This window comes from Aythya ferina (genome assembly GCF_964211825.1).
Source record: "Aythya ferina genome assembly, chromosome: 3".
Taxonomy (NCBI): domain Eukaryota; kingdom Metazoa; phylum Chordata; class Aves; order Anseriformes; family Anatidae; genus Aythya; species Aythya ferina.
This window is the reverse complement of record NC_140298.1, coordinates 33,080,366-33,150,935: the sequence shown is the minus strand read 5'-3', so window position 1 is coordinate 33,150,935 and position 70,570 is coordinate 33,080,366. Positions and strand designations below refer to the sequence as shown.

The 70,570-nt window shown below is 45.4% G+C and overlaps 2 protein-coding genes and 1 long non-coding RNA gene across 7 annotated transcripts; 1 reads left to right on the top strand and 2 right to left on the bottom strand.

Moving 5' to 3' along the window:
* Nucleotides 1-3,607: 3,607 nt before the first annotated feature.
* LOC311434440 lies at nucleotides 3,608-6,830 on the bottom strand. The gene is made up of 4 exons (XR_014691495.1): nucleotides 6,801-6,830; nucleotides 5,892-6,045; nucleotides 5,085-5,155; nucleotides 3,608-3,741 (listed from the first exon to the last, which is right to left on the bottom strand). It is a non-coding gene; the product is annotated as an uncharacterized lncRNA (long non-coding RNA).
* A 10,921-nt stretch (nucleotides 6,831-17,751) lies between these two features.
* Nucleotides 17,752-38,408, top strand: MRPS18A (mitochondrial ribosomal protein S18A). Of its 3 annotated transcripts, none has more exons than XM_084512238.1 (6): nucleotides 17,752-17,916; nucleotides 18,152-18,183; nucleotides 21,194-21,298; nucleotides 27,898-28,021; nucleotides 28,726-28,792; nucleotides 37,637-38,408. In XM_084512238.1, the coding sequence occupies exons 1-6, from the start codon at nucleotides 17,817-17,819 to the stop codon at nucleotides 37,779-37,781; spliced, it is 573 nt and encodes a 190-aa protein (XP_084368364.1). In that variant the 5' UTR covers nucleotides 17,752-17,816; the 3' UTR covers nucleotides 37,782-38,408. The 3 variants fall into 3 exon arrangements, with proteins under 3 accessions (XP_084368364.1, XP_084368365.1, XP_084368366.1); XM_084512239.1 differs by lacking the exon at nucleotides 37,637-38,408 and adding an exon at nucleotides 31,256-35,493 and having other exon boundaries at nucleotides 17,755-17,916; XM_084512240.1 differs by lacking the exon at nucleotides 37,637-38,408 and adding an exon at nucleotides 30,620-31,204 and having other exon boundaries at nucleotides 17,755-17,916.
* On the bottom strand, nucleotides 32,082-59,255 carry RSPH9 (radial spoke head component 9; the record flags this gene model as incomplete). 3 transcript variants are annotated; one of them, XM_084512235.1, is made up of 6 exons in its annotated part: nucleotides 32,082-32,358; nucleotides 39,622-39,747; nucleotides 56,551-56,697; nucleotides 57,287-57,416; nucleotides 58,722-58,884; nucleotides 59,026-59,255. In XM_084512235.1, the coding sequence occupies 6 exons, from the start codon at nucleotides 59,253-59,255 to the stop codon at nucleotides 32,297-32,299; spliced, it is 858 nt and encodes a 285-aa protein (XP_084368361.1). In that variant the 3' UTR covers nucleotides 32,082-32,296. The 3 variants fall into 3 exon arrangements, with proteins under 3 accessions (XP_084368361.1, XP_084368362.1, XP_084368363.1); XM_084512237.1 differs by lacking the exon at nucleotides 32,082-32,358 and adding an exon at nucleotides 40,225-40,291 and having other exon boundaries at nucleotides 39,638-39,747; XM_084512236.1 differs by lacking the exon at nucleotides 32,082-32,358 and having other exon boundaries at nucleotides 38,080-39,747.
* Between the last annotated feature and the right edge of the window lie 11,315 nt (nucleotides 59,256-70,570).

Sequence of the window (70,570 nt, the reverse complement as noted above, 5' to 3'; positions counted from 1 at the left end):
AAAAAAAAAAAAAAGTGTACAATGATGTGGATGTGAAGGAAAAAAATAATAATAACAATAGCTAACAGGACTTTTGGAAAAGAAGTTCAGTTTTGTATTCCTGGTCCCAATCCCATCTCTAATGGGTAGGAACCAGAAAGCGATCCCAAGTGTGTGGAACAGATTATGTTACATCTGCCTACTGCAAAGATCTTGCACCTTCCCCTGAAGCATCTGGCAAAGGCATCAGAGACAGCATCAGAGCATCAGCACACCAGAGACAGGTCCCTGGAATAAATGGATTTTGGGGCTCATCCAGTTTGGCCATTCCAAGGCTCCAGAGTTTCCAGGGTCAAGATTGTAATCTCCGAATTTGTGTATACAAAGTCTTGTCAGACACCAGTGAAGTGAAGCCATTTGAAGTAGCACTGTGCTTGTGATGGGTTGTGGATCTCATTATACTGTTGCTGGTTTTCCTTAAAGCTCCAGATCCTGATGACAGATGATTAGGTGAAAACACGCTTTCTACATAAGACAAGTTTCTAGTCCTCTTCATTGTGAGGAAAACTAAAAAATGTGATTCAAAGGCAACTTTAAGACTCAGAAACCAAGAGGCAAGGAGAGAAAATGCAGCATATGTTCTTTTATAAAAGCTTATAATTTTAAAGTTAACAGAAATTTTCATGGTCCAGCTTGAGATATCTGAAACCCTGGGGCTTAGAATACTGAATTTAAGGCAATATGAACTTCTTTGAGCTGCCTCATATCTCAGTGCTTGTTAGCTTCTCTCAGTCACAGGGTTTCCGCTCAGCAGCTCCTCAGAAACCCTTTTCTGTGGGGTCTGTTTTCCCCCATGGTGCTGGCTTTCTGGATTTCATCAGACATCTCATTCAAGTCACTGTTTTTTTCTAAAGCTCTGGCTTTCCGACTCACGCAATTATGTGAAAACATGCATCTTATAAGGGAAAGTTCCTACTCTTCAGAGCCGCCAGAAAAAGCTAGCAATGGAGCCTGGATGTAACCCCAAAGCCCAGTATTCCAGGCCCGAGGAAAACACCGCTATCTTCTTCTATCTTCTTACACTGTTGAGGCATTTATGATTTGAGGGAGTTGGTTCTTGGGTCACGCACCTGAACTCCTGAGGGCAACATTGTTCTCCACACCCCTTGATTTTGAGCAGGTCTCCCTTGACTCCAGCTTGCTCCTACACATCCCCAGCTTTCCACCGTTTCCATTCTGACAGCTAAGAAATATTCTGCAGTAATCTGTATCCCGGATTAAAAAAAAAAAAAAAAAGACTTTGATGTTCAGTTCCTGCCCTCAAAAACTGGAGCTTTGGCAGGGTTGGCTCCAGCTCAGACACTAATGGCATGTCCTCAGCGTGGCCTGGGCTTTGGCCCAGCAAATGTCACCCTGGGGCTTGGTTTCCCCCCCTCCCTCAGCTTGGCCCTGCTGCCCTTCTCCTCCCTTGTCCTAAGGCACAGTAGGGACAGAAAGCAGTTCCCTTCTTCCCCCTCCGCTCCATTCCTGACTCCCAAATCAGATGGGTTGGGGGTGACGAGGAGGTGACTCCTAGTCAACCTGGCAAAGGTGACGCTTGGATTCCTAGTGCTGTGGGATTTTGCCTCTTGTTTCTACAGCACAAAACCCTGTTGAGGCTTTCGGAGCCCCAGAGGCTTCCTGACTGAAATCAGAAGGATTTGGATGTGAAGATGAGGGTGTTAAGTTTGCACGGGAAGCAAGTCAGCACTCAAACCCAGGCTCAGACCCAGCTTTAGCATACAATGTGAACATATCCACATACCTATTTATTGTTCTGTGGCCAACGCCTGGTGGCAGCATCCAGAAGGTGAGCATGTGTACCTCCTAACTCTGTGCAAGCTGCCTGGCGAGGGGTTTGCAGCGTGCCCCTCACCCTGCCGCACAGGTGGGTGAGGTTTGCATCTGTGCCTGCTGCGCACGGGCAGAGCTTCCCAGGGAAGGTGAGCTCTCCAGCTCTTTCCTGTGCCAGTATTGCCGCCACCTGGAGATGAGAGGAATGAAGGGCTCCCAACCGTTTCCCTACCTTCATCCCCCTGCCTTTCCTCAGACGCACAGCACCCTCCTCTACCGCAGCTGGACGGGGCAAGCTGGCAGCCCCCCAGCTGCTGTGGTTACCCCACTGCGAGCCAGGGCCCTTCTGCTCTTGGTAAAAAACACCACTCCCAGCCACTACGGGCGGCTTTGGCTGAGGAACACAACCCCACTCAGCGCTGCACCTTCAGGGAGGAGGCAACTTGCCCTGGGCTTTCCTGTCCTCGTTAGCTCGGAATTTAAGCTGCAGATCCGTGCGAATGAATACACGCTTGTGTGTTTGGCAGAGCTGTGCATGCGACGGAGAAGGGGTTTTCTGCACGTATTTTATGGCACTGTCTGGGTAGGGAGATGGGAGAGCGAGGGAGTTTCTGCTCTGCATGTGCACGTGCACGTTTTCATGTTGTCTGCACGTGTGTGCATGCGTATGTGCATTTCCATATTGTGTCTAATAGGCTCTTTGTTTCTCCAGAGAAGAAGGAAAAGGAAATCCGCATGTAATGAATCCATTTATTTTATGGAGCTCCCCCGGAGAGGGGCAGGGGAGCACAATTTATGCAAAAAAAACAGGCAGCTGCTGTTGGGAGGGGGACATCAATCTGGTTTTGATTTTCGTTCATAAGTGGAGGTGGCCACACAAGCCAAGGCCTCGTAAACTCCCTGTAGAGGAGAGTGGCCCGTTGGTGTGAGGCTGTCAGAGCCTATCTGGCCGTTAGTATCGAGCCCCTCTCCTCTGCATCCGACTAATTCCAGCCCTGTTCTGCCTTCCCAGGACGTGTTTCCCCCGTGCTGAGGCCTCCCAGCAGAAGACAGAGGCAGAGCTGTACCGGGGCGCAGGCTGAAATCTTTGTGTGGAAGGGCAAAATGCCCTTCACAGAGCGCACTGTACACTACAGAAACAACAACAGCATGACTTGTAAGCTACAGCCCGGCTCCTCTCTGCCATTTAGAAAAAACACAGGGAGGGAGATGGGATGGAAAAATTCCTGGGCTGAAGGAAATGGCCTGGAGACTACACGCCACTTCTCCGTCTTTTTTCCTCCCCTGCCATTTTGCAAAGCTCAATGCATGTCATCCGGACTGCGGGTGCAAAGCAGAGAATTTCCCAGTGAGAAAAATGTCTCAACAGGGGCAGAGCTCTCAGCAAAATTCTGTTTTATTATCTGATTCTTCATCAGAACGAGAGTCTGTGGAGTTTATCCATCAGCAGCACGAGAACAAACTGCCCTCAGCGTACTCTAACCCACACTGTGACTGCCCCATATGACAAGGAAAGTACACGTGGCTTCCTGGTGACCTCCCCCAGATGCCTGTGCCAGACCAGAGATCATACGCCAAGGAGAATCTAGCTCAAAACCTCACTCAGGGTCTGTATTCTTCACCATCACCCTGTGCATGCCCAATAAAGGTGGGCAGGTAAGTGGACAGACAGATCTATCAAGTCAGAAAACAGAGAATGAAAAGCAGTCGTTTCCAAAGACTGTCGGCACACACTACCAGCAATTGATTAGTGGGCAAAATTAATAATTTTTCTATTTTTGTTACTCTCTGTATCTGTGATTCCTACAGAGGACCCAGCTTCCCAGTTTATAAGACAACCATGCTAAAACATGCTCCCAGCAACACAGCTCCTGGCATCATGTTGCTCTTCCATTACCAGACAGTTCCAAGCCTCTTATCCTCTAGCACCTGAAAGGGAAAAAAAATATATGTATATATTAAAATTAAAATTAAAATACCTGCTCTGAAGTATAAAGGCCAAGTATGCACTGATGTGAAATGCTGACCTTAGAGTAACTGCCATGAATTTTGGTTTCTGACACCAGTGGGATCAGAGCCTCTTCCTGAAGCCAAACGTGGTAGGTCAACTGCCCCATCAGTTTTTAGGCCAAGAGAAGGAACTGCTTTTACAGGTCAGGCTGAAAAAAAGCTCCTATCATAGAGTTTGATGTATGGAGCACTAGGTCACAGAGCTTCTCCCAGCAGAAGCTTTCAAGAATCCATCCAAAACCAAATTGGTTTGGAATAGATCTAATCACACACTAACTCTCAGAACTACTGGCCTTAAGAGGCCTCAAATGTACAGTAAAGTGCCATCGTCTACGCTTGCTCTTTGAGAATCCTCAATTTAATGATTTTACTCCATTTGAGAGACAAGACTGAGAACCAATGACCAAAACACTGTCCAAGTCAAGTGAGGAGCACAGTAAACAGGTCACCTTAATGCTCTCATGGTTTACGTTTTCTTTCTTTGTATATAAACGTGGGTATCTTTAGAAGCATGGCAAAGGATACCTAGAATTCATGAAATGTTGAACTGATTTGCATCTCCATCTCATGCATGTGCTCACCTCCATTTATCAATGTTTCAGTTCATACATTGGGGACTGAACATCTTATGAAATCTTGGTTGACTGGGGCTGCATCTATTAGAGTTTGCCACTGATCCCTTCAGCGACAGCTCATGCAATTCTTAATTTTAATGTGTTCATCTTCACACAGACCTACAGGCAAGAGAGGCACAATTACACCCCAATTACGGGTAAGTCCCTGAGGCACTCAAAGACTAAGGTTTGTCTCACATTGCAGAGCTCATCCAGCCAAAGAGGGCTGCTGATGTACCTGTGCCAGCAAAAACCCTCATGCAGATGCATTTAAACTGATGCAACACTATAATGTCCTCATGGTTGTTAACAAGACATGGGTAAACAAGAGAAGAGCCCACAGCTGGGAAGGGAGCAGGCAGAAAACTGTGCCCAATCCAGCAGAAAGCCTTCCAGTCAGGCAGACCATATTCCCACTAGGTGGCTCTGCCAATGTAGCAATGCCCTTGATCATTTGGTAATTACTCTAAACTATTATTTCTCAAGTACAACCACACAGACCACATGCAGGTACCCCGTACTTCATGAGCAGTCAGCATGCAAAAGCTTGTGCTTGCTATTCTGTTAGAGATTGACTTTTGCTTCTAAAAATGTGTAATTTGATCAGTCACAAGAAAAGCATGCTGGAAAAAGCACTTCATGGATAACCAAGGTCATGCAAGAAGTCTGGGGCAAAGTACAAAATTGAACCCAGGTGTCCCGCATCCTCAGCTAGACACCTAAAAACATGGATCGGATGCTGCATTAGAAGCAGAACAGCCTGGAAGCATCCCAAGAAAATCCATGCAATCATGAAGACGTAACAACTCAGAAAGGAGGAAGCAAAATAATCCTGGGAGAAAGGGGGAGCTGCCTTGATGGATGCACGCGTAGCAGGGGATGCTCACCTAGGCTACTACAGGGCTGCATGGCTTGCTGAATATGTCCCAAAACAGAATTACAAACATCAGCACATCACGCTGTGATACGGCACTTCTACAAATACACAGCTCTGAGGCCCGGGAGAGGAAATCATTTTCTGACGAGGTTCAGAAGAAGCCTTCATACACCGGCGGTGAGGGCTGTGCAATGGACTTAAACAGCAGCCATGAGTACGGAAGGTTCCAGCCTGGCCTAGGGGCACCCACAAAAGGCAGAGTAAACTCTGCTGCTCCTTATGCAGAAGCGACAGGAGTGTTGCTGCTTGTTTGGAAACAGTCTGAGGAAATGAGGAAAGTTGTGAAGAACTTCGAGAGCCTTGTCCAGTTCGACTGGTCAAGAACAAAGTCCCTTATAGCAGCAAATAACTCAGCATGGCTCCTACTCCTTCATCCAGGAGGTGATTTCCATCCAAAGCTGCTCCCCAGGAATTACACCTTTTCAGCCAGCTCTCTGTGTTTCCTACTGACTTGGCCTAATGAAAGTGACTCCCAATCAAGACTGGCTCAGTAAAGCTCCTACTGGATCAGAACTGACCTCAGCTGGCTTCTGTCATTTCCAAAAAGCTCCCGCTGTTTTGGCTGACTGTCCAAGCTCCAGGAAAATTGCATGTAAACCCGGCACTGGCAGAGTGTTTCCAGAAAACGGAGGAGACGAGAAAAGCCAACAGGAACCAACACGGTGAGTTTGCCTGTAGGAAAATGTTTGCAGCAATCCCTGCTCTAAGACTACTACCCTGAAGAGGACACCAAGACAGACATCCTGGGCAGACTGACATCCCCAGCCCCTTGGCCACCTTCTTTCTAGCTCTTCTTGACTGCTGCAGGTCTGGACAACAGCAAAACTTCACGTGGCAGCCACTTGCAGAGAGATTTGTCCCTACGAAGAGCTATTTCTCTTGCAAGGGGCCAATAACACAGTCCCAAAGAGGACACTCACAAGCACCCTGCACTTTGGAGATGAGCCCAGCAGCCCATACAGAATCACACGCACTCTTCCCCTCTCAAGCCCTTGGCAGAGCAGGGATTCAAAGCGATCGCTTGGATTAAATGTTTACGGCCACTTAAGCATCTGCCTGCCGTGCAGGGCCCACCTGGCAAGGCAGGCACACCTCCCCCAGACCCACAGCGGGGCCGCAAGGCTTGCAGGCTGTGTGGGCTGCGCTGCTTCGGGGCCGACGAGCCCACCGCCTTCCCCTCCAGCTGCCTTGTCGGCAGCGTCCTGCTGACAGGTTCAAGCCGTGCAGAGAGGGTTGTTTTCATAACCTGCTCTCTTTTAACCAAACTTTCCCAGGCTTAGTCCTCTCCGCTACAGGCAAGATCACCTGCTGCTTGGGGCGGATTCGGAGTCTTAAAGGGAAATTGCAGAAAAACAGATTGACACGTAGTGGTGTCCAAGGAAGAAGGCTCCACCATAACAAGCTCTGGAGATGCTCCTCATACTGACCTGTATTCCAGCCCTGGGACACAGCACACTGCCCAGCAGCTGACTTTGAGCTCTGATCAATACCCTAGCATGCTGCTCCACCCGTAAGCTAATCACAGCTCAGCTCTGTGATTCCCTGTGCTATTGATAAGCACACACATAGGGTGGTTGAGATTGGAAAGCACCTCTGGAGGTCATCTGGTCCAACCCCCCTGCTCAAGAAGGGCCACCTAGAGCCAGATAAGCAGGGCTATGTCCAGATGGCTTCTGAATATCTCCAAGGAGGAAGAGTCTGCTCCTCTCTGGGCAACCGGTGTTGGTGTTCCATCACTCTCAGGGTAGAAAAGCATTTCCAGATTTTCAGAGGGAACCTCCTGTGTTTCTGTTTGTACCCACTGCCTCTTGTCCTGGCACCGGGCACCACTGAAAAGAGGCTGGATACTTCTTTACACCCTCCCTTCAGGCATTTATATACATTGATGAGATTCCCCCCCTGAGCCTTCTCTTCTCTAGGCTCAACAGTCCCAGCTGTCTCAGCCTTTCCCCATACGAGACATGCCCCAGACCCTTCACCATCTTCACACGGAGGGCTCTCCCCAGTATGTCCATGTCTCCCTTGCAAAAAAAAAAAAATAAATAATAATCTCTGGAGTTTTTAACTGAGCTGTCAGCAGCAATGCTCAGCTCTTAAAGTGAAGGAATTAAATTAGAGCGCTTGAAGATGACTGAGCAAATGAGTTTTCTCCCAAGCACGCATTATCTTTTAGCATTCGACAGGGAACTTAATTTGCCATTGAGCTGCCTTTTCAGTAAGCTTAGCTGGGTCTCTCTGAACTTCCTCACAGCCATCTCTAGTCTTGACCAACCTAAATTTGGCCAGCGCTCACATGCTAATATTTAAAGCCCCTGCAGTGCAAATGAAAAAAACATGCTATAACAGGATTCTAAACAATGCCATTTGGTTTTGGTCTTAAAATTTTTGTATTGAATTTCATGCTCTTCAATCCACACCCCTGGAGACCAAAGCCCCTTTCTTACCCAAAAGGAACTGAACAGGCAAGATGAGAACAAGTTTCTTCACAGTATGCTGGAGGATCAGCTTCTGCGTTCCCTAGCGAGTTCAGACTCTGAGGAATATTTAGTCCATTAAACTATCAATGAGAGCAATGAAAGTCCGATGCCTTTTTGAGGCAGGGCTACTCTCGCCCACTAGGAGCTGGACTGCAAAAAAACAACTTATTTCACACATGTGCTGCCAAAGAGCTGTCAAATGGGAACGGCTCATTGTGAAATGTTTTTGTCATGAGAATGAATATTCACTCAAGAACAAAACCAAACCTATCAACCTCTCCGACTTCAAAAACAAAAAGCCCTCTGGCCCAGAGTTTTGAAGTTGTTCAGCACCCTTGTGAGCCAGGATCCAGCACAGTTCAAGAGCCGCTGCCCAGTAGGGCAGGGAGTGAGATCCCAAACAGGTGTGGACCAGGTGTGAAAAAGTAGAAGGTTAACACACCCCATCCATCACCGGACAGCACATCTGTAAAAACGGAAATAAATATTAACTCGAGGCAAAATCTTGTCTGGAGATGAGCACAACTCTCCCCAGTGGCAACTAAGGGATATCATGTGGTGAGGACTGCAGCTGAGCTGATTTACTGCTAAACTGTGCTTGCATGGCTGCAAGAGGCTCTCGTTCCCTCGCTGCTGAATTGCTTCTCCTCAGTACAAGAGACAAAGAGTCCTAGTGCTCTACTGAATATCTCTCGGGTTCATTTTTCCAGTTGCAAAGCAAACGGTTTGAAGTTTCATTGTCTTGCCAGACTCATAAAAAGAAACTATCAAATGCTAGCCAAATTGTGAAGAACAGCATGTTTTATGAAAACCCAATTAAACTCTGGCCATCAGTATCTCACTTTCATCTCTGCCGAGCACTGTCTCAGCTTTCTTCTTGTATGCCAAGCTCATATTCTTCTCTGATTCACTCCGTGAGATTACAGTTAACAGTTTCATTTTGTTTGCCTGTTTTTTGGGGGGGAAAGAAGGCAGAGTCCTTCTTGTTTATATTTTAGACCCGCAGGGTACCAGAAACAAGTATCTTTGGGGTCAGGAAAGGAGTTTGCTTCCATGCTTCAGCTATCAAAATGGGAATTGTTTGTCAGTGTTACTCATATACACACTGAATGCCGTTCCCAGAAGGACCTGACAGAAATAAAATGAAAACGCAATGAAAAGAGAAGCGCTGCCTTGTGATGCGCTTTGGAAATCCTCCTCTTTGAGCTGCACAACACGGCAGAGACCCGGAGTCCCCACAGACCCGAGTACCAGGAGAAGTGGAAAAAGTCACAGAAGTATTCCCATTCCCTTCTTTCCCCAAGACAAATTCCTTTTCCCTTGTCTCTAAACAGATGGGTATCTGTCTGACTTGGATTCATGTCAGGAAGCCATAATAAATGCTGGAGTATATCGTGTTTTCACCTGACCGGTCTTTTCACTGGCCAAAGAGGCCAATTTTTACTTTCCACCAGCCTCCAAGCTGCTTCCAGGCTGCCGATTAATGAAAGCAAAGAGCTCCCTGGATCCTGCTCGAAGTAAGGGTCACTAAAAAAATAATGCAACAGAATGCAAAGCAAAAGTCATGTACAATTAGGGATGAAGCAAAGCTGTTTTTAATAGATCGTCAACTATCACCTGAAACTCATCTTCAGCCAATCTGATTTGTTTTCCAACATACCAGTCCAGGAAACAAGCTTGCTGATGATTTAAACAAAACAAACAAGCGATGTCCCACTGTCTTCTGTCATTATCACCCTTCTGTTGTCCTTTTCTGTCTTCTATTTAGAAGACTCCGTAATAAGACTGTCTTCTATTGTCTGCCGCTCACTGTCGCCTCGGTACGAGTTACAAAAATGCAGTGAAAAGGGCAGTCCCTGCTTTTACTTGTCATGAGATTTGAGGCTTTCAGTGCTGAACAATATCAGAAAAAAAAATAATCATAATAAAAAGAGAGAGAGCGAGCAAAATACATTCTCTGCAGGTTTGCAAAACGCAAAGATAGATCGAGGTTCAGATAACAGGGTTCTGCTGATAAGACCAATCTGTCAGGACTCAGGGTAGCAGCAAGCATGGGTGTATAGGTGTGTATAAGAAGTGCCACTTCTGAACTTTTTACCAGCTGGAAACCAGCAGCATCACAAAGAAATACCAGTCGGAGAGCTACATCAACAGCAGAGTTGCCTAAGTGAGCGCTATTCTCAGAAATACTCAGAGGAGTTAGATGACTGAAAGCCTCCAGAAGTGAAGGGCTTTGAGGCAAATCCAGCTGATATATTTGTTATATGGTGCCAGCATAATTTCCCCTAATGGCTAGAGAAAAGGGGAAGCATGAAAAGGGTCAGTTGGGAACGTATGTGCGTGTGGGGGAGGGGGGCAAAGAAAAGGCAAGACTAGCTGAGAACAGGCTCCATCTAAATTGCATACAGACCTCACACAAAGCACAGAGAATTGGTCAGTAGATTGAAGCCATCTGGCTGGAGGAGCCATAAGAGGAAAACCCTGCTGGAGATCTCTCCATCACGTCCCATCGTGGTCCAACATCAGAGCACAACACGGGCTTCCCCCACTCCAACCTCACGGAGCTGAAAGCAGGGAGAAGAGCAAGGAGAGGACGGCAAAGTTTGTCATGCTGACAGAGCCTCTACTCTCCTCGCAAAGGACAGATCCAGCTGGCACTCTCCCCTGCAAACAATTTCAGGCTTGACTCTGTGCCTCGTTACAAAGCTCCCCTTTCGATGCAAGCCTAGGTGTTCGGCTCCTGGCTGGCATGGTTTGCAGAGCCTGCCCTGCGCCCTGGTAGCTCCACGTCAACCTTGACCGGAGCGATCAGAGCCTGAGTTTGTGGATCCTCGAGTGCTCAGACACTGGGAACATGAGGCTTACAGATGAACACGCTAAATACCCAACAAAGCAGCTTCTACTGTGACACAACAGCGTGACAGATGGAAGGTTTGGGCACCACCGGCCTTGCCCACACAGCCCCAAGGCCTCTCTGGTCAGCTTCAGGCTTTGGTGGCAAGAAGAGAGAAACTGAGTCGAGGTTATACGTGCTGCAGCCAACAGCACAAAACGCTGGTGCAGACAGCTGGCTTCAGGTTGTCGAGACTCCCCAGTGGAAGACCACCCCAGGGCTGTCTTCATGAAAATGGACCAGAAAAATCCTAGTCTCCTCTTGCTCGTCTTCGCCATTTCAAAGCACGTCTGTTGGTGAAGTCAAACTGAGCATTTGTTACACCTCAGCCTCGAAATGTCTGAAAACACAGACGTTTTATGGCCCAGATACACCTTCTGACTTCACTTAACACAAATTAACATAGCTGTGTTTCAGCACACTGGTATCCGAGCACTCAACGTTGCACTGATCTTAATGCCAACCATGGCTTACAAAGTCAATGTTTTCCCCCGTCTGTTTTTCTGAAGTTCCTCCTTCACCTAGCTTGAGAAAAATAATAAAAAATAATAAAAAAGATACAACATCTGGAAAAATTAAATCTTTGGATATTTGCCGGTCTGATTGCCATGGTGTTGTTGCAGAGCTTTTCTTCCTTACGATTCTCCCATGCAGATTAATTGCCAATCCATATCAATTGCCAGTGATCAAAATCTCAGTGCGAGGGGTTCAGTTGTTTTCCGTCATTTTGCCTTGCCCCCATGCAGCATTCCCAAAATGTCAAAAGCTATTCATATATATTTTTTTTTTTGAACACTGAAAATCTCAGAACTTATCATTTCTGTATCACAAGTGAATTTCAGTGAACCTCATCTTTTTTTTCCTCTAATAAATGTCATCACTGAGGTATTTCAGCTGGTGTCAGCAATGTCACGTGAGAACAGTAGCATCTACAATATATAAGGAGAGAGGCAGGGGAAGGAGAAACAGAACTGAAGCGGTATTGAAAAAGGAAGTTGGATTATTTTTCCCACTGGATTTTTCTTGTTTACACTTTGCTTGAAATCTTGAAAGGAAAAGTAATGAAATTATTACTTGGTTGTTTTACTTTGAAAAATAAGCGTATCCACCGGGAAGAGAAGGAAACCTCAAAAATACAAACAAGTGATTTCCAAGCGAGTTGCTCATTCTCCTGACAGTGCCATCTCCTTGCCCTGTATTCCTGCTCTCTTTGCAGCTTTTCCTTACCATCTCCAGCCACCCTTTCATCCCCCTCCACGCTTCAAATTATTAAAGTCTGTCCCGAGCTCATTCCCTCGCACCTCCTCTGTATCGCAGTGACTCTGAATGGTTGAGTATGATGAATTGCTCTTTCGGTGCAAAGTGTTAGCTATTCCCTTCTTTTATTCAAGATTAAGGGGGTTTTGTCACTTCTGGTGGTTTTGTTTGTTTGCTTTACAATCACTAGCATTATTTCAATTATTTTTTATCTGACTATAAGATGTTACTGTAAGGCACTCTGTCTGAGTATGGACTACCAGAGAGGACAAATCTCTGAATCTTTCTCCTTACAAGAGTGGCTCCAGAGCAGTTCTGAGGATTTGTAGCACTTGCTAAACACGCACAGGTAACAAGTCATTTTGAAGAGCTCACTCAACTTCCTTACATGAAATCCTGGATGATCCCTTGTTGGACTTGAACACATTTCTTCTGCTTTCGATCACCATCAACATCAAATCACGTGCTGTAATAAAAATTCTAGACATTTTGCAACGTGTTCATCACCAGATTCAGAAGGTTTTCCTAATTTTTCAAGGAGGAGGAAGGGAGGCAGGCTGTTGGAGGCAAAGTGAACACTGACCTGCAGTGACCCCTTCTGGAAAGCACCAAAAACGTACCATTGGAAACCTGTACTGCTCTGGGGGGTGCGTGTGGGAACTACATGACCTAATAGCTTTTTCCATCTCGATTTCTATGATTTTTAATCATATTGCCTTGGAACAGCCTCAGCCTTCACAAGATGTTTGCACGGGTAAAGCTCTGGAGCAGATATACATGTCATCTGTTAGCATCCAACAGATCAAAAAATGCCCAAAGGACCAGAAAAGTTTCTCTATTGCTGGAAACAGAAAGAAGTAATATGTTATATTAAATAAGAAAAATGGCAAAACATATTCCATTTTTTTTCAAACAAGACCAAAGAGCAGAACAAAAATTAGTATGAAAAGAAATACTGTGCCTTGCAGAACATCTACAACATCTAATCCAAAAGCAGTTCAGAAGAGTGAATACCATTTATTTGAGAACAGTGCCATAAAATCTTTGGAGGCCATAAGCAATTAGGACATAAGTTTCTCATCCGCATTATGGTATTTCACTATTCTTGGCGAGGCCAGGAAGGGGACCAGTAAAACCGCTGTATTGGACTTTCGGAGGGCTGACTTTGAGCTGCTCAGGACATTGGTTGGTGGAGTCCCTTGGGAGGCGGTTCTGAAGGGCAGAGGGGTCCAGGAAGGCTGGGCGCTCTTCAAGAGGGAAGTCTTAATGGCGCAGGAACGGTCTGTTCCCACGTGCCCAAAGACGAGCTGGCGGGGAAGAAGACCGGCCTGGCTCAACAGAGAATTGTGGCTTGATCTTAGGAGGAAAAAGAGGGTTTATAAGCTTTGGAAAAGTGGGCAGGCCACTAAGGAGGACTTTAAAGAAGTAGCGAGGCTGTGCAGGGACAAAATTAGGAAGGCCAAAGCTCATCTGGAGCTCAATCTGGCTACTGCCGTTAAAGATAACAAAAAACGTTTCTATAAATACATCAACACAAAAAGGAGGACTAAGGAGAATCTCCATCCTTTACTGGATGCGGGGGGAAACTTAGTTACAAGAGATGAGGAAAAGGCGGAGGTGCTCAATGCCTTCTTTGCCTCAGTCTTTAGCGGCAATACCGGATGTTCTCTGGATACCCAGTACCCTGAGCTGGTGGAAGGGGATGGGGAGCAGGATGTGGCCCTCATTATCCATGAAGAACTGGTTGGTGACCTACTACGGCACTTAGATGTGCACAAGTCGATGGGGCCAGATGGGATCCACCCAAGGGTACTGAGGGAACTGGCAGAGGAGCTGGCCAAGCCGCTGTCCATCATTTATCAACAGTCCTGGCTATCGGGGGAGGTCCCAATCGACTGGCGGCTAGCAAACGTGACGCCCATCTACAAGAAGGGCCGGAGGGCAGACCCGGGAAACTACAGGCCTGTCAGTTTGACCTCAGTGCCAGGAAAGCTCATGGAGCAGATCCTCCTGAGAGTCATCATGCAGCACTTGAAGGGGAAGCAGGCGATCAGGCCCAGTCAGCATGGCTTTATGAAAGGCAGGTCATGCCTGACGAACCTGATCTCCTTCTATGACAGAGTGACGCGCTGGGTGGATGAGGGAAAGGCTGTGGATGTGGTCTACCTTGACTTCAGCAAGGCTTTTGACACCGTCTCCCACAGCATTCTCCTCAAGAAACTGGCTGCTCTTGGCTTGGACTGGCGCACGCTTCGTTGGGTTAGAAACTGGCTGGATAGCCGGGCCCAAAGAGTCGTGGTGAATGGAGCCAAGTCCAGTTGGAGGCCAGTCACTAGTGGCGTCCCCCAGGGCTCGGTGCTGGGGCCGGTCCTCTTTAATATCTTCATCGATGATCTGGACGAGGGCATCGAGTGCACCCTCAGTAAGTTCGCAGATGACACCAAGTTAGGTGCGTGTGTCGATCTGCTTGAGGGTAGGAAAGCTCTGCAGGAGGATCTGGATAGGCTGGACCGATGGGCTGAGGTCAACTGCATGAAGTTTAACAAGGCCAAGTGCCGGGTCCTGCACCTGGGGCGCAATAACCCCAAGCAGAGCTACAGGCTGGGAGAGGAATGGTTGGAAAGCTGCCAGGCAGAGAAGGACCTGGGAGTGATGGTGGATAGTCGGCTGAATATGAGCCAGCAGTGTGCTCAGGTGGCCAAGAAGGCCAACGGCATCCTGGCTTGTATTAGGAACAGCGTGACCAGCAGGGCTAGGGAGGTGATCGTCCCCCTGTACTCAGCTCTGGTGAGGCCGCACCTCGAGTACTGTGTTCAGTTTTGGGCCCCTCGCTACAAGAAGGACATCGAGGTGCTTGAGCGGGTGCAGAGAAGGGCGACGAAGCTGGTGAGGGGCCTGGAGAACAAGTCCTACAAGGAGCGGCTGAGGGAGCTGGGCTTGTTCAGCCTGGAGAAGAGGAGGCTCAGGGGTGACCTTATTGCTCTTTACAGATACCTTAAAGGAGGCTGTAGAGAGGTGGGGGTTGGCCTGTTCTCCCACGTGCCTGGTGACAGGACGAGGGGGAATGGGCTTAAGTTGAGCCAGGGGAGTTTTAGGTTAGATGTTAGGAAGAACTTCTTTACAGAAAGGGTTGTGAGGCATTGGAACAGGCTGCCCAGGGAAGTGGTGGAGTCACCATCCCTGGAAGTCTTCAAAAGACGCTTAGATGTAGAGCTTAGGGATATGGTTTAGTGGAGGGCTGTTAGCGTTAGGTTGGAGGTTGGACTCGATGACCTTGAGGTCTCTTCCAACCTAGAAAATTCTGTGATTCTGTGATTCTGTGATTTCTTTGCTTCTGACCAGCTCCACACTTGTGAGCACAGGTTTAATTTTGATTCAAAAGGCAAAGCATTCATTCTTTGATGGTCAGTGACATCCCGTTCTATTCCTTGGAAATGTCCACTTCTGTCTGAACTCCACCACCTTCTGTAGTGTCGACAAAATACAGACCGTGGCTGAAATGACTTACAGAAAAGAAAGCCACTTTTCTCTTTAGTATGTAGACATAACATTCAGAATTCTTTTTCTTTTACCCCAAAATACAAGGGCTTGATGAAATAAATTCATTTAAAATTATCTGTAGGAAATTAGAAATATGTCAAATTTCCAAACTTGGAAAGAGATGATGGGCTTCAACCCAAGTTGGCACAAACATTGTTTATCTCCTTGGGACTCAACGGTCTGCATCACTGATGGAAAATACTCTGAAGGCAAAGAAATTATCCTGGGGAAAGAGAGGATCCACTCCAGAGACTCCAATTCTTTACGAAAGCAACTAATTTCCTTCTTTGTGTTAAATCATGTGTCACTAATTCATTTAGAGACAGCCTTTGTTTGAGGGTGAGACAAGCAAGAGGAGTTCTTACTGTTATCTGACCTACCACCATGTTGGTAGCCTCTGGCAGACCAAAACCCAGAATACTGCTTAAACGTCAATACTGAACAGTCAAATGACATGGAGAAACTCTTGAACAGCACCCAACCTTGCCTGTCTCTTTATCTTCACCGTGCTGAACCAGCACTGTGCTTACTGTCGGTTTCTTCCAACTGAAATGGACAGCCCTTTAGTTTTCCCCATCACGTGAGACAAGCAGAGGAAATTGGGTTTAATTTAAACCCTTGAATAAACTCTCCTGCCAGGTTGTCGCAACTAAACTCCTTCCACTAGGATAAAATTCTCTATAAAAAGAAAAAAAAATCACAAAAATGTGACATTGCTACACTACTGTGTCTAGCAATGTTCCTTTTCCTCATAAGGAAGTTATTCCCAGACTGGATGGCAGTAAATATTTTGTTTGGCTCTTATTTCTAAACTTTTGGAGAAGCTGAAGATCACCCTGCTTCTAAGGACCATTATATAGCATAATCCAACAAGAGACGAAGAGTTTTCTTCCGGCTGGTGTTCTTACTCAATTTGTTCTCTGAATAACTGGGATGGCCCCGTTCTCATTGCTTGGCATAGAGCACAGGAGTCTGGACAGAAGCCCTGCCTTCACTCCCACTTCTTCGGAAAAGTCTGAGTTGAATGTTTAGAATTGCCATAGAAAGATTTGCGTTAATTTTCTGGTCTGGTCTCCCACAGTACAATCTAAAGGGACGGTATCACCTGGAGAACCTACCCAGTTTTATCAAGGACTACAAAAATAAATAAATATAATAATAACTAAAAAAAAAAAAAAAAAAAGAAAAAAAAAAAAAAAAGAAGCATAGTCCCACTGCCCCAGATAGGCATACGTTTTCAAACTGGACTGCAACAAAAAGCAAGCGTAACAACAGGAAGGAGGGAGGAGTGAGAGGAAACCTCTTGAGATAGTAAAATCACATTTATTTTAAATTATGTTAAATGTTATCTTTGTCACAATTTATACTTTACATTAACAGTTTATCTAGAAACTCAGAAAAACATAGAGTATCTTGCTTAAACACCGCTGACCACTGATAAAAGCGGATGCATAAATAACCACCAATGCATGACTCCCAGATGATTCTCTCATTCCATTAGTTTAGCATTTTTGAGAGAGAAAAATTGAAAACTAGCTAGCATTTGGGAAAAAAAAGAACGTGAATGACCTTTGCTATTGGCTACAGATTATCTCAACCTCAACTATACCAGCTGACTCTTCACGAGGACCCAGTATTATGATGAAAAATGAATGTTCACTTTGGTACCTAAAGTCACAACTGTTTCATGCACTCCCTCAATGGGCACCAAGGGGCTACCTTCCATCAAAGGAAGGAGGAAGAAGCTCGGAGATGGACACATGCTAAGAAAGATGATGGGGACAGTACTTTCTCAGCAGCAGGCTACAAGCTGCCCAAGACCTGCCAAAGGCAAGCGATACTCATCCAAAAACGGAAAGCATCTAAACTGGGCTACTTGTAGCACAAGTAAGTTTTCAGCCTGACAATATGGTGCTTCAAACCTTCACCTGAGTTACAGATCACCATAAATAATACAAATAAACCATAAACTAGCCCTTGTCCTTCCTCTCACAGAGAGACTCAGGAGCTGTGGAAGGAGCATTGTTCAAGCCTATGTAACACAGTGCCAACACCACCTCGAGGTGGAAAAGGCTCTTAAAAAAAAATAAACAATAAATAAATTTAAAAAGAAAAGGAGAATATGCTGGGCAGGCTAACAGCAGCCTCCCTCTGCCCGCCCCCCCGCCCGCCCCTCAGGTGACAGGGGCGGGCCCAGCCGCGCCTCAAAATGGCGGCGCGGAGCCCGCCTTCCCCCCGGCGGAAGCGGGAGTGACGGCAAGCAGGGCGACGACAAGATGGCGGCCCCCAGCCTGCTGCGCGGGGGGCTGAGGCGGCTCTTTGCCGGGCTCTGGGGGCGCGGCTGGGCCCCGCCGCCGGCCCGAGCCCTCCGGGAGGGTGAGTCCGGGGCCGGTCCCGGGCCACGGGCACCGGGGGGACCGCGGAGAGGCTCCCGGGCTGCCCCTCGCCCCGTTGCCTCGCTGCGGTTGGGGGAAACGGTAGCGTTCGCTCTGTTTCACCACCCCTTTCCCCCCCCCCCAAAAAAAAAGGTTGTTTTTTGCTGAACTAGTATCCCTCTATTATTTTGTTCTCCTGACTTTTTTTTTTGTTTTCATTTTTTTTGTCTGTGCAGTCGTGGAGGTGACTGAAGGCAACACGACCACAGTAAGTCTCTGTCCCCATGTTTTGCTCAGTAGCAGCCCGTGCTGTTGCGTCTCCCCTTTTCAGAGTCGCCTGGTGGCTCCCAAAAGGGGTGGTGAAAGGGTTGGTTTACTGCCCAAAAAACATCACAGGGTACGAAGGCAAAGCAAAGGTAGGAGAGTGTTACTAGCATGGGTACGTGAGGTAGATGGTTTGGCCAGAGAAGGTCAGGGTCTCAGCACCCTGGTGCTGGTGAGGGGACGAAGGGCTCCAGGCAGCATCACCCATGAACAACAAACCTGTGGTGTTGTCACATCCCTGTGAAATTGGAAGCCCACAGTACAGGTGTTGAGTAGCTGAAATGCAAAAGGCAATTCTTCTGCTTCATTCCCTCTTTTTTTTTTTTTTTTTTTAAGTGACATTTGACTTGAACTCAGCCCCATGATTAGTGTGAGTAGGCACAAAGGAAGTTTCCCCGGTGTGCAAGCACAGGGTTGTCGTGTACCACACATGTTGCTTGGCTTTGATGTGCTTCATGTTTGATAATCAGAGCCTTAGTGACTGTTAGTGATGTGAAGATTGCATTTCATAACATATTCAGTAATTAAAAAAAATGGTGAAGGAGGTATTGTCAAAGAGAAGATGCCAAATACTAAAAGAATACTGCTTCTGAAAAGAAAACCTCAGTGTTGAGTTTTCTGATAAAGAACAGCATTTTTTCTCAGCTACGCTGTAAAACAAAAAGGAAAAGACCAAAGCAATAGGATTGGAATTTGCTTGATTAACACCATCTGATCTGTTGCATGTCATCAAGAGAAGTATTCTTTTGAAGAAGAGGCACAGAAGTTACTGGAGGGGGTGGTAAAATGTTATTGTTTTGCTCGCAGTATGCGTGCTGGTAGGAATCTATCTAGAGGCAGGCGGTACAGATATTTTGAAGTGTTTAAATACTGTTGGAAGAGTAGAGCAGGAATCATTGGGGAATAACTAGAAAACAATGCACTACGCCTTAATCTATTTTAAAATAAATATTAGGGAGGGAAGAGACTTTAATGCCTTTGAAAGTGAGTTTCCTTGTTGTATTTGGGTTTGAGGCTTGAATGGAGCAATGTCCAATGTAGAAATATAAGGAAGAGTTGGATATTTAAATTGTATAATATTCTAGCATCAACCTAGGATCCATCCATACTCATAAATGATACTCAGCCCTTTAGCTGGTCAACCTATACCATTTGTTACATTTCTCAGTATATCCCCTGGTTATTTCATTTATCCTACCAACTCACTGTCTGACTTTTCTGAATCCATCTCTCTGTGCTTATCTTTCTATGTATTCTTGTCTTTTATTAATATTGAAGGAAGTATTCAACATGAACCAGATGAATGAGTCTCAAAGAAATCTGGGTTTTATCAGCATGCTGAGAATGTCAAGCATCTATATTCCCTCTTAGTTCTCTAACAGAAAAATAACTGGGTGGGTTAATGTGAGAATCCGTAGTAGTTGGGAAGTAATTACCAAAGCGTGTATGTGGAAATTTATATCAAGAAAAAATGATACTGATATAGTATTCTGATTCTTCACTCGTTTTCAAGATTAAATTAAAGTCAAAGTACGGTTTGAAGCCAGACTGGCAGGAATCAGGACCCTGAGGGAACCAGATAGGCTGACTTCCCTAAAAATAATTTTACTAATGAGTAGAAGAGTAGATACTGGCCTGTATTTTATATTCATAATTACTTTTTTTTTATTTTTGTAAAACTGGCTGTCCTACTTGTAGAGGAAGGGATCTTACTTAAAAATTGACAGCATTCCCTCTCTTTGAGGTACAGATTTTCAAGTACAGCTAAGTTATGTTTGCCATCACTAGGCAAGAAAGACACATGGTATGAGCTGTTTCTGACACTTCAGCTGGATGTCAGTGTCCCATACTAACTTAGAGAACACGTCATGCTGTTTTCTTCCCAGGATTTTCAGCTTTTTTATTAAAAATAGCATTGCATTCCTTCACGGTATTGGAGAATTTAATTAGATACCCAGGATTTCTTCATAAACTCTCTGGTGTTTGAACTATTTGAGCCTAACGGTTGGTGTTCCAAATGGTTTTAATTTTAATTTGACCAGACAAGGCTTCCAAAATGTTTTTGAAGAAAAACTTGCTCAGTTTTATTGTCTTTTCATCTCCATTCAGCTGCAAGTTGAGAGAGCTCTTGCTTCTATTCATAAGTCCTCAAAAAAGACAAGCGCACACTTATATAGACTTCGTGTTCCTAAAATACCTATGCCTCGAAAACAAATTTCTCAGGTTCCTCCCACACACGCCTTCTAGACTTCTTTGCATGTTACTTTTGAGAAAAGTCGAGTGTTAGATTCACCACTCTGTAGTGATGGAGAAAAGATTGTAAAATGATTTCCCAAAGGGATTGTTCAGGGAATTAAACTAGAAAAAAATATTGGTGTATTTTAAATATATATATATGTGTACACACACACACAGCAGACATCTAACAGTCCTTTCTTTCAGTCTGACTTCTGCTCAGAATTTTCCTTGGTGTTGGCTTATAGTCTAGTAAACATCTGCATACTTTGGCCCACAGCATGCGTTTGCTGTTCTGTGACATTCTCATGTTCCCAGCAAAAATGTGTTTTAAGGCTTTTGGCTAAAGGATCACTGCAAATACAAGGCACGGTAGTTCAAAGGAACGCTGCAATGAATGGAATTCAGGCAAATATGAGAATTTCACATTAAATCTGAACTTGTTCTTAGTTAAATATATGCAAGAATTTATCAAATGGTTCTCTTTGCTCCTTGGATTACTTATTTTTCCCATAATCTGTATATATCCAAAGTGCTTGATTTATTGATCTATAAAAGAGTGAGTTGTATAATGCAGGTCCTGTGCCTCTTATATCTGTGCAGTAATTGTCAATGTGTTGTGGTCTTAGTGATAGATTTTTCTCAAGTCACAGGTGAAGGCTGAGGTATGGATTATGCAATATTTGCTTGACCATTGTATCCTTTGAATTTTTTCCTAGATTGAAGGGAAAATTGTAGAGGATGCTGCAGCACCAACTCCTCCTAACCCCTCTGGCCAGTGTCCCATCTGTCGCTGGAACCTGAAGCATAAGTATGATTATGTGGTAAGCTTAACGAGGACGGTGTAATGCTCCTTCACAGATAAATACTGCTCTCGTGTCTAGCCTACTGCACAACCTGATCCTTTCTTCTTTTGCCAGGTACAGTAAAGATGGGTAACTCCATCTCTGCTTCTATTGGGTATAACAAGAGCTTCCTATATAGTGATTGTTTGCCTTGATTGATGGTATTTCGTGGAAAAAGGATTTGTTTATATCAAATAGGAGGTTTGGAATCTGATCTGAGAAGGCCATATCTCTGTAATGTGCCTAAATGCCCTTCAACATTGCGCTTTTAAGAGAACAGAACTGAAATGCGATATTTAGTCAACAGATTCAGGCCTGCTGTAACTCCAGAGAAACCAAAAGACTTGACTAGATCTTGACTAGACTTGTATCTTTAAGCACTGCAGGTTTTTTTCAGGTCATTGTTCACTGAAGTAGTAACCGTTCTGCGTACCTTTTGAAGCTCTTGATGGATACGGCAGAGAGCATACACGCTTTCTTCCTTTCCCCTTAGCAACAGGAAAAAATAGTTGATTGACGCCTTTAGCAGGAAATGCTAATGAGGTGTTTATTAACTAACGAGAGTATGATTGACACTAAATGTGGAAGATGGCAGGGAAATTATGAAATGCTTTAAAACAAAAGCACGACGCTCAAAAACATCTTAGAATAAAGAGTATGAGGTAGAGGATACAGAACGTAGTTTCACAAGAAGAGGTCATTCAAACATAGTTTATAAAAGACCTAAGTACCCCAGTGTAAGCTAAAATCCCAATGCTGGATTGCAGTCTTGCAAATGACTACTATAAAGCAACGGGAAAAAAAAAAACAGGTACAGACTTAAGCACTGAATTAGGTACAGACCAGCAGGCCTGGATTGTGTGTAGTGCCAAGATCTTAGCGGAATTAACAAACAAATAACTTGACTTTTGCAGGATTTTTTGTAAGTGTAGAAAAAATCCTATGGAATCACCAATCACAACTGAGAGGGGCAAGAGGATGATGCAGATGGCTACTACTTGGTAAAAGAAATGCTGCAAATGCCAAGTAGAATGGTATTGATTAGGGGTAAAACCTAACAAGTGATTAGGACAGGACCAGTTATGACTCATGAGTTTTGAAGGACAGAAACAGTGCCAGATAAAATACAATTACTTCAGGTGGGTGAAATGATGTGAGATATAAATGAAATGGCAGATTGGTATCTGTCAGTCTGTGTTGCAGGAATGATGTTGTCTAGGACCTGGGTGTTGCTAATGATTCCAAATAGGGCCGGATTTGGTATTAAACAGTGAAATAAATGTCAGGGCAAAGTGTTTTGTGTTCTCTGGTGTGATTTCACAACAATCTGGGCAAGCTAAAATATTCTGAATTTGCAGGTGAGAGTAAGTAAGGAGAAATGCCAGATATCATTAAGGTATGGAAAGCACTACGAAAGCAGATCAGACTCGTTTTGTGGTGTTCATCTTTGAATGCAGGGATTTCTCGCAAGACACACTTCATGGTTGCTGAACGCCACTGTATTCAAAGTAAGCCAATCACACTGGAAAATAGTTTTCTAAGGTTAATTTAGAGTCACATAACTTCTAAATGCGTGGAGTCAACAGCATCATTAAACTGCCTCGCTCTACAGATTTTCAGAGAGCATTCCGTGAGTCACCCACTAGGAACTTCATAGAAACTATAAACTGATACTCAGGGATGAGATGAGTCATCTTGAAAGTTAATAAGATTTATTTTCTTCTGCTGTCTGTGGTAGAGGACTCAGTTGCACAAAGAGATAACTGGGCCAATGAGAAACAAAATGATTTTAGATAATGTGGTGCTGCAGGGCCAGAGTTCCCGGATTAGAAGTAGGCTGTTGGTCCCAGAGGACAACGTGAAGGTTGAGTGTTAAATGTGTTTGTACTGTGAACTAAGATTCAACATTTTCTTCCATGTTGAAGCTAGTTGATTCTCGGATTCTGATTTCTAGTTGTCAGTGTGGAGGCAGGAGCAAACCAAATGTGAGGAGAGATCCTGCAGCCAGGGTCTTGAGAATCGTTGCTAAGATTGTTCCCAACAATTTAGGGAGCCTTGGCACGTGTCCATCCTGGCTGTTGGGTAGTTTTTGAATGCAAGTGTATCTGGGAATATATATCCAGTATGCCTGCTGCAGGGCTGAGGAGAGTCTGGGCAGAAAGCTAAAGAGAGCAGTGTGAATTAGCGTTATCAGTTGTAGAAGGTTCCTGCCTCAGTTTTTAAAACTGTTCCTCCATGGGGTTGATGAGAGTTAGGAGAAACTTCAGCTCTGGAGTAGATCACCTCTTCTGCTTGAATAAGTCCATTATGTGTTTTAATGCCAGTTGTGGATTTATAGGCTTTTAAATGTTAAGGGGAATGAAATCCCCCCCTTTTCTGCACAAAAGCTCTCAGCTGTTTTTCTTTGCTGCAGCAGCGATGACTAGCAGGATCTTGAAATGCTCAAATAATAAAATGCAGGCATTTAACTGTGTGGGTCATTAAACGGTTTATTAAAGTGTTTAATTAGACAATTTACTCACTGGTGGCTGAATTGTCCTAAAAGACTGTAAATCAAGACCAGCTATTTTAAAGGTACAGGCTAGTTCATACAGCATAACCTATGACCCCTGCTCAGTGCAGGATCAGAATAGGTGGATCACAGGGGTTTCTTTGAGCTTGATAAGCTGAGCTCAGGCGGTTGCACAGAAGGGAAAGTGTGAGCTTTTTTTTTTTTTTTTTTTTTTTTTTTTTTGCTTGGGACGCTTGTAATTGGACTGAATAAGGCCCTATGAAAAGGGAAGTGTTGAATTAGCCCCCGAGGGAGCTGAGTAATATGACCTCATAGGACTTCCCTTTTGTCATGGGCAACTAGCACGGTCTAAAGTAGTAGCATAATGAGTTACTTTAGCTGTCAGGGAACCGGGGGACCAATGGCTCTGAAGTTATTAATCAACCAAACAGGCATTGTGAGCGCTCATGGGTCGTGATAACAACCTGCCTCAGCTGCGGTGTGGAGGGCTGCAGTCGGCACTGCCAGTTCAGTCCTTAGTCTGCACCGAGGCTCAGGATAAAGGAGCCCGAGGTACAAATGCCCGCTGTTTGTCGTCTGGGTATGTCTGGCCACTGAATCCCAGATCTCTCTTGATTTTTCACAGCCATCAGATGTTTAAAAAATTGATTTTCATCACTGTCAGGAGGCAACTGGGTTGGAACCTGCAATCCTCTTACAAAATGCCTAGAGAATGGTGTACAGCTCCCAGGAGTAAGGGTTAAAGGAGGAAATACGTTCTTGTGTAACTGGAAATCATGACAGGCAGGCTTGTCCACGGCCCCATAGTAATTTGGCTACACAGACAGAACTCTCATTGTGATAAATGAAGCTTTTAATGAATTGCATGTAGCCAGTCAAGGTTCTTGCTTTCCAAATGGTCTGCGGATATTGAAATGCAGAGATGCCTCTGCCTTTCAGTTGCCATCCATTCACAGCAATGTGTTATACGTAGTGTTTTGTTTAGCTAGTTTATCCAGACCTTTTAAAGGTGAAGGCTAAACTTGTTTTTCCTTCTCCCCCCTTAACCACTTCAAACATCATTAGCCTGAGCAGGCAGTAAATATGTCATCTTGCTTTGGCTGCAATGAGGGGAAACCAAACTGCAATCTTTGCCTGTTAGCCCTAGATTAATTCAATCCAAGCTGTTTTCATCAAATGCTGCAGATTACAGGGGTGGGAATCTGGGTCCAGCCTCATGGGAGCTGTCCAGTGATTAAAGCAAATCTGTAGTTACAGGCTTGGCTGTCCACTAGCACAGAATGTGAATTTCATGGAACATGACGGCACCACGAGGACTTGCCAGATGTATTTTTTTCCTTTGATTCCTCTACATGCTTGTTCGCTTCCCTCCGCAGCTGCCCCGTAAAGTTGGCTGTACCTGTCTGCTTGCTCCCTGCGGTAAGATGCATCTGCACGAGGACGCTGCGGGGATCTTCTGAAATGGACAAATCTCCTTAAAATGGCAGCATTTTAAGCCAAATGGTGTGAATGTAACTTGGAACTGCAGCGGCAGGGACATAAATGATTTCACTTGGGATACGACTGCCACACAGGGAAGTTGGTCGGCTGGAGACACGCTGTTTGTCAAAGATAATAACAGAGAATGGGTTTTTCCCTTTTTTTCCAGAGGAAGAAAAAGACTATCTGCTTTTGCTTCCCGCCACCCACCTTTGCGTGGAAACACTTGATAACAGCCCTGTGACTCCAAGAGGCGTGGTGGTAATAGGAGAGAGTGCTTGGACCACACACACCCTTCGGGAGAGCTGTGGCCTACTCAGGCTTTCACGGCTGCAGTGACTGGAACAGCTTCAAACTTGCCATCAGCTCCCTTCTCCTCCTTCCCCACAGAGCACTACAGCAGGCTAGTAGAAGGGTGTAGGAAGCTCTTCTCTTTCGAGGCACTTGGAGCTGAACAGCCCTTTCTCACTGAGGGAAGTGATATGTTTGTGTGTTTGGGCTAAATGGCAAGTCGAGGTGTTGGTGATTTGGAGAACGGGATGGCTGCAGAAAATGGAAAAAACGGGATGGAGGCTTGCTTAGGCTTCCTGGATCCAATCCAGTGCATTTCAGGAGTGGCCGAAAGTCAGTGCCCTTGGACTGTTTGGCTGGCCTCTGTCCAGTTTCCACCAACGCAGCTGGCACCAAACGGTCCCTTGGTTACTGTTCTCATTGGCAAGGTCATGCGCTGGCTGGGCTGAGGACACTTTGCTTCTTTTTTACCCACAGATGGCCTCTTGGGAGCTTCCTGCTAGTTGCTCAACTGTGCTATTCTTGTTCTTTGGATACAGCATCACTGCGTGGTGGTTGTAAGTCGTTCTTCATTAGCATGGAGTTACCTAACCTGCTGCTCTTTCAAAGAGACGAGTCTGAAAATAAGCCTGAATGCATTAACTGGTAGAAAGCAAGCCAGATAAGGGAAGAGGGAAATTTTGTTTTTCATGATCATAGTGGTGAGGGTGGGATTGGAGAGAAAAAGAACTCTAAATTTTTGACTGCAGCAGTTGTATGGCAGCATCTGTCAGAGCAGGTCATTACCAGAAAGCCATGCTGGATTCCAACAGCCCACCTCAGAGCTGAGCTGGTCTCCTGCGGTGGGGATGGATTTATAAATCCTAGGTGGCTGTGTATTCTGAATGTTAGTCTGTCTTTGCAAGGGCAGTAAATGAAGCTAGGAGTGCTCCAGGGAGCTCTTTATGGAATTTGTTATGGAAAATGGAATAGATATGGGGTAGGAGGAGGTCTGTGATCAGCAGGCAATCAGGGTCACCCATCACAAAAAGCAACAAGTGCTCTTTGTTCCTGCCTGTTGCCCTGGACAGAGGGGTACAAAGTGCTGACATACCTGATCTGAATTCCCTTTTCTGTTGGGGTGCCTGCTGGCACGTCCCTTCCAGCCGGAGAGCAGCCTCTGCACGCTCCAGCTACCTCAACTATGACAATGTTTACAACAGCAGTGGAGAAGTAAACTCTCAACCAGCAACAAGTCTGTCAACAGACGGGGGGAGAACCCAGCACAGAGGCCCCAAAAGCCCTTTGGGCCAACTTACAGAGACGTCAGTGTGTCAGGACCTGCCTGTGTTGGCTTGAGGGTGCTCTGGCAGCGGTGGTGTGTGTGGAAATGGCGAGCTGTGGCTGAATACGGGGCCGGTTTACGACGTGCAGTTAATGGGACACTTGTGCTGTGTTTAATAATTTGTCAGGGCAGACTTATGATACTATCTGATCCTACAGTTCCCTTTAATTTTGTTTTTATTAAAAGCGCTTTAGATTTCTAGAGTACTTAATTGGAAAGGTCAACAGCAGTGTAAGCTAAATGATCCTTGAATCCCAGCCGAACCCTCGGCATGCTCTGAGCACTCCTTGCATCCAGCAGGGCTTCAGCAGCCCTGCCTAAGGCACGCACAGTCGAAAGGCTGGGAGCAGGGATTTATTCTCTTAGGTCTTTCCTATCGGTGCATGTTCTCTTTTCACAACAAGCTTCTTCGTGCAAGCTCTTGGAAGGCTGCCCTGCTCTCTGCCTTTCCAGAGAGACGTGAGGGAAGTTCCACCATGGGAAACCAGATGAAAGCTGGAGGGATAGGTAGCAGGGAACAACCCTGCTCTGAGGGAACAATGAAAGGGCCAGGGGTGATCTAACGTATCTGTGACCTTTAGGATAGCAGCTGTGAGGGGATCTCAAGTTGTGTAAACACCGTCCATCTGCAGGTCTTGTGTAACTGTGCCTCAGTGTACCTAGGACACATTGTCTTAGCTAGAATCTTGGAGCAAGTGACAGCGGAGGAGCAAGGATTGGAGCTGACATCATGTGTTTACGCTAGTGAAGTCAGGGGAAAGCTTAGTAACCTCACTGAGCTAAGCTGGCAGGCAGAGCGATGGCAAGCAAAAGTCGCTTGCTGTCCATCTGCAGCCAAAAGTGTAGGAAGTCATCCTTGTCCTGCTCTGTACTGAGCTCTGCGCGCAGCGTGAGGACCAGCACAACACCTCAGAGGGACAGCAGTTAACGTAGCTGTAGCGCTGACGGCCCTGCCCTCTTTTCCTCCCTCAGGATGTCCTGCTCTTGAGCCAGTTTATCCGTTCTGACGGAGGGATGCTGCCACGGCGGATCACGGGCCTCTGTTTGGAGGAGCACAGGAAGATTGCGGTCTGCGTGCAGATGGCTCACCGTGCAGGTACCTGGCCCCCTCAGACAACACCCAGACAGCCCCATGAGAGGGGTCTCCCACCCTGTGGGTATAACTCTGTAAGGTTTCCTTGGCCAGTCACCCAGCAAAGCCGTTGTGCGCCAAGTGCTGGGACAGGATGATGGAATCTGCCATTGTGGAAGGATGTGGGAAGTGGCACAGACTGTAGCTGTGCTCCTAATGATTAAATACCAGCTTCTGAAGTGACTTGCTCTAGCATAAGCATGACCCTGACCCCATTAATGCACCTGTCGACCGTCTGCATTGTGAAGATCTCTGTTTTGACCTGGAAGTGGGTCCTAGTTGATACAATCTGTGTATTGTGCTGGTCTTTGGTACGTGAGATGTATCCAGGTTAAATGGACTGAGGATTTTAATAGATTTTTCACCCTGGAGATGGAATCTGATTGGGCACCCCTGCCCTATGTCCCCTCCAAAGCCTCAAGCAGCTGGGTCTGCTGTGTGTGTTCCCTCTCAAAGAGTGTATCCAGCAGAACCTCCCAATTTCTCTCTGGCTAGGGTGCAGGCTCAGCAATGGCTAAAGAAAGAACAAATACCCTTTGTGCTTTAGTTATGTTTTAGCAGTAGGGATCCTGGGTTGCCGGGCTTATGAGGTGTAATGTAACTTCTGGGTGATACAGAGGCAAGGAGGGACTGCAAAATATTCTCACGCCTTTCTTTTTCTGTCTCAGGTTTGTTGCCAAACCACAGGCCTCGACTTCCTGAAGGGCATATTCCCAAGAAACCCAAGCTCAACAGGTGAGTAGTCTTATCTTTCTGTCCTTTTTTTTTTTTTTTTTTTTTAAGGAATAGATTGGAAGAGGAAACCCAGTTCCTTATAACTGGGTAGAACATGCCTCGGGCAACAGGTTTCATAAAAAGTACTCACAGCATGGCAGAGAAACAGTATCTGTCATAACTCTTGTTAGTCTTTAAGGACAAACCGCATCTCATCCAGACCATCCCCACAGGATGAGAACTGCCAGTGTTGGTCTGCTCACCCTTTCCCAGCTGCACTGGCCTCCTGTTCACTAATATTTAGTAGGGCAGTCACGGAAGGATGCCACAGAACTGGAGTCACAGCATCACAGAGTAGTTGAGGGTGGAAGCTCCTCTGGAGACCGTCTCATCCACACCTCCTGCTAAAGCAGGATCACCGAGAGCTGGTTATCCAGGGCTGCATCCAGTCAGATTTTGAATATCCCCAAGGATGAACCTTTCAGTTTCTCTGGGCAGCTTGTTCCAGAGTTCAACCACTCTCACAGTCAGAAGGTGCCTTCTTGCATTCAGACAAAATTTGTTTCCATTTGTGCCTGGTGCCTCTTGTTCTGTTGCTGGGTACCACTGAGAAGAGTCTGGCTTTGTTGTCTTTACACTTACCCTTCAAGTATTTATAAGCATTGATAAGACCCACGCTGAGCCCTCTCATCTCCAAAATAAACAGCCCCTTCTCTCCCAGCCTTTCAGTGCCTGCCCCCCAGCTGCAATTAGGGCAGAAGGGTGTGCTCAGGATGGGTACCAGCAGTGAGATGAGGGCTGAGCAGCTAACAAGGGCCTGTCACAAAACTGCTCTACTCTTCCCCATCCCCATTTGCCCTTTCTGACTGCAGGCGGTGACTCGCCCTCAGCCTGCCCTTCCTGTGTTACACACTCTCTTCCCCCTCCCAGGACTGAATGGCCTCTGGCCTTTGGTGGACAAACTGAAAGGCTGCTGTCACCTTCTGCGCTTTGCTCAGCGTTAGGAGGTGCTAATCCCCTGTTTATGGCCTCACACTCTGTTTCCATGGGGATGTCAGAGCGGTTTATGAACCTTGCATTAGCAAGCCATGGGGTTACCAGAGGCCAAGGGGCTGTTGCTGGGAGAGTTTGGGCTGCAGGGCTCAGGGCAGCTGGAGACCCCTGCATTTCAGATCCCACATTCTGCAGTGGAGACTTGAGGTAGGCCCTTGGAGAAGTCCCTGAGATCAGTGAGAACTAAATTAGAGGAGTACATTTGGTGCAGCCCTGTAGCCATCAAATACTTCAATTCTGAAAGCTTTGTTATTCCTCTATCTGAAGTCTTGGAGATTCTTTAGTTGCTGCGTCTATCTAGCAGCTGTGGGGTGGAGCACGTTATCTAGCTAACATTCACACAGCAGGTTGAGATGGGAAATGGTAAATCCTCTGTCCTGCTGGAATCACACCAGGGCTCCAGATCTAATGCCTTGACTCTGACAAAGTGTTTCATAAGTTTTTAGTGAGAAAAACCTCCAGATATGTTCTATGTTTAATCTCTTAAATAAAGATATCTTAAATAATTAGTGATTAGGATCCAAGCTCTCCCTGTTACATTGCTACCACCCATGTTTTCCCCCTGCCAGCAAGGAGATGTAATGAGTGGGGTGGAGACAGTTGAGGAAAAGAGAACAGAGCTGTTGAGATGAAACAGCATTGAAATGTCCCCAACACTGACGTCTCAGCCTGCTGGCAGGAGAAAGCTCTCTGTCTCCTTACGGAATCTTGTCCACTGTGGTTCTGTGAGAGTTTTGACTCTGCCTACCCCACTAACTGTGCTTTTTCTGTGTTGCTCTGTGGAACTAACTGTAGCTGGCACCACTTACAGCAGGAGCCATTAATTGCTTCCATCCTCCAGCCTGCTGGGGCAGGGTGACCCTGTGAGGACTAAACACATTGAAGACATTTAACCAGCACTTACTTGGGGAATTAAGGCAGAATTCTTATCACAAGCTTCCCACGTAACTGAGTTGTCCAGTCTTACGTTCTCTTTACCTCTGTAATTGTTTCTAAAGCCTTCTGTAAGTCCCTGGTAACTGGGGAAGTGCTCAACCTGTGGTGCTGCCACAGGGCAGGGAAAGGCAGAGGTAGAATTGAGCTGGGACTTCCAAGTGGAACAAGCTGCCTTGTTCAGTGCCATGGGGACTTGACCAGGACTTCCTCTAATCCTGTCTGGCATAATATCAGGACTGCCCACCTAACTGAGCCTCTTTCTTCACTGCATTTGGACCTGCTGCAGTTTTAAGTGTCAGTCCGTGAAGAGCTCAACAGGATCTGCAGGGAGCCTATCACAGCAGGCACTATGCTGCACAACTGGATGATGGATTTTCCAAATCCTTGAGTTTTGGCTTTGCTTGAGATCGCTGTACTGACTGTTGTGGCCTTCTTTACCTCTGTTTAGAGAGGTAACAGTGCTTTTTTTTTTTTTTTTTTCCACTGCTCCTGTAGGCCTGGGAACACCAGTGAGGAGAAACTGAGGTGTCCCATGATACGCAGTTGCATAAGATCACACTGGGCTACTTGTTAAAGCTCTTCCAAGACAGGAACGCAGCACGTGTATATCCCTTAACATCAGGTTAACCAGCCTGTGTGCTCTCCAGATCTGCCTGCTTTTGTGGCTTTTTCCTTAGACCCCCAGTGGGTCTGCTCTGTGTGTGGTGTTGAAAGATACTCTCCTGTTCCCTGTCCCCTCCAAAAAACCCTGACCAGCCAAAACTTTAGGAGCATACCTGCCCTTGTAGCTTGCTAATTGCTGGTACTGATGCTTGCAGAAATGAAAGAGGTGTCACTTGCTGGGCTCTGTACATTGTCCCTCCTTGGCCAAAGGAAAGTAATCATCAGGAAACAGAACAGAACTTGAGACAAATGTGTATCAGGGCTGCACACTGAGCTGGGTGCTTCTCGCAGGTGTCTAGTAATATCCAGCATAGTGAGAATTTAGTGCATTCCCAATCATGTCCTCTGTTCCTGCTGTCTCCCTCATTCATTTGCCCTTATTCTCTTGATATCAGGGACTTGCATTGCACGTGGAAGAGAACTTTGTATATAGAAGACACGTAGTTCCTGCTGTGCTCTCCTAAAACAGGAGGTCTGGTGCAAGGTGAAAAAAACAGGCAGAACTGAGCACTGCACAGGGATGTAGTCACTCTGACCGTGATAGTAAGAGCTTTGCCCTTCGGAAGGACAGCATTGCTCTTTGAAATGAGTGAAGTGACAGGACTAAGACAAAAACCTAAGGTAACCTTAAGGACAGATTCCGCTCACTCACACCACCTGAGATTGAAAGAGATTTAATGTGGGGAACGCAGCTTGATGCAGGAGTCAGAGCCCAGCACCTCTACTACACTACAGATCTAAGCATCCAATTTCTGGATGTAGGCTCTCTGGATGCTTTCTAGACTTAGAGCAGCAATCCCTACCTGGCTGGAGTCTGACAGATTACTTCATTTGGATAAGCAATTCCTTTCGTTTCTTTCCACTCTTGCAAAGTCATGGTTGATGCTCCATTTGGCCAGGTTTATTCCGGGTTGTGTTGGTACTGCTGAGATCTGCTGCTGAAGGAGGAACAAACCAAACAGATGAAACACTTCTGCTTTGTCTCTGCCCTGAAGTGAGGTGCTTCTCCAGCTCGAGACTATTTTCATAGCACAGCAGTCAGCAGTACCAATTAGCCAGTAGGTCTGCTCTTGAGGAATCTGCTCGTGAGATGATGTACAAGCCAGCTGCATAGGAGGAGCCTTATGGCTCCTGGGCAGAGGTGCTAAGGAAGTGCATAAAGAAGGGCTGAGAGGAGCTGTATTCATGTATACCTGTGGGAGTACCTTGGCTGTGCTTGTGGCTATCTTGGCCAGAACATTTGGCCCACATCACATTCACCCTGTCTAAGAGAGCCTGCTTCAAATACAAAGTGACTGGATGCACTGGCTATCACCTAGCTGAGATTAAGAAGTACCACACCACCATATGGAACTGTCAGCAAACTGCCTTCGTTTACCAAGGGTCAGGGGTGCTGTTCTGCAGTTGATCTAACGATGTGAAGTTTGGATTTATCACCAAAAACCCCTCTGCCTCTTCTCTGCTCCTCCTGAATGTGCTTTTTCTGGTGCTTACAAGCAGAAATAGCCTGTTCTATTTTCTGAAGAGGTTTTACTGTTTCCGTTGTACAAACTTCTTTCCTACACACCCTCAATTTCTCTGCACGATGGTAAGAATTTGCTTTGCACGCATCCTGGATATGATGTAACATAGAGGAGAAGATTGGATGAAGGTAGAACATGAAGGTGAAATGCTAGTCTGAGCCAAGTTGTGGTTGTCAGAGTGGTAGGAGATGAGTGAGAACAGCTTGTGGTCAGAATTCATCTGGGGAGCACTCCACAGCTTTCTGTTCTACCCCTTGCAGTTTGGACACCATCCAGGTGGGACTAACCATGGCGTTCCTCATTTCTTGGACTTCAGTTCTTTGTCTTTTCACTTTCTGCCTGATTTGTTTTTGACAGCAATATCTCACGAATGTTATTGCTTAACTGCTTTACTTCTTATGGGCTCTTCTGCAGAAATGTGGCCATCAGAGTACCCACATCACCCATAAATTCTTGAGTCCTCCTCCTCTCTTTCATAACGTTCGTCTGCAGCACTTGGACATGGAAAACCAATGAAGTTTACCCCATCATTGCAGAATTGCAACCTACAATTCACTTTCTCATATTTGGCCCAGTCTGGGGCTGTCATTGTTTCCAAGGGATGACTCCACAAGCAAATTTGTTTTGTAGCCAAGGATTGTTCTTTCAACCCCAGCCTAAGTTCTCCCTTTCATAACTTCCTGTAGTTACTTCTTATGTCTGAGTCCAGTTGTGCTCCAGCCTGGCGTGTTCCAGTGAAGTGCTGTAGCAACGCAGTATTTTCACTGGCCCACGAGGCTGAGGAAGTTCTCAGGGATTTCTCCAGCGCTGTGTGGAGCAATAGGCCACTTCCAGATTCCAGAGTCATGTGTGCAGGCCGCCACACAACAAAACCATTTGGGGAGCTGTCAAGCACTGTTGCAGGTCGGACTTCTTGCTTTCAGGAGTGGAAACCTGAGCAGCTCAGCGGTTTTCTTTACAGCATGGAGCTTGCTGCCTGGATAGTGTGGACTAACTGTCCAGAACAGTCACTGAGTTCAGGCCAGCATTTAGATGCTCCCTTAATGTGAATGTAGCACTCATTTCCTTTTGGCAGGTCTGAAGTGTTGGTTAAAGCACAACACTGTGTAGTTGTTCCCTTCCCAAAAGGACTGAAGGATGTCACGGGTTCCTGAGTCATCCTTGCTCTGTCAGCAAGAGGTTTTGTAGATATGGAGTACATGATTCTCAGTGCTCAGCTGCCACTCCATTTTCAGCTGTCCTACTGGAAGAACAGGAATTGGCACAGGTAACATCCAAGTCAACCTCTCCTCCATCACCTGAACTGAAGAATTTGCTGTGTGTTAGGAAACAGGCAGGTTCCACATGAACTCCTCGTGAATTACAAAGTTCTCAGGCTCTGTGGACACCTCTCCTCCCTCGGAGCAGAATCTGGTTTCACTGCTATCAGTGTTTCACGCCAGCAGCATGTGGTTTCTCTCATCTGCATGGAAACTGTGCTGTGCGTACCACGTGAATTCAAAAGCAAAGAGCCAGAGCTGCTGCAGGTGAGCAAAACCAAGAGGTGTCAAGGGAAGGGATGTGGCAGGGAGGAGGCAGCCTTTGCCAGCACTTTGATCAAGTGCTTCCTGCGTAGTCTGTAGCCCTCTGCCTTCTGCTCTTAATCCAAACAAGAGCCAGATTGGAAGAGCTCACTGAGGGTTCAGAAGTTCAGCCTTGAACTCCACCGGCAGGCTTGAGCTGCATGCAGGGTTGCAGTTGCCCCATGTGTGGGTAATTTCTCCTAGCACGTGGAAGTCCTGTGCCCATTATTCCTAGGTGTTAAGCAGCAGCCTCTGGGCGGGAAGGCTTTGGGGCCCTCCTGCTCGGAGAATAAAACCTGTGCAAACTGATTTCCATGTGCCACAGAGATTTTAGGTGACTGCAAATGATACTACCTACAGCTGTTTCCAGGATTTGCATCACGCTTTACCCAAACTAGTCCTTTGTGCAGCTGGAGTCTAGGAATTCAGCTTGCTCCCTGGGATCCTATCCTACTCAAGGGGGTAAGCAGAGCCCTGGGGCAGGTTGCCACTCTGAGATTGGCAGTTCTGTCCCCCTTTAGCAGAGGGAGAGCTCTGGGTACTGAGATAACAGGTTAGGAGGCTGCACACCAGCTGCATTTGGCAACCACATGGAGGCTCTGTCCTCACAACCCTCGGCTGGTTGAGAAAATTCAGACCATCTGCCAGTGTGTATCTGTAGGTTATTGTAAAAGCTCCCGGGGACAAACCAGGTGGCTGGATATAATGGGAAGTTGGGTGGCTTGGCTAGAAAAGGAGGGTACAATTTCACGAAACAGCAGAATTCACAGGGAAGTCCTGTGTGCTGGGCTTTGAAGCCCTCATATGTGAGTTTTGTGGGTTGTTTCTGCTCTCAGGAAAAGCAAATCTGTTTTGTGAAACAGTAGGAACTGGAGTTAGTCAAAACGGAAAAGGAACTTGGTAGACCAAGTGCTCCCAGGCATCAGGCTTTTGCCACTGCTGAATCAAGGTAAAAAAAAAAAAAAAAAAAAGGCAGCAAACAAAATAGGACAAGTTTGAGTTTGGGACAAAGCAAGTATTAAAAGTGCTAAAAGCAAATGTGCTCCAGGAAGGGAAAGCGTCCAAATGTCTGTTTCAGCTAACAATGAAAAGCCCCAGCCTGCAGTCCCCAAAGGAAGCCAAAAGCCTGGACCAGAGGGCTGGATTAGACCTGCTCAAAAGAGAAATAACAAAAGCTTTCAAATCAGGCCATTACTAAATCCTCCTTCCTATGCAGAATTGGGGTGTGCACTTCCAGCCCCCACACAGAAACAGAGGGATTTCTTAAAAAGCCACTGTCTGTCTAAACCTGCACACAGCATTGATGTGTATCTCGCGTTCACACATTCACTTCTCACAGTGAGATCATTTATTATCATGGGAGCACTTTCCCGTAAGCGTGCAGACACGTGATCAGAACTGCACTTGGCACACCGATGGATTAAAACTATTTTGTGTTTTTTTTCCTCCTTCACTGTAACTGCAGCCTTGCGGTATCAAAACTTGTGCTACAGACCTCCCCCTACAGTAAGGGAAATTTGAGAAGCACTTAGCCCTATGTGTCTGTCAAATACCCTTACAAGTTCTCCCAAAAAAAGCTGCCTTACGTTGGTTCTCCGCCAGATTCCCAAGTAGGGACCTGTGTTTGGTCTCTCTGAACTCCCCTTGCATTTGAAATTAGAGACAGGAGTCTCTCTGACTTCCTGTCCTCGTGGTGTTATGTAAGGGATTCCACTAATGCACTAGCATAGCATTAAAGGTCAAAAGGGACTAATTTAACGCATGCGTGTGAGGAAAAGTGACTGAGCCTTTTTCCATGCCATCTCCTGAACCCCTCCTGCTGCTTCTAGGTCTTTTAACTATCATAAACTCCTCAGAGCAAATGCAAACATTTTGGAAGTGCCTCCGTTTCAGCGGCAGGGACCTCCAAACATGATCCATTTTTCGATGTTTGTTATTCAGGATTGCTAAGGAAGGAAAGCACTAGGAAAACGTGCTGCTGTTAAATAGTTTGTGGCTGCCTGGCATTAGCAGGCTTTCTTTGTAGTTCGCAGGAATCTGCCAAATGCCTTCAAACAAATGCATTACGTGGTCTCTGTCCAAAGTTCTTAATATCTCAAAGTTGCACGATACAAATAGAAGGTAACAAAGCTGTTTGGGGAGAGGATGACTGATTGAGGTTCCATTAAGACCATGGGATTACTCAACACAGGCATGCAAACATCGCTGGACAAAGTTTATCAGGCCGTTCCAAATTCTAATTTGTTGGAGCATTGTTTGTGCAGATTACGCTGGGGTTTTACTTTGGATCTTTATTGTCTGAAAAGACTGCTCTTTCTCTAAGGACCTCTGTTCCCTCTCTACTGGTAGCAAAAGATTTAAAGCCTAACAAAACTGCAGGCCACCCAGCCACAGGGTAAGATTTCCAGTAACTGATTCTGGATCTGAAATCCCCTGCCTGTTCGCAAAGCCAAGTCTAAAACTTCAAATGGTAAAACGCAGAGGCTGTTTGCCAGACGTTGCTCTTCACAGAGATTTGTAGTCATGATAATTCCATTCTAGTACCTCTTAATTTCAGGTTCTGGCTTCCTGCAGCAGCAAGCTGGAATAGTGTTGTCCAGAGAATAATAAAGTAAATTTGGGCCTATGAAAATGCAGGACTAGGCCAGAAGCCCATCCTGCGCAGAAGAAATATCCATTTATCCACTGAAAGTAAACAAGTCCCTTTTTAGAGCCTATTTTACACTGTTAGACTAATTACTTTGTAATTAGTATACCTTATTGAGGCAAGCTGTTGAAACGACACCTCCCCTAGGGGATGGATGGATTCAGTCTTAATTGCAATGAAGGGACTCCACTTTTAGCTACTGGTGGACAACTTACCAGCAGCCTGGAGATTACACCTGATTTGTTTCGTGAGACTGGAAGTCAAGCAGGTGGTAATGGGTGCAGCACAGAGGTACAGCAGTGCCAAAACATACAGTATTTTCAGTGGTCCATTTGAGGGTGCTGTGCTCATTCGTAATTGCTTTCTTGAAGAGGCACGTGGGGAGGCAAAGGCAGACAGAGGAGTGTGTGTCCCTGCTTCACTCAAAACCTTTTCTCAGTGATCAGTCCCAAATTGAAATGTCTCTGTGTTGTTTTGACAGGTATCTGACCCGCTGGTCCGTCAGATCTGCAAAGCCCATCTGGACGAGAGGCCCTAAGTGGTGCAAAGTCCCCATGCCAGTTGGACACCCCTTGCTGAAGGATAATGTCAAATACACACACAAGCCTCTAAACTTCAACCACTAGGGTCCAGAACTGGCATAGTCAATGAGTACAGCTGTTTTACACTGTTCTGGTTTTTTGTTTTGTTTTGGTTTTTTTTGCAAGTTCGTCAGTATCTCCAATTTCCAAATTCCAAAACTGTCATTAGTGTCCTGTATTGTCTCCAGTGAATGAGCTTTGGTCTGCTTTTCTAGGAGAAGACACGACATCCAGCAGAATTCAGCGTTCAGAATGATTTGGAGAAAGCAGGAGGCAAAGACTTGTCCTCAAAGCCAGAAAGGACCTGAAGGTTTCTGTTTCGTTATAGTCTACCACTGGGTTTGGAAAAGGTTGTTTCCTTCTTTTCCCAGAAATGAATATTAATGCCCATTAATGTGTTTCAACTCAGATTTGCTTTACTTGGGCTCCTATATCTGTGACACTGATGGAAGAAAAAGCCTCCTGAAGCACTGTTATCTCAGCAGTAATGGAAATGACATGAATGACTACTGAATTGAAATATTTTTATAATCTGTACTGTCCATAATTTGCAGCAGAACGTCTGGGCGGTGGCAGACAGGCATGTGTATGTCTTACATGACATCTTCAGGATTCCTAGCCTGTGCGTCCCTCCTGGATCTAGCAAATACAGAGTGCTGACGTTCTTGACAACTTGGCCTCTTTTTTTTTTCTCCTTGCAAATACATTTACCACAAGTCTTCCTTTTCAGTGATGGGGCTGCTTCCTAGGAAAGTTTCAGGCTGAGAGATGCGCACAGTTTTCCATCCTATAACTAAAAGGTGGTACCATTTCTCTCCCTGTACGATACATGTGTGCATCTTCCACTGACAGCTTCTGCTTAAGACTGCGAGTTAAGGGCCTCATATGAAAAGCTCATTAAATTTATCAGGGTCATTATTGGCTCCATTTCCTTGATACTTATCTGAGCTACAAATCAACACTGAATGTACTCCTTTCATCAGAATCATCAGTTAATACTTGTCAGCATTGACGGGAACAAAGGATGAGGATAAACCCATATTACCCAGGAAATGAAATTAGATTAAAATGATTCTTTTTAGTCTCACTTTGTTTAAATGGAAGCCCTAGATTCAGTCTCTTAAGCTGGCCAAAATTTTTTGGCTTTGGGAGACAGAACAAACTCTTCATTCTATACTGAGATAAAATCTCTGTCTGACCATCCTTGTTTTTTGAAGCTTTGAAACCCAGAGCCCTTCAGAAACAAAAATATTTTTCTTTCTTCTGCTGTGTGCAGAAGTTAATAATGTCTTCTAGCCCAGGTAGCTCTGCTCAGTGAGTTCTACAAATGGAAAAGTCACTGGATAAAGCCTTGAGGTGAAACCAAATGAGAAAATTTTGCAAACAACTAGGTGATGCCTACAGTTATTTTTTTTTCCTAAATTTTTGTGCCATGAGCTGGGAAGACCCCTCTAATTTTGGTGAAGCCTAACACCCGAAACACAAAACAATCAGCCCTGTCTTCAATAGGCCTTTCTCTAGTTCAGGGTTTAGTAAGGATCCCTTAGAGCATGCACCAGCTGTCAACTTGTGACTCCAAAAGCAGGCAGAAACTCTAATTTTGTTTGGCATACATGGGTGACAGCAGGTATTGGTTTGTGTTGCCTCCAGATGAGTTGTGGTGGCTTTGTACACAAAAAGATTGCGTAGATTTGATTTCCAACCTAGGACAAGAATCGAGGCTAGAGTCCAGGCACAAAAGAATACTGCTCAAAGTGCAGAGGTTTTATACATTTATAGAATAAGCAATAAACAAAATCTCCGAAGTGCAAAATCTAAATATTTTTGAGTCCTCATCGCGGAGAAGCATGTCACAGCATGAAAGGCAGATCTAAGTTCTTCTCACCAGTGCCAAAGTAGATGTAGCCATACTGCTTAGTCATTGGGACGTGGTAGAACGTCAGTCCCGGCCAGAGCAGACTCCTCAACACCACCACAGCGCCTCCTTTCTCTGGCTGGACAGTCCAGGAGCCTGTAGGAGAATACGTGCTAATGAGTCACTACCGCAAAGAAGGGCGGTGTTCCTGCAGCAAGGGAGAAGGATCGTGGTGTGTTCTGCCTCACAAGTTAACAGTGCACAAGAATGCATTGGTACGTTGGAGTTCCTGACACTTGAAAAGAGGGAAGTCAGAGCAGAAACCTCACTGCTGTTTCTTCTTCTGGCAGTTCAGCGTTATTGGCTGCCTTCATTTCCAGGTGTTTGCATCTAGTTTCACACGGGCACATTCCTACAGCCGTAACAGTAATGCCATGCATCACAGGAAGGATCTCCTGGGGCTCCAGACTTGTATACTTCACCCCAGGAGAGGCTGCAGCTATCTTTGGCGGCTTCTGAATCAGCAGCAGTTACTCTAACAAGCTCTGCTACCCTTTTGGTCTAGTTACTAGCTATATGGCAATCCTGGACAAATGCACCCGGGTATGAAATTTCTCCTCAAAATAAACTTACAGCATTAGTAGAAGGAAGAAGAAGGCACTCTTCCTGCTTCAGGAAAGACTTTTCCCTAATGCAGCAACTGGGAAAGAGGAAGAAAAGAAAGCTAAAAGCAGGATATTTCCTGTCTCAGAGAAATTTACAGAAAAGGTTAATTCTATTCAGGTTTTTTTTGGCTCCACCGTTGACGAGGATGTGCATGGTAGGGGCAAAGGGATTAGCTTCAGCATTAATTTTGCTTTGGCTCTGCAGAGGAAGCCCAGAGCCAGTGTGAAAATGCAATTTCTCCTGGATGCAAGGAGCTCTGAGCCACCGAGTATTTGTTTTGTGTTTGACACAACAGCCTGGAAACAATGCCGGAGGGGAGGGGGCTGGAGCATCAACTTGGATTCAATGCTAGGGGCAAGGAGCTGCCAAGGAGAAGAAAATAGAGCTTCAGCACCAAATCAGTAATGCCTAGAGGCTGCGATGTAGGGAAGAAGGTTCTTGCCGAATCTCCATCTAAAAGCAAAAGCAGCAGACCCAAATCAAAAGAAAAAAAAACCACCACCCACAATTGGAGCTATCTGGCTATTGCTGGCCTAGAGTTAAGTTGTAAATCCACATGCACCCAACGCCAAAAAACTGCCAATTCCAGAGTAAGCGGAAAGCCCATAATGTGTTGGGCCAGTTAGACTCTATTCATCCTTGTAGGTAATTTTAGGTTCATCAGTTTGTGCTCTGACTCACGCTTACTCATGTCGTGGTTCGCCTGAGGAAGGGCTTCTGTGATTGCTGTCAGCTGCCATCCCCCCCCGCCTCCCAGTAACCTCTGGTTCTTGGCCAATTTTAGTCACATCAGATGAAGGGCTTCAACACCCCCAAGCTCCTACGACAGCTCTCCACAGGACAGGGTCCAGGGGTTGACCACAGCTCCTGAAGCTACGTGTTTGGTCTGCCAGCAGCTGCACACAGCACAGGCTGGGAGGCTTGCCCAGTAGCCAAAAGCTAGCTGGGGCAACTGGTGGTTGCATGGCTTTGGGGTCTTGCACCCTCGCAGTACATGTAGTCTCTTACCCAGCTGATGGCCAACTACAACAGGTAATTTCTTGAGGGAGGAGGGAAGTGATGCTGAAAGGAAATACGTGTGGTGGCTGCAGAATGACGAAGGAATAACACGATTCAAGGTCCTGTAAAACCAGGCGTCACGAGTGCTGCCTCTCAGCTGTCTTCTGCCTGTTCTTTGTATTTCTGTTCTTTTCAAAACTTTGTTGGTCATGATTGCTTCTCCTGTCTTTCAGTAGCAAGTTGCACAGGTAGGTTATATTATAATACACAACATAATTCCCGTGCCATCTTTGTTCTGTTACTTTTTAAAGCACCCTCTTCGATTACGTGCAAACATGGAACTAAAAGATCCAGGAGAACCCCCTCACCTTCTGTGACAGCCACTGAACTTTCTGACAAACTGCCCCCGGCTGCAGTACAGAAGTACAAAGAGGATATTCACAGTCTGTAAAGACTGAAGAGATTTCTGCAATGAAGGGCTTGCTTCTGACTCACTCAGCCCTGTGTTTACACTACAGACAAACAGCTGGAAATGACAGTAAAGCCAAACACTGACTAATGCAGAGCAGGATCAGTACAGGTATGCCATCTCTGCACCTTCCTTGCATTGTGCAGGGATTCTTGTGCAGGTCCGAGTTAAAACATGAGCTGGTGTCTCCATAAGCAGTGGGTTCCCATACAAGGCAAGCTCAAGTCTCCCACGCAGCCTCTCCAGTGCCACACACAGGGAAACAAACGGCTGGATCTTTGTCATAGCTGGGGTAAACACACACATCATGGTTCGGGCACAGAGATGAGAAATTCTGACTGAATGAATCTCCTACAAAATCCACATGCTCTTGAAAAACTACTTGGATTGCATGGCAGCCTAGCTGGGGAACCCTCCACCACAAGGCAAATCATCCAGTGACTGAGGCAAAAGTCACCTGCTGCCAAAGTGCGAGTTTTCAAATTGCTTTGTGAACTTTGCTTCTGAAGTTTTCAGCATTTGCTAGTGGCAGTAGCTAGTCTATGCATGAGGGTGTTGGACAACAAGTGGCAAGCAAATAGGTCTGACTGTAATCGTGACAAATAACTTCCATTTCTAACACTGAACTGACTTCTTTCGGTTCAGGGTTTTTGCAGCGTCAAGCTGCAGAAATGGTCTGCAAGCCTTTCATCCAGAGACTGGTGGGCTTTGCTGCAGCTTTGCACGTCGATTTGCAGGGAGGATTGTAAACTTTTGGAAGAGTTTCTCTGACAAGAAAATAATGGAATGAAGAACTCCCATTGTCTGATTTTGGACCAGTCCTCTGAAAAGCAAGTCTGTCAAGGATAGGGTTGTGTCTTGCCTTGCTGGGTGGTGAAAGCCCGTAGGGATTATCTAGCTTGCTAATGCCTCCCAGCATACTGGAAGCATCCAGCACCTTGTGTATACGTGATAGCTTCTATGCGTGTATATAAATATGCATACATTCGTATTCATGCACACAGATGAACTCTCTGCCCCAAACTACCTGTAGTCAAAAAACAAATGCCTGAAGCACATTAAGTGGGAAAGGTGTGAGGGAAAACAGGGATGCTAATGCTCTCGGGTCCTACGTTTGTAGTAAGACTTTGTTGTTGGACAAATTCACAGAGAAAGTAGAGTAAATCAAGTTCTGCTTGATTAAATCCACGTATCTTTTTTCTGCAAAAATACACTACATGGATCCACGGTCTCCTCAGAACATTTACCCAGTGTCACACAGGCTTATCAATCTCTGTAGAGTATTCATCAACAGTTAACTCTACTGATCAAACGAGCTTCCCATACACTTTCAGACCTGGCAGAAATGGACAGATGTAACTGAAGACTTTTATGCTAGATCTCTGAAGGCTGTGATGGGCAACTGCTTCATTTTCCTACCATCAGTCCAAGCTGCAAAGTCTCAAAGGGCTCAGATGTGTCATTTCATACACGCAAGGCCTTTGAGGAATATTACATTATACTTCCCAGCTCTTCTCTGATCCTTGATTCTGCATCTACTTCTATGCAAATGGAGACAATAAAGTTTTGCTGATGCTACATAAGACTACTTGTGAAACGAGAACCTGAACAAAGCAAGCAGGGTGCTTAAAGGCAATCCCAGCTGGACCATCACAACGTACAGAGGCTGAGATCAGAATGAATTATAAGTAACTGCCTGAAACTCTAATGCCATCTTGACTTAGGTCCTGTTTTCAGCCATGACAGTGCCCAGTCATAGAGCTGCTATTAACTGTGCAGCACCAAATGGCAGCAGCAGTGCCATCTTTCATCATTTACTAACCAAATCACTGGGAAGATGTCTCTAATCATCTTTGATAGCTGAATTCATTCAGTAAACTTTTCCAGACTGCACTCCTGCAATGCAGAAAACCCATTCAGAAACTGCATTTGATAACGCAATGCTGGTGTCTGCCTTCTAAGAAGACATCACAACCAAGTTCTGGAACTTGCCTGCTTACCTCGGTTCTCTTTGTTAAAGGTTAGTTGAATTACAGTCCAGAATCTCAGTACTGATTTTTTCCATTCCTCACCATGTTAGCTACATTCAAGGAAACAGTCCAGAAAACAAAAGTTAATATTTGAATTTAAGAGACATGGAGTTGTTCTCCTTGAAAGATCCAAGACAACTTGTATTGTCTTCCATCACAGCTCAAATCTCACAATCTTCAAACAATGTGATGTTTTTTCAGCCCCACCTTTCTTGCAGGAGCTTTAAATATTGTTGTAAAACACTCAAACTATTTTAATCAGTAGCAAATGAACAGCATAAAATAATAGTTTAAAATGAACGTTCCTTCTTTCTCCTTCAAGAGAAAGCTTTAGAAATGCATTTAATAATACAATATAAAAAGGGATCAGGAGAATTATGAAAAATAGGTGCTGCATTTATCTTTTTTAATAAATAAACTTCACTTTATTATAATCAGTTCTCAGAGTAAAATGGGTAGGTGTGGGCCTGAATTAATATAAAAATACTGAAGCAGGATGCAGGGTTCAAATCCTTTCCAACATTGGCTCATCATTACCCCCGTGCTCATAATTACACCTCTTTCAGGCGAGGTGTCTCTTAATGTGTGACTGGGAAGCTCAGAACATCAGCCTGTAAGGTACACCAAGAATCCTCAATAGAAGTAGTCAGGAAAACATATATAGATATATATGTATTATTTTTTGCATTGGAGGGAATACAACTACAACTAGGAGATGGCAAGTTAGAGCTGGCTTTCCTACAGTTAAACACTGCTTTTAAGTTGCATCTGAGCAAGAGGTGCAGCCTGTGTCGTCCCTAAATCGAGCAGCAGGGTTAACTCGCTCATCATGCAAAGCTTGATGAGGTGCAGGGAAGTGGAGGTCATAGCTCTCACGCTAGAGATTTTTCATGGCAACACTGCTGTGATAAGGTTTCTGTTCTTCAAAATACATATTTTTAAATGAGCAAAATAGTTCTTAAGCTGCACCCAGCAAACCTAAGGAAGCCAAGTGCTGCCTGTTACTGCTCCAGAAGGGAAGGGAGGGAGCTGCTGTGTGGGAGGAAAGAGCATGGGAAAAATATCCGCTGGATGAAGATCTGGAGCTTCCTATTCCCCCTTTGGAGCAGGCTGCAGCCTCCACCCCTCCAAACCCAGGCAGGAATTCTGAGGAGTTCCTTACAACTTTCCAAACAAGAAAGCACTTTGAAGATCCTGATGCTCACCCAGTGTTAAACCGCTGCCTTTTTTATGGCCCTTCGACAGCTGCCAGGACACCAGGGCTGAATTTCAAAAGTCAACCTCCTTCTTCTCAGCTTCTTCTTCCCTTGCAGTCGCCAATAGAAATCCCTGTCTCATCCCCTGCGTCTGTCTCGGCTATGGGCTGAATCTTGCAATTCAGAGGGTGCATGAAACATTAGCTTTTAAACAAAAGCCTTTTAAGAGGGCTGTTTGCAGGAGAAGTTTCCTGCTGTAACTGGTCCACTTTCAGTATGACCTCTCATAACATCGCTGCTTTGGAGGTGATTCAGCAACGCCTAATTTCAGAGCAAGCTTGAGAAGAAACAGCTTTAAAAGCTAGACAGCCCGACACAGACTCCATGTCGCACAAGCTCACACAGGGTCATAAAAGTGACATTATCAATTCCTCTTCAAAGAAGGAAATGCCTCAAGGGAAAAGCAGCTACGCCGTGGTTGCACTTACCAATAACACAATATGCTGCTGCAAGAGCAGGTCGTAATGCGTCATTCTGCAGTCAATCCAGAGTGAGAGGAAAGTACTGAGTTACAGGACAAATATTAACACCTAGCGAGGGCGAACACAACCATTTCCCTTTGCAAAAGCAGCTGCTGCTTGGCTGTGTGACCCCAGGCACTTAGTTCTGACAGCACTCCACTACACCCCTGGGACTTAACTTCCATTTCCCTCCAGCAGAAAATCCTACGCTGGGGAGAGCTTCCTACTCCTAACTCACTGTCTATAGGGAACAAAGAGCAATTGCAAAGCAGAGCAGCTGTAAGGAAAGGTCACTTTGCTCTGGCTCTCAACAAATTTCACCACACGGACGTTTCACACGCAGCCTACCAGCCAGAAGGACGCATCCAAACACTGCGGGGCTCAAACTCCTTCGTGCCACTTACTGGCTGCAAACTAAATTTCTTTCATTTGCTTGACACGCCACCTGCACCCCATATGTTAACACTGCTGTCAATATTTCCAATTCCCCATGTAACTATTTAATAACAATTAAATAGAAACACAGACTGGTTGCAGGTTCACTACTATTTTAAAAAGCCACCAGAGCCAGGAAAGTGGAGCTTACAAACAGGCAGATGCTGCCAGGAGGCTCTTGCGTGGTCCTAATGCCTGCCACATCTTTGACACACAAATAAAACCATGCCCAAACCTCAAAGTAAACCAGTCCTACTTCAGAGGCTTCCTGCTGATGAGGAAGATTCCAGGGTTGCAGCTTTGTCCCACATTCACAATATTCAGGTGAAATTCGGGCCATACCTAGACATCTGACATCAGTGCTGTTTAATTCAGTCAAAGCAGCCTCTGCCCTCAAACCTTTATTCCCACCCTCATCACTCCTTCATCATGAAGCCTGCAAAAGTGTTTTATTTACTGCTCGGCAAACGAGGTCAGGGAAACGATCTGGTTGAAAAATAGTCTAGTCAAAAATAAAGTTATTTTTCCAGCTGGAATCTGGGTGCACAGCCAGCAATGTGGATACAAAAGGAGGGACAATACACAGACATAAATGAGCAGCAGAGGATGGGAAGCACTGACAAAGCTAGCCCAGGAGTAACGCATATCTAATTACAGCCTCCCTTTTAGCCCAGTTACGTTGCCTGTTAGTCCTAAATCCACGTGATAATTAGAACAGCACCAGAATCCTTTCTCCCACCAGCTAGTTTTTTACTTTTTTGTTGTTGCTGTTTTGTTATGAAAAAGATGTGGTCTTGGCACAGAAAGCAGCCAGAACAAGGATTCGGAATGGTGCTGTGCACTAGAGGAAACAAGACAATATGCAATCAAAACTTCTAAATAGTGGGAAAAACTAATTCAAATCCCTTCTGTTTGGATAATGACAACAAAAATATGGATCATTGTATCTTGGGTCCTCTGCAGTAAATTTAGAAATCCCTCCGAGCAGCAGAACACCCTCCTTCCACAGCACAGGTTTATGCTGGATCCCGTCACACTCCATATTTCTTGTTCAGCTGGTCGCTGTGGAAACGTTTTTGGAGCGTGCCAGGAGTCACGTAGCATCTACCTGGGGAGCCCCTGCATTAATCCGTCACCTTCGTGGACTTCTGTGAGCCCATTGGTTCGCAGGAAGAAAAAGAAGGAGTCTCTCGCTCCTCCCCGCTCTGAATGAAAGACGCTTCCTCTAAATCTTGCTACAGGATTTCAGGCTCAATTCAGCTTCTTTGGGGCTTTTGTCACCAAACAAATGTGATGTCTTTGAAAGAAAGATTAACAGTTTGATGAAAGGATGCAATGGACAGCTTTGTTCTAGCCATCTTCCCCCTAGAGCTTTCGGTCACTGTCACTTTCTTACCCGAGGGAGAATATCTGTCTGACTCCCAGAAGAGATTATGGCCACCTTGTAAGATTTTGCCTCTCCTGATAACAAAGCACTGGCCACTTTGAGGAGGTGATAATGATGAACAGGGGCTGGATTACGAGCAAAGAACCTCACATTGATCTCTGAATTCTGAGAGAGCACAAAGCAGTCAATGCTGGGATTCAAAGCCCACTGAATGCTTAGAGCACATCCAATTCACCCTCCTGCAGGAGGGGCGAGGCTACAAACCCCATCAGTCCCCAAGGTGTACTTCTCACCTCCTCATCAAGTTAGCATGACTAGTTAAAAGGACTTGGGATGAAGAACAGATGGCAGGGCACAGATCACGAACAGTGGATGTTTTCATGCTAGGCTAGATACAAATTCTGGCCCAAATTACCTGAAGAGTTTACCAGTTGCTGAGAATACTGTCACTCAGAGCATGCCCACACAGCACAGTACAGCTGGGGTGATATTAAAGCTAATTCCAAAGCTTTAGACTAAGGAAGGATAGACTAAGGATGGCTAAGCATCTTCTAGTACCTGGAATAGCCTGGAAACCTATGCACAGCACAACTGCTGTACAAATACGCCCACAGATCAACTGTCCCTCGACCTTTTTCCTCCACGCACAGCCACACACCCCTTCAGCATGCAGAATTTGTGGACAGCAAAAGCAGACAATGCCCGTTGACTCCCTCTCTGCAAAAGTTGTACAGCCAAAGGAGCAGCAAACGGCAGAGGAAAGCCACGTGCAAAGAGCTGGCACCAATGCCAGCTGCTGCACAGGCAGGAACCGCACCTCCTCACGTGGAGCCCCTTCAGAAATAGATCACTGCGAGCAAAAGCTGACCTGCTTAGGGCTCATTCTGACTTCCAGTAACAGACAGACTGCCCTGGGATTTCCTCTTTGAGTAATTTTTCATCATTCCCTAAAAAAAGGGTTTAGTTCGAGGCTAACAGAGTGATAAAACTACAATTTCTGGTTCTGAGGCTTTACCAGCATTTCCCCATCAGTTCAACTGGAAGTGCATCTCCTTTTCACATCCAGTGAACCAGGAACTGGGCGGGCAATGTTTTCCTTTACTGAGGAGGAACAAATCTTGAACACAATCCCTGGAAAGTTGCTACGAAGACTGTGCTTCCGTCCTCCTTATTTCACTGCAGCAGTCAGGAGGGTGAAAGTCCCCACCACTGTTGATGGGCAGCCCTGATCCAGGATAAACTCACCCAAGGCCTCTGACTAAACAAACCCCCTGAGGTGATACAGACCTAGGACCCAAAAGTAGTGAATGCACTCTTTTATTACCCGCAGACACAAAGCCAAAGGAAAACAGACTCCTTTCCAGAAAGCAAGGCAGATCATGGACAGCCAGTCAAAAGTTGGCTCTCCAGCTGGCTCTGGAGTCCTCCTGCTGTGCTGCCACCAAGGACCACACCTGTAGGAGCGACAGCATCTTGGATTGTTCCCAGGGAACTTTCTTGGGCCTCTCTAAGAGTGGCCTCTAAAAGCTAACCTCTAAAGCCTCTGGCTTCTAAAGGCTCCCTCCTAGTCCAACATCACTAGCAACGATGAAGAGTGGCTCTACCTTTGTAGGAGGTAGGAAACATGCTTATGTGTTTGGTACATCCATTGCATGCCTCTGGTCACTAAGGATGCTGAAAAAGCTTTTTAAAAATCCAGTGACCATTCCAGAAATTGCCTAAGCCTGGATCTCTTCATCTCCTTACCTACCGTTCAGGATGTCAATACACCACACACAGCCTGGGAACCCAGGCTTTACCTTCTCGATCTGATCTTCTTGGTGCTTTTCTTCCTCGTTTTACTTTTCTGTAGTTTCTTTTTCTGTGCTCAACGCTGAGAATGCTGGCACCATAGTGCACCCTGCTGGAAACCAGCAGCTACAGCCACCCTAGAATTATATCTGACTTCAGTTTTAACAGAGAAATTCAGGTACCAGATAAAAAACACCAATTAATTAATAACCCATTAAGCCAACTGCTCAGTTCAATCCCCACATCTGAAAGCCACCAGCTGTTCTGATCCACAGACATCTGTTGTACTCCCTCCGTGCCACCGTCCTATAAAGCTTGGTTGCTGAAACCACTTGTTTAACTGTCAGGTAACTCCAAGAGATACCATTGCTCAGTTTCACAGATTCACTGAGTCTGAGGATTACCTCTCCTAAACAGGAACGAGGATAGCTGCGAGCCACAAGAGGTATTTTGGTTTACATTTTGGCTACCTCTTTTTTTTCCCTTGCTAACACGCAGCACTGCCCTCTCATTCATTATGGGTCTTTTAGTTTGGATTTCAGTGAGACAGCTTGAAAAGCCTTGTCCCCGTGTGGCTCTTGGCAGGCTAAGAAGTAAAGTGCTCTTGCTCTCAGCTTTCACAGAGCTGGGGAGGTGCTGCTTATTGTTAAGCAATGAAAGGGGAGGGCTCAGGTCACATCTGTGAAATGTTAGCGGAGAAGGGAGGCTGGGTGAAAGTAGGTGGCCAGCACAGCATAGCACTTCGCTGGATTTTGCAAGGCCACTGGGGAGATAGGCAGCCATTTGTCTTCGAGCCCTGATAACAGCCCGGCTCGCTCTCTGCTGGCTAGCTGGGGTTGTAAATACCTCTGCAGACACAGACTCTTCGAATGGCTGGAGACTGGAGGCTGATAGGGGATTAATCGCCTGGGGGTGGGGGGACAGTCCAAAAGGGAGTTAATTAGCTGCGTTAATGCATGGAGATAAAGCAGGTTCATGTCTCCTGGGCCTCTTCCTCCCAGTACCTGGGCTTTTGGGGTAGGCGAGATGAGGCTACCAAAATGGCCCTTGAGAGTGGCCAAAGGAAACTCTCTCTCACTTAAAAATGCAGCCTCTCCATCGTCAAGGCCCCATTAAGCACAAGGTTTTGCTAAACTGATAAAGAGTGTGCTAATGAAGCTCAGAGGACAGGAGGTTAGCGTTCTAAGCCAGGCTACTGTTCAGGAAGTTTAAAGAAAGGCTAGCGCCCAAAGTCAAGGAAATAGTCACAAAGCCCTGTCTGTAATGCTGTAAAAGGAACACTCCCAAAGCACTGCACTTTTGGGTGAAGAGATAAAATAATCTTCTGTCTAGACAGTTCTACGCCCCCTCTAACTGAATCGTGAAGCAGCATGTGGACATGGCTCATCATTATCCCCCCTCTGTATACTACTCATTTAGGTCAATGCCATAAAATCTCTCCTTGTGTTAGTCAGCAACTGCATCTGAGGAAATCTCAGCTCTTCAGATCACACTCCGTGATGGACAGTGATAAGTCAGGAGTCTCCTCAATGCTCTTTTTAGCCTTCCTGTGTTACAGCTCAGGAAGTAAAGCCAGCTGTATTGAGAGCCCTGCACTTGGAGTCACTGTCTCAGGAACCCGCTGTCACCTTTGTGTCATTGTCACTGGCAATGAAGAAGCCAAGCATCGTTCTCCATAGCTGTCACCAAATTTCCCAAGGTGTACCAGGAAGTCATCTGTTCTGGGCTCCCACATACCACTGACGATTAAATTGAACTCAATTACTCACATCTAGTATTTGTGTTTGTATTTCAGGTTGTGTTTCCATTTGGCTAGGACACATCTCCCAGCATGGCATCCAGCATGACGCTAAGATACCAAGAAATGCACTCACCCATTGCCCTTGCTAGCAGGCGATCATTCCACTCTTAAGATTTCTGCCTAGTTTTTCCTTTCGGTTTTTCTAGCTGTAATTTCCAGCTGCTGGTTCCTGTTATGGTTTTCTCCGCTATACTAGACCTTCAGTACCCAATACTTAAACTCCGTGGAGTATTTACACAGTGTAATACAGTCATTCTCGTGTTCTTTTCTGCAAGATAAACAGATTGAACTGTTTATGTCTCTCACCAGCCCTTGAATCATTCTGTGGCTCTTTTCTGCAACTTCTCTAGTTTTGCAATGTGCAGTAATACAGCCCTGATCCCACCAGCAGTATAGCAAAAGTAAAGTCACCTCCCAGTTCCTATTTGCTACGCCCTTGTTTATACATCTACAGATCATATTAGCCTTTTTAAGTCTCAACATCAGACTGAGAGCTTGTGCTCGGTAGGTTGTGTCTGGATTTCCTCTCAGAGCCACAGCTTCCAGAATACAATTCTCAGCCTCGCTCGTGCTCCCTGTTCTTGTATACTTGATTTTGCACTTACACCAAAACGTACTTTATTTAAGTAAGCTTAGTTTACCAGGTCTCTGTGGGTGTCTCGCCTTTGTCATTATCTGTCTCTCCGCCACTCCTGCATTTCTATATCATTTATAAATACACTGAAGAATATCAGCACTGGCACCAGTCCCAGCTGAAACCCCTTCTGACCCCTTCCAGGAACACACCCATTCAGAGCTTTCTGAATCACAACTACTAATCAAGATTAGTTTAGGGGAGGATCTCTGCAATGCTGGGATTTATTAAAGGTTAGCATCATAAGTATGCCACAAGTCTTCTGAGATAATGCATTCAGGAGCAACTTTTCTGGCTCTGCCATTCTCATGTTTTGGCCCACAGTAAAGGTTGTCTAATCCTTCTCTCACTTAGCAAATAGTCTGAAAACCGCCTGAAAGAGTATTTTATTGTCTTCATTTGATGCAAGTCCATATTCTTATTTTCGTTCCAAATACAAACCAGAAAAAAAAAAATTGTTGAGCATTTCTGCCCTTCCATGTTCTTATCAGCCATTTTACCATCGCCAATTAGTGACGGATTCCAGTACCCTTACTATGCTTTCTTTTCCTGTCAATATACCCGAAAAAAATCCTTCTTACGGTTGTCAAACAAGCCAGCAATGAATTACTCCAGGTTATTCTGTCTTCCTTTGTCATTTCTTATTCATTATAAATTCCAATTTATATTGATCATTAATCATACCTGACTTTCTACATTTCCTTTTATATTGATTTTTAATTCTAGTTCTTGCTCTTATGACATCAACAAACTGCAGTAGGCTTTGAGCCAAAAGTTGCTGTTTCTTGACTGGGAGCCATGACTTTTGACTAAACTCTTCTCACAGAATTCCTGTTTTACTCATATCTTTTCCTATCTACAATTTTCTTTCCCTTTGCCTCTGACAAACCTCCCCTTCTGCATCGTTTTTTAACAGCGCCCTGTTGGTGTCCCTTATCTCCATATCAAAGTGATCTGAGTCAGTAATCTGTAACAAACCTTCAAAGTCAACTTATTGCTTTTCTGAAGTGTATTTTCAAAGTGCCTAAGAACTGAATTATCCATCCCCAATTTTAGTTCCTCCCAAGCTTTCCATTCTACACTAGTACCCTAGGCTTCCTCCCATCCTTTTCCTTCACCCTTGCAGAATGTAGCAGTGCCTAAACTGGTACGATGGTCACAGTAAAGTCATCCTTTCCTCTCCATTTTCACTTTCCCCGTCATGTCAGTGTGTGACAAGTGACTATTGTTTCATATCCACCCAACATTAGGTCAAGTGAAAACGCTATAGGCATGCTAGGAATTACTGCTGTTTGCTTTGCTGTTTTATTATCTACAAGCACATGTAAAACTGCCACAACTCTAGTTCCTGAAATGCTATTGCCCATGGTGCCGAACTCCATGCAACAGAAAGGACGGCACTGGCAATCTGCCAGCAGCTCAAAGGCTACATCTAATTGTGCATAAATTTGAGCAGATTGTCTGCTTAGACTAGAGCAAACAAGCTTATCTTTAATGCAGACATATGGCCAGTAAAACCTACAGATCTCAGCACGCAACGTTTTGGCCAGCTGGCCATTTGGATCAGAAAGAAGCATTGCATGATCTGATACTGTGGTGACAAGGAGATCAGTATCACAACCCACCCATGTTCAAAAATCATGAGTCAGGCCACTCAAATTCATGAGTTTTGCTCAGAGCTGGAGATCTTAAAAGGGGGTAAGCAGACTGAATTTGTCTATGAGAAGGTAGTGTTCACATTCTCCCACTTTTCTCTCCAATCATAAAAAAAAATGTTTGTTTGTTTGTTTGTTTTTTATAAAAAGTCACATAGTCACTTGCCTCTGGGAGCTGAGATCCCAAGAAAAAGCAGACAGACTCAGTGTGATCAGGGGAGGAGCACCAACATATTCTGAACTCTTAAAGTATACAGATAACCACAAAGATAGACACATGAGCAGAATCTGGAACCTGCAATCACCACAGATATCACTGGTAAAGATAAGGGCAGCAGACAGTTTTGTTATAAAACTCCAGTTGTTGTACTCTTGCACTAAACTCTCTGCTTTTACCATTGCATCCTTGATTCAACCTGGTTTTATCTTCCTTTCTTCCCACCTCTCAGCTGTCAAATAAAATCTTCTCTCTGCCTCCAGCCTTCCATTCTGTAAGACACCTCTGTTCTCCCATAACGACATGCCACTTTCTGACAGTTACCCTCTTGATAACCATCACAGATGCTCAGTCTCCAATTAATAAAGAAAACTATTCCAACAGAGTTGTTACATTTAGACAGGGGAGAAAAAAAAAAAAAAAAAAAAAAAAAAAAGCAGCCTTTCCTCCATCAGTCCTGTTCTTTAGGTCTTTTAAGATATTGGGGTAATTCTAGCCAATTCAGGCTGTGAACATCACCGAGATGTTGCTCACCTACTGGTCCATTTTTTATGTATTTGCTGAGGGGAAAAACAATTCTCTGCTTCAGTCACAATCTATTCTGAATGCAATAGGTTTGGAAATTCCTGCTTCAACTCAGATAACAACTGTTCAAGAAAGGAGCTAGCCAGGAAAGACAGGAAAAGCTTCAGGTCAAAATGTGGGGATTTGCCAGAACTGTGAATAACATGTCAAGAAATAGAGAAAGCATTGTCTGCTCTCGATCAGGACTAACATGCACTGGCAGAGTTGAAAGAAAGTGATCCAAGAACCAGAGTTCAAAAGCTTTGCAACCAAGAATGGGAGACTTCAGCGGAGCCACACTGATAAAATCAGCGCAAAGCTTGTGTCTGTCCCCTCTTCCTTTTTTTTTACCCCCACTTTTTCACAAGCAACCAGTACGTTAGACAGCCTGAACGCTTGCTAAAGAGGTGGGTTGATCTTTCTTTAATGTCAGAGCTCCTTTCTGCATATGATAGAGTGCAATTAGAGAGGGTGCATGCTTTGCTGATCCTTTAATCAGTTCCTGTCTTACTTCCTTAGCCTGACAAGCTCATCTCATCAATCCCCAGGTTCAGTCCAAGCAAGAGCAGGACAATACAGCCAGAACTGCACAGGCACCATGATGAATCTTCTACTCTTCCATTAAGAAGCACTCAACTACACTTGAACTCAGGTAGTCTTTAATAGGTAACTTTTCTGAGGAGACTGAGAACTGCATTAAGAGCAACAGCCTCCTGGGAAGAGGGCAAAGGTTCACGCTTATCCAAACCTCAGGTTGCCACAGGAAGACAAACGTGATGGTGACATGTCTGAGTCCCACTTCCTACCTGCCACTGGGTCAAAGAGCTACAAGTCACATTTGATTTAAAGACTTCCACAAAATCTCCATCTTCGTGTCTAATATACAGCACAACCTGCCAGTTGCCTGAACCCTTGAACTAGATGGGAAGCTGCAGGATAAGGGGTCCCTAATCTTTAGAAGCTGCCATTCCCCATCACACTGAAGCTGGCAAAAACCAGCTCTGCGATGCAAACTAGCCTTCAGGCTCTTATCCCGTGGTGCCAGTTTCCCAGTGGAAACACGTAAAGCACTGCAGATTCATCTCCTGCTGCAGTGGCTTTGTGCCTGCAGGTCTCACAAAACTAAAGAGTCTCCCTATCAGAAACCCTAGAAAAAGAGAGGGGAAAAAAAAAAAAAATCTAAGTAGAAGCAATGCCTTAACTGCCATACAAAACTGCAACTAAGATTTTCTTAGGAAGCATCTAGGAGCTAACCCCACTTGCCATACTCCTTTTTGAGTCTAAATGAGCAATTCAATGAGCCAGTGTATGTAAAAACATGCAGTATGGCCAGACTACATTTCTGAAAAATGACTGCAGCAAAGACAGTAGCAGTAAGTTGGACAGTTTTGATTTTAGTGCTGTTTATACACTGAAGAGTCAAGAATTTTCAGAATTCAGGACACAGCTCACTAGTTTCATTCTCCCTTCTCTTTTGGCAGAGGAAAGATTGGGCAAATATATATATATATATATATTCCAGTTCTTACAGCCAATTCTATCTGGCACGGGACAGCTACTATCCTACTATCCTATCTTGCTACTCCAGAACAGAAATAAAATAGCAAACATGAAGTCTGATTGTGACTCAAAAATTCTTCTAGACAGCAGGATGTGGAAATGTTTGGCCCAACCCAAAAACTCACCATATCAGCAAAAAGCAGTGGTTTTTAGGAGAGAAAAAAAAAAAAAAAAAAAAAAAAACACTCATTCCCACTTTTCAGACGTAAAGCAGTTCTGTAGAATTCTATGTACTTCGAAATGTAGCACAGTAACGAGGAATGCAGCTGCAGACCAGGTGGTAGATATAATGATTTACTCTCTCTGAATGAGAAACTAAATCCCTGTTCAGAGCTCCAGAAGCAAAACAGCAACATAAATCCAAACTGGTAACATCTCTTTAGAGAAATACCTCACCAGAGGAATCCCTGGATGAGGTTCAATGTATTATATTTAACAGTTGCTCAGAAGAACAGTAGAGATGTGAACTGAAGATACATTCCAGTATGCACATCTTCCATTCTCCTTCTGCAATGTATAATCCTGCTAGAGGACAGATTATTCCACACTACAGTATTTCCAACACAGTTTATCAAAATAAAGTTTCAACCCAGCCTCTCAAGGATATCAGTTAAGCGTTAATGAGAGCTCATTTAGGCAAAGAAAAGCAATACTGGGTGGGATGGAAGGTGTGAAATACTTCAAACCATGTAACTCCGCCAGTGACAGGGAATTTATCTCCCCCCATAGGGTCACCAGCTGTCACAGGCTTTACAGAAGGCAGGAGGGAATACAGCACTGAGGCTGAGGGGGGAAGTGATGGTGTGATCAGAAGACCTTTTGTAAGGATGCAACAGCCCTGGTACACTTATCATTTTAAGTGTTTATAATTGCTTAAAAAAAAGGAATTAAGTACAAAATTTAGTAAAGAATAATGTTTACAGGTTAGCAGGGGGTTCCCCAAAGCATACCAATGCCACTGTAACCCACGCCTTGTCTCTGAAAGGGAAGACTGCCTTCCCTTTCATTGCATCTCTTGACTCTGCTGTTTTTACCTGGTGGGATATCATGCTCCAGAGAGTCCAGAAAGTCAGTGGATGGGTCCCAGTTAGCCTTTTCCAGCAGGGTTTTATTCTTCAGGTTACTAGGCTCCGTAAAATGGAAATAGGAACTTAGTTTTTTTGCCTCCGTCAAAGAAAGACCTGCAAACAGCCATTCCTGACCATTAATACAGTGAGCTGGGCTAATGCACATTGTATCACAGACAGTTACGTTGTTTCTCTAATGCCCACAGGACCGAATCACAGTCTTTCTCCAATGGACTCCATGGAAGTCCACGGATTTGCCACAAGTGGGTGGCACTACTCCCTGCTGCATTGTGGACCACGCTAACTGCAGTCCCAGATACACAGTGGGCACTGAGGCAAGACCAACTCTCTGCCCGTTTGGTTACATACTATATGCAGATGATGAACTCATTGCAGCTGTAATGGCTAAACACTGGCATAAACCACACACAGACAAATGAAACTACAGGTTTAATGACTCAGAGATTCTCCTCCCACCTCCCAGAGTTGAATCGTGCACCTGAACATTAGTGATTATATTCACAGCTCTGTGGTGTGAGTCAGAATTGCAGGAGTGGCACCGGATTGTCTCCTCCCTGTTCATCTTACCCGGGTCAAAAATAAACCTGAAATCAAAGCATCAGCTAGAGAGAGAAAGTCATCTTCGTTTACAGCCTTTATGATCAAAGTGCAGTTGATTCTGATAAAGACAATGGGAATTTACCTTCAAAGTTTCTGTTTTCATGCACAGACCCAAGAGGAGTCTTCACAAATGCACCTCGGGGGATGATACCAACTGCTCTGTCTATCTGGTCTATCGTAGCTATGAGGCGGTCCTCCTCCTTGATCACAGGCTTTTAGAAAAGAGGCAAGTTTTAAAGGCAGGGCTTTCCTTCTTGTTGTTTCTGTAAATAAACTCAATGTGACAATAGAAACCACGACCAACTCATCTTGGTGCCCAATGGCTATCCAAGGATGAACACAAATCAGCCATTCTTCTCATAAGATATGACAGGAAACATGGCTAGGAGCAGAGTCTAGACTCCCAAGAGAATTACCTGTCCCTCCCTTCACTCAACCATTTCCTCCCTCTCAATTAAGCTGCTTTTGACTATTCAGTTAGAAAGAGTGATACCTGCAGTTCCTGCCTAGAGCTTCAGACACTGCAGTGAGGATCTGTACCAATTGCACATAATAAAACATGAAAGAGAGAGGATATTCCTAAGCCATATCTAAGTCCAGGAATAATTGAAGTAAGAGTTCAATCAAGAAGCTGTTGCTATACAATGACAGAGGACAGGAAGGCGGGTATATTCCACCTGCTGTGACCAGGGACATTCTTGAAGGCATGCATTTTGGAAGGAGCATTACCTATGGGTAATACTCCAAGAACTAGAGAACAAACCATAGGAACGGCCTTTCTAGGCAGATGTAAAATAGGAGATATGGAGTCCCACTTGTCTCCCATTCTTGCTTCCATAACTTTTCGGGCATCAGTCAGTGGTGTCCAGGTAAAAGTGTGCTGGTTCTGAAGAAAGAGCTGCCCCCAAGTGGGAAATTTTGCCTGGAGCCTCTGGGACACATGCCAATTATCAGAATTATTATGAATATTCCAGTTACATGAAGACAGGCTGAGGGAGTTGAGGTTGTTCAACCTGGCAAAGAGAAGGCTCCGTGGAGACCTTACAGCAGTTTTCCAGTGCCTAAAGAGGGCCTACAGGAAAGCTGGGGAGGGTCTCTGTCAGGGAATGTAGGGATAGGACAAGGGGTAAGGGCTATAAACTAAAAGAGGGTAGGTTTAAATTGTATATTTGGATAGAATATTTGGATAGAAATTCTTTATTCGGAGGGTGCTGAGGCCCTGGCACAGGCTGCCCAGAGCAGCTGTGGCTGCCCCATCCCTGGAGGTGCTCAAGGCCAGGCTGGATGGGGCTTTGGGCAACCTGGTGTGGTGGGAGGTGTCCCTGCCCATGGCAGGGGGCTGGAACCAGGTGGCCTTTAATGTCCCTTCCAACCCAAACCACTCTGTGATTAAACAAGTAGGACCCAGGCTGTTCCTGTGACCCATCAGCTGTCTATTACATACGAGGAGCCGTCTGTATGGCACGAGGGGTACAACTGCAGCGAAAGGAGCTTGAAAAGCGTTTCGTCGTGTTTACCTCCACACCGTCTTCGAGCAATCTTTCGGCATCTTCTGCGCTGACCTCGGCGTACTCGTACTGAAAACTCGGGTCCCCCTGGAAGCGACCCTTCAGCCTCTCCGCCTGCTCCCCCACCTCCTTGGCCACCGGCGTCAGCAGGCTCCACTCCACGCAGTCCAAGCTGCCGGCGACAACACACCTTGGCGCTCCCATCCCTCGGGGCTCTCTCCAGACCCCCAAACCCTCCCCATCGCCCCCCAACACCGTTTCTTTTTGGGGTTGGGGACTCCCATCCCGCTCCCTCTCCCACTCCCCCGGCCACCTGTAGAGGCGGCTGCGGGGCGCGGCGCGGTCAGCCCCCAGCCCCTGGGCGATGTAGTAGGTGCCGCGCACGCCATGGACGCAGCCCCAGAACCAGACCGCCTCGAAGCGGTAGTCGCGCTTCAGCAGCGCCAGCGAAGCCCCCAGCGCCGCCCGCTTCTCCGGGCTCAGCCCCGCTCCGCCGCCGCCGGCCGCCAGCTCCAGGGCGCCGGGCAGCCCCTCCGCCTCCATGGCCGCCGCGTCGCCGTCGCTGGGCAACCGGCAGGCAATGGCGGCGCCTCGGCAACGGCCGCCATGGCAACGGCGCGGCGGCCCCGGGGGGAAAATGGCGGCCGCGCCCCGCTGGGCTGAGGGGGGAGGTTGAGCGGGCAGGGCTGGGTGTGTCAGGGCTGTGTAACCCTAACCCGTTACCCGAGCCCCCGGTGTGGCAAGCAGTGTGTTAAGCGTGCAGCCCCGCGTGGGTGTGTGTCGTCCATCGGTGTCCCTCAAAGGGATGAAGCCAAAGGTGTCCCTAAAAAGCTGGTGGACACCCCATGGTGGAGGACACCTTGGCTGGGATCCCACCAACAGCTCCATTTTCCTCATGTCTTACACAGCCAGCACCAAAAATTACCTCAGAATCTCACTGCACAGAGTAATTTTACTGACGTTGCTATCTCCTGCACCTCCATAAGTAGATGGCTTTTTTTATTATTATTATTTTTAACCGACACTATTTGGATCACTGTGTGGGGCCCTGTTTTGCTGAATCACACACAGACAGACATTCGTGAAATAGCTCCTGCCCTAAAAATCTTGCAAACCAGCCTAATACAAACGTCAGTAAATAAATAATGAGGTCATCCAGCTGCTTAGACAAATAAAAGTTGTGTTTGATGTCTTAAGGAAGTTTAAATCTTTATACGTATACTACTTAAATATATGTATGTGCACGTACATTTAAATCCATTGTCGCATCATAAATTCTTGTATTTCTTTTTTCATCTATTTCCTGTTCACACCTAAGGAAAACACTGATTAAGGGTTGCTGCCTGTAACATTGTCACCTGCTTGTCTGTCAAGTGAGATGTTCAGTGAGCTGTACAGCATGCAGTCAGATCCATTAGTTTTACCTAAATCTCACAAAAATGAACTTGGATTCTTGCAGATTAACCACGTCTCTTTAACGTGAATCACTCATGTGCAGGAGTGGCCACAAAATTGTGTCCACGCTGTCACCTACCACTGTGCCTTAGCCTGATTTTCCCTACAGGAACAGGCGTTTTCAGGCTTCGTAAACTCGTATAATGATGAATGTCGCTAGAACCATTTCTTGCAGTAGTATTTTATGATATGGCTGGCTGGCCAGTAAACACGAGAACTGCAAGCCATACTCGTTTCATACGAGTCAGAGAGGCAACCTGAGACCATAATGAATTTCTGCCACTGTCAGCCACAACTGGATTCAAACCAGATGCTAGCAGCTGAGCGGCTCTTTAGCCTGTTAGGGATCTTCTAAGCCACCCAGTCTCCAATCTTTGCTTGCCCTGACTGAAGATTATCGGAAAGGAAATCTGTAGCTTAAGGAAATTCTTCCTGGTTCAGCAAAGCCTGGTGGGCAACTGTACTCTGCCTTGCTTTGTCTTGACCCCAATTACTAAACACTGATAAGCATCGGGAAATAAGTGGTTGTATTATTTAACAAATGAAAGGTCAAAAGCACTGCTATTCAGCAAGGTCAGAGGTTACCATCACTGTTATTAAACAGTTTGAAAGCAGTTTCTCCCATCAGTTGCCATCGCAGGCTGAAACAAGCAGCTCAGCAGTCGGGCAACCAGGAGGGAAGAAGATAGGCACCGGGCATCATTCAGCAGGGCTCGGGTCAGGCAGCTTTCCTCAGAGACCTCCTTCAGGGAGGGAAGGTGCTGTGCTCCAGCGGTGCACAGCAATCTGCCATCAGGGCACTGAGCTCTCCTGCCTTTGGCCAAACCTGACGTACCCATGTGCCAAACTGCTTCAGCTCCTCCCTTTTCCACTCCACAGCACGGTCGACCTGGTAGAGCTGTTGTCAAATTTTGGGTGAGAAATCAAACTCAGGCTCCCTCGCACTCCTCTTGGGCAAGGTACTGAAGCTTGGACAGCTCTTTGCAGCATGAAATATCTTGAAATATATGTAAATTATTGCTGAGTGCACAGTGGCTCCTGTATGCCTTGCATAGCGTTGTAAAACATTTGAAAATACCTTTAGTGATGTAGTAGGAAGTGAGCTCATTTTCCTTCATGTTCTCCAGTGTGCCTCATCTCAAGAGAAAGACAAGCAGTCACTGATCCCTGTCACTGCTTCTGCTGGTACAGATTATGAAGGCCGCCCTGAAATACTCTCAAAGGACAAATGTAGCACTGTTCTGGGCATATACTAGGCCACCACTGCTCTTAAGTGGACTTACTCCTATCGGTTCTCTGTGTTACAATATAACAGCAACAGGAGGCACCAGAGATGTCCCTACTTTTTATAACACCAACACTTTCCTCCGTCTTGGAGATTGTACTAAATGTGGCAAAACTCTGGTAATACTCTGACTGCAAACTGTTCAAATAAAAAGGGTTTTGGCTTGTCCAGGACCATTGCCATTAGTGAGGCATCCACTAATGAGGCTGAAGCGTGCTGTGTGCTGTCACTGGGAGCCTTGGAGACGAAGGGGTGAAGGTGCTGTGTGCCACGGGCTTGGGATCCTCCACATCTGGAAACACTGCAGGAGTGTTCCCAGTAACAAGTTAGCGAGAAATTGGGCTAGTAGGTCAGGATGGAAACAGCTGTGCTGAGATTCAGAGGAAATCTGTGGGTTGACTGTGACAACCTCTTCCCGGAGATTCTCTTTGGCGTAGCTCTGGGCAGGCAATATGCCCAAAAAAAGTGGTTATCCTACCCTAGTCAGGAAAAGATAGACGTAAGAGGCAATGAGCTTTGTTGTAGTTGTGACATGAATTTTTCTATGTCTATCAGTTAAATTTCATGCTTTTCGTTACTCTCTTAATAGCATCTGTCTTCCTGGCTGTTCCTGGCACATGGGACAGGTAAAGCATTTACTGGGTAGGAAGCACCAATGCGCTGATTACATCCATGCCTGGGCATCGCGTGAGTAGCTATAATTCAACAAGCTGGCAACTGAACACACATGCCTCTCTTTGTGTTTTCCATGTACCCAGAGAGGTGAGGTGCAGCGCTGTGACCTTGCCCCACCACGCTGCCAAACTGCCTACAGTCTGAGTGGGAGGACTCTGTTCAGAAACCTTGGAAACAGAAAAATATCACTGAGAACCTGGTGTGGAACTGTGGTCCTGACTGTGGTTGGGCATCAGGAGGATTTAATGCATTATTAAATTATCCACATTTCAAGCTACCCATCATCCTAGTGTGTTGCCCCAATGAGTTAATGCATTCACAAGGGCTAACACAGGACTGTTTAGACATCCTAAGCAAGGATAGGCATTGTACAAACAACTACCTTTTTTTTTTTTTTTTTTTTTTTGGTTGTTCCCACATTGCAGTTTTGATGATGATGATCTCTGATCTTTACAAGTTCAATTTTTAGGACTGACGCTCATTTCTTCTCTACAGGCTGCAATTGCTAAAGTGGAAGAGCATACCTTATAGTGGCTGGGACCTGAATGATTTAAGCTTTTCAGAGTCATGACCAAGACCATATATTACAGAGAGGAATGAATCAGCAGCCATGAGCAAGCACAGTCTCGATGTGACAAAGTTTAATTAACTTGTCTTTGGAAGAAAGGTCTATAAGTCTGCAGCTTGCAGGTGGCTCCAGACAGAACCTCTCTAATAGTTTAGCACAGAGGCAAGACCTGGTGGTATGTGAGGAAAGCAAACAAGCATTTGGCAAGCTGACGATGAAATGAGCGTTTCTGGCCTACTGTCTGGGAACTCGGAGCAGGAGTGAGAAGTTACATCTAGAGGGACTCGGGGGTCAGAACAATTCACAAGGCAGATCTCATTAAATAAAGATGAAGTTTTCAGAAAACATCCTTCTAGAAAGCTTTGCTTTTATTTAGGCAGAGCTTATTCCAGTTGGAGACATCTGCATTTCTCCCTTTGTCAGATAGTAAGAGTCTACTGGTCTTTCCTCATGTCTCTATCTGTAGTGACTGATATTTCCAATGCCTTTTTTATTTCCTCAGGAAAACTTTTCCAAACTGAAATTTCTACTCAGTCTCAGGCACCGGCTTACAACTATTAACTTTTAAAAATGGACAGGAGATAGAGACCACCTCAGCTGGGATGGGTGGCTTGAGATGATTGTCATTACCCTAAGTCTGAACTTCCCTCCCAGAGAGGTGTTCGCATCCCTGTCTCTGGGGCACTGACTGTTGTCAGTATGGCTCAGCCATCCCCTCAGCAATTCCTTTGCATTTGCATGGATTCACTTTTGCCACCTGCTGCTGAATGATTCTGTTTGAACAACCCAGCTGCATTGTGCTGACATTTCTGTGTGGTTCCTTTTCCCAGGAATAGAGTCAAGCCAGGTAAATTATCTCTGAAAAGAGGAGGAAAAGACGGTTCCTGCACAGCATCTGCTGCAGAGTCTGGTCTCCTGCTGTCTTCCCCTCCATGTGCAGTGTGCAGGCCTCCATCCAATCAGCCTTGCAGTTGTACTAACAAAGAAGGGTTTTCCTCGTTTTCACTGCAGGACTGAAAAATATGTTCTTTTTGTTCACGAGAAAATTTTACTCCTCTGAAATTTCCAAGCTTTCTTTCCCCCCTGTGTTCAGTTCTGGGCAGAGATTGAAGAAATCTGAGATGACCCAGGAGAGAGAAGAGCAGAGACCTCTGCCTACACTGTTTGAATAGCTAATACCCTTTCCAAATACTGGCACCTGGGAATCCTTTAATGACTTGGATGGTGCTTTGGGTAGACTGAATATCTCCTTTCAGAAACAAAGGCTGATTATTATTATTTATTTATCTGCCTTAAATCATACAAGCAGTTAGAAAGTAACCCTTTCCTGTATTACATTCCTGCCCCTGTGTTGGATATCGTGAGGCCAAACTGTGTTCTCATTTAAAGTGATTTAATAATTATATTAGGGCAGATAGTGCAGATTTACATCAAATTTTCAAAGCGCAGAATTTGTCCCTATTCATTAAATTAAATCTTAAACATACACCGCCTATTCAGAAGGGAATTCTATGTGAAAATTTTCAAATGTTAAATGGATGTGTGCCTCCAACATAGCTATTGAAAAGCTAAGTAAGCATTTGTAGCTGGGAGGGGAAGGGTTGTCATTAAGAGCATTTACAGACCACCCTGTAAAACGTATTTTATCCTCTGTGTTGGGAAATTCTTTTAATCAACAGAACCTTTACTGACATTTCTATATTGACATAGCTCTGATAGGAGATTTTTTTTCCTCCTTGTCTCTTTAGAGACTCCTACTTGTTCTAAAGAGAGAATACAGTTTTTGGTTTCATGGGTGTGAAGGAAGACTCGGTTCTCTTAATAGCCTGACCCAGAGTCATACTCCTATGAAATTTATTTCCTACCTGTCTTCTTCTTGCCTTGATTTGTTTATCATTGCCTGGCTCACTCCCAGAACCTGGTTAACCCTATAAAAATATAATTCATATGCTCGAGCCACATAGTTGTGCTTGCAAACTCCAGCTTTTCCTGGTTTGATCTCTTTTCTATTTCTCAAATATTTAAAGAAATGAAAGAATTTATAGGGGAAAAAAAAAAAAAAAAAAAAGTGCTGTTAATTTAGAGGTCTTCCTTTACATGAGCTCAGCTTCAGTTTTACAGGTAATACCTGTAAACTTCAAGGATGGAGAGTCACTGTGGGGTTGTTTACCACCTCTAGCAAAATTAACTATTCCTCCAGTCTCACTTGTGGTCTTTAGTTTTACTGAAATACAAATAATATCACATATAATAATGGTAATAGTGACCACCAGTTTGCATTCCTGCAGTAATGTTTATTTGCCTGTGTTTCTACACGCCTCTACCTCCAAATTTTCCATAGCACAGGTTGACACTGTCCAGCAAGGGCTGGAGATCATTCCAGATCTGAGCTGGGGAAATTTGCTCAATGACTGAAAACGGGTTGGGCCTCCCATATTCAGCTGCTTAGCCTTTATAACCAGCCACAGGGCAATTACATGCTGACAACAACTTTTGAGGTGTAGAGATGCATCTGAACTGTGAGGCTTGGGACTGTTTTTCCAGCTCAGAGGCCCAGATGTGCACCACACTTTTCACGTCCTGCTTGCTTCTCAGGATGCAGTCCACATGTGTAAATGTCCGTCCTTTCCTCCCTCCCCTCCCTGCTGTGCTTCCTGGTTTCCAAGAAAACTGGGACTGAGGGCAGGGGAATGGGTGGTGTGGTGAACTCATAGTTTAGACAGCCGTAGCGTCTCTTATGCTTCACCTCAAACTAGAAACAACCCATCATGAAGCTCGACTTGGCACAGCAGCATCACTGCAGGATGGGCTGTCACCAAAGTCAGACAACCTGGTTGTCAACTTCTGAGCACCTGAGACATGCAGGCTGGGACTACAGGGGCGCTTTGGAACCAAATTTCCTTACCCAGAGAATTACCGTGATGCAACCTCAGGAACTGTGTTTGGGTTTGGTTTTGGCATTTTTGCTTCTTCCTTTGTTTAATAGCTGCCAGTACCAGCAGGGATGAGTTAAGCTATAATTGTTTGGAGAAAGCTGTTCAGGTCAGTACTGACTGATCTGGATGTCTAGTTCTTGGACTTCGGTGTGTAAATGCTTAATCAGTTACAAAATACAAAACAACTTAATGTTTCCTTTTCATTTGACCACAGCTTTATTTTTGCCCCTGTTGACCCAGAATCACATCTTGGCAGCTTGAGATCATTTGTCTTTGAAGTGACAGGCCACAGCTGTCTGAACTTGGCTGAGGGTAGGCTGCCAATTTCAAAACAGTGTCCACTTGGTGTAAGCAGAGATCGGAGCTCAGGTAAGCTGTCAGATGTGTCTATTGCTAAACGGCTGGAAAATCTGGCTGAGAAAAAGAATAAAATGAGAAACTCTTTCTGGGTTAAAATACAGGGGCTAATGATTGAAGCCTAGGTCTCACAGAAGTCAGTGGCAAAGCATTCGTTGATTTTGCTGGATCAAGATTTCATCCGTAGAGTGCAAATGAGGAGCCAGTGGAATGACAGTAGCGGACATGGCAGTAAAATAGTTGTGGTAAAGTGGGATATGGTGCTCAATGTTTCACATGGAGAAGCAAAATCATAAACCTACAATACGTACACGATGAAAAGAAGTGGTTGTGAGGTAGTTACATGCTCTGAAGAACAGCTGTAAGATTAAATCATGGGAGGTGATCAGGGCATGACTTCAGCACTGGTCATTAGGAGTACCTCTCTCCCAAAGAAAGTGGACAGCTGTTCTACATTACTGACCAGTGTGGACTCCTGAGGGTAGAGATGCCTCCCAAATTACTTATGAGAGCACAACAGCATGGTTCAAGCTTCCAGAGGATTTCTGTTTACAATTATATAACAATGCTAAAGTCCATGGAGCTGATTGCTTAAGTAAGAAGTAACCATGGCTGATGACAAGCTGCCTTGTATGCCCTAGCAATCCTACCTTGCAAGTATTCATTGACTTTGTACCCACCAGAGCAGCCCCCCAGCACCATCAGTCTTTAGAAAGAGCATCAAGGCATTCATTCCTACCATGAAAGCATGAAGAATTTGATTTTGGAGACTACAGGATGAAATAAATATCTTTTTTTTTTTTTTTTTTTTTTTTTCTGTTCAGTGTGGTATTAAACAGCACCTCCTTGAGAGATATGAGTAACTGAAGAATAGTAACATTATATTTTCTCCTCCGTTGTTTCTCAGCTGAGAGACTTATTGCCAATAAAACCTGAAGTTAGCAAAGGGAGGTTTGGTTTGTTCATTTAGTAAGTATTTCTCCTTTTTAAATCATATTTTCAAAGGATTCTTTCTCTGCAGGGTCATGACTAGAAAAGATCTGGGGTGGATGAAGAAAACTCTTTCATAGGCCTTGTATTCCAGAAATAGTGAATTGTAATTTATGGGCAACTCATTGATTTTTGTTTTTTTTTTATATTTTGTATAGGCTGAATCAAAAAATAATGGGGCTGGTGATTATAGTAGGAGGGCAGGCCTGTGAAAGTAGGCAGTGGGCAAGCAGCAAATTTTAATTCATTGAGTGGATTTCATACAAAATCTTGGTAGACAGTGCCCTCTTTGTTCCACAGAGAAGAATGCATCTCTCTGCTATTACTAATTTGCTGTTGCAAGTAAGCAAAATCCTGGCTAAGAAGCGTGTTGAAGAGGTTCCAGCAGTTCAGCTTGGACTGCTTAATCTTTGTTTGCCTGGAAATCCTGTGCAACTCAGGGTTCCTCCAGCCCCGAGTGGAGACCGTGACAGATATTTGAGTAGAGACTTTTGTGTCCCTGCAGAGAGGTCTAGCACAGACAGGGACAGACAAGGTTTTGCAGGAGGAAATAGAGGCCTTGACCCTCTGTAAGAGCACCGAAACTGGATCCATTTTAAGTGCTGTTTCTGGTGAAAGGGTCTTGGAATTTGGAGACTTTGCAAGACCCAAATGTAGGGACCCAGTGAGATCATCTCTCATATTCCCTGAATATTACTTGAGTAAAGCCTGGCTCTTCACAAACTGGAACTTTCTCTCCCCTTCTCATTTCTGTAGCAGCATGAAGCATCTTCTCAGGTGCACTCACTGCACCGGGATAACAGGAGCCTTCCACTTTGAGAGGAACACAAAACGCGGAGGTGCCCGGGGACAAAGAGCAGTGCTTTCATGCTGCACGTAAACCCAAAGCTTGTGTGTTTAGAACAAAAACGTGCGTGGGAAGGATCTAGAAGCAGGCTGTTGCACAGTGGCGGGGAAATGCGTGTGGCTGCCAGGCGGTGCTCAGCAGCTGGGGACGCTGCAGCTGCCGTGCCTGGCGCACGCACACAGGTGCTGCAGAGGAGCACGGCTCCTCACAGTTCCTGGAACTGGAGGAAGGAGAAGCCAGGAGCAGCAAAGAAAACACAAACTGAATAATCAGGGAAAAGAAGATAAACTGTGCTGAGTGGCAGCTGGTCTTTCGAGAACGGGCTGTGTAAATACCCCGAGGGCCTTGTGCATCATCCCAGGGAAGCGAGACCCCAGGGAAAGACTCAGCTGGATCACCACACCACTCCACACTGGAGGTATGTTTACTTCTGCACAGTCCTCAGTGTTTCCTGTGAAAACATTCCCCTGCTCATAACCAATATATGCTGACCTTTCAACAAGCAATGTTTCCCTTCTGTGTCTATACACATCTGTCTGTGCCAGGAAAAGCCTCCAAATAAATTATTTATTGCTCAGCCTCTTCGAGGCACAGAAGACAGAGGTGCAGCCCAGGCTCACTTTTCCCAGTGCCCAGTGAGGATACCAGCCACCAAATAACAGGATTCTTCATCTTGTCTTTCGAGCATAGGTGGCACACAGTGTATTTTCTCTACCTGTATGTTCTTAACCTCGAAGCAGTTTTTAGGAAGAAGCTGCCTGGCTTAACTTTTAGTGCCATATACACTGACAGCCCTGTACTGTTATCTTTATAGTGGTCAGTATGGGTGACTTCAGGAAGAGGAATGCAGCTTGCCAGCCCATTGAAGTTTCAGTGCCTGCCGTAAATGCTGCTTCTGACTGTAATTGTGCAAACCATCATTCAATGAATAATTAATAAAAGGTATCACCAGTTTGCCCTTTTAATTTACCTCCAGGTCCACTTTGTGTCTGCTACATCCCTTTATTTCTCTTTTTGCCCTTTGCTGCATGTCCCTCTTCTCTCTCTGTCTCTGCCCCTCCCCTGGTTCTCCAGCAATGTGCCTGGTTATGTTTGTTCCCTGTAATTCGGTTGTAATTTGGCTGTAATGGTAGACTTGCCAGTGCTGGAGGCACACAGCAGTTTTGGCGCTGGCTTTGACGTGATCTCCAATGATCTTGGCCAAAGAACTGCCTTTAGCCAGGAACTGTGGGTTTCCTTACAGGGCTCTGCAGAGGCCCCACAGAGCAGGGAAGGCCGAAGGAGAGGAACAGCCAAAATGATTTACTATTAAATAGTTTTTTTCAGAAGTTGAGGTTTGGATCAGAACAGCACTGATGTCGAAGCAGCACTTCAGAGCCTTCCGGTTCTGCTCAGCACTTGGGCTGTCGCTGTTGCAGCAGCGAGATAATTTGGTCCTGCACCAACCAAATCCTCGTGCTCCCTTCCACTATGCCTAGGCTGCTGTTTACATCCTCCTTGTCCACACTTTTGATACCTGTCATCACCCAACATCTGGTTCAGCAAAGAAGCCATCTGACAGAAAACATTCAGTTGCTGATTTACTGCAGGAAATTAATAAATAAGAAAACCCCGTACGGTCTACACCAATGGCTTGACATAAGAGCTACAGTACTGTAGGTGCACTGTGCTCCGCGACACAAAGTCCCTGCTCTAAGAGACTGACAGTCTGATTTAGAAATGAGAAATGGCAAGAGACTGCAAGGAAAAAGAGCGATGATACAGACCATGGGCAGGGATCAGCCCTCGCTCCAAAGCACGCACATTAGTGTGTTTATTTCATGCAGGGGAAAGAAACTGGGGATTAACTGTTGTCTTTACTCTGCAAGTGAGAGACAGATGTAGTAGAGACAAACCAGGGAGCGGAAAACAAATGTAAAGAAATAAATTGGACATTCAAGAAAAGAGGTGAAAGGGACTTATCGCATTGTGAGTCCTGGGGTCTACGCCTGAAGTTGTTGCCCCACTCCTTAGCTCTCTATTTAAGATCCACACAGTGTCAGTTAAAGATCTGAGTCATCCTCTTGTTATTTATTGCCTGCTGGTGGTGCCCACAGGCTCTAAATGAGAACAGATAATTATTTACATTTACAGCAGAACCAAGGAACTTCTGCTGTGGATCAGAATCTAATTGTACTAGGAAGACAAACAAACAGAAAACAGAGAAACGGGGAAAAAAAAAAAAAAAAAAGACAAGTTGCTTTCAGTCTAAGTAGGTAAAAGAAAGAGCTGAGGAGAGAAAGCATTATCACCTCTGTTTCACGGAGGGGAATGAGAGCATTAAAAGATCAAATAACATGCTCAAAGTCATAGGGAGGGTGGGTCAGGAAGTGAACCCAATCCATCAAGACCCCTTGCTTGCAATCCCATCTCTTCTTGGCGTAAGGACTCTGCTCCACCTGTGCAGGGAATGTGGTCCTTAGCTTCCAGGCAATAGTCTGTAAGCAGACATAAAACTCCTGTTGTACAGCACATGCCTAGCCATAGCTTTTATAACGTGTAACAACTAAATTTGGGGATTTCTGTAAGAACTGAAACTAAGAATGACTGGCTACTCAAATCCATAGACCCATGAGAAGAACTCAGTCTGATGACTTCTGTATTTACATGTGCTTGCACCTGTGACTTCTCTACACCTGGCAACTTATAGGAGACACAATAACCACCTAGACACTCAGGGTAAAGTTTTAGGAACTAAGAAACTTG

What these genes read in the sequence shown, in the direction of transcription:
- MRPS18A (XM_084512238.1), top strand. Translation starts at nt 17,817, where the DNA reads ATGGCGGCCCCCAGCCTGCTGCGCGGGGGGCTGAGGCGGCTCTTTGCC. An exon ending in GCAGATGGCTCACCGTGCAG is followed by an intron (nt 28,022 to 28,725) that starts GTACCTGGCCCC and finishes TTTCTGTCTCAG; the next exon opens with GTTTGTTGCCAAACCACAGG. An exon ending in AAGAAACCCAAGCTCAACAG is followed by an intron (nt 28,793 to 37,636) that starts GTGAGTAGTCTT and finishes TTGTTTTGACAG; the next exon opens with GTATCTGACCCGCTGGTCCG.